This window comes from Triticum aestivum, chromosome 2B (assembly GCF_018294505.1).
Source record: "Triticum aestivum cultivar Chinese Spring chromosome 2B, IWGSC CS RefSeq v2.1, whole genome shotgun sequence".
Classification (NCBI taxonomy): domain Eukaryota; kingdom Viridiplantae; phylum Streptophyta; class Magnoliopsida; order Poales; family Poaceae; genus Triticum; species Triticum aestivum.
This window is the reverse complement of record NC_057798.1, coordinates 19488764-19549711: the sequence shown is the minus strand read 5'-3', so window position 1 is coordinate 19549711 and position 60948 is coordinate 19488764. Positions and strand designations below refer to the sequence as shown.

Below are 60948 nucleotides of genomic sequence, written 5' to 3'. Positions count from 1 at the left end.
ATGGCGCACCGATAGTGCGCCATTAGTAGGCAAAACCGGTGCGCCATTAATAGGCCTTTTCCTAGTAGTGACCCTACGCTTGTGAAGGCTTGTGCCATTGATGAGTCTAGGACTAGCGCACACACCACCACCCCCACCCACCGCCAAATAAGCGACCAAATCATCGAAGCGTGGTTGTCCGAAACCACGGCTCAAAGGCGAGCGATGCAGGCCGTAGCCGACTCCTGATCATCGCCATAGGCTATGGCGGCCAAGGCTCTGCACCAGGTGTACAAGGCCAAGCGTCAGCCGGAGCAGGGATGCGATGACGTCTGGCGAGCCTTCAATAGGAGGATGACGTCGCCACCGACCGCTCGGACGATAGCGATGTTTGACTTTGCCCTCCGCTCTTGGATTTAGTACTAACTTTGTTAATTTTTGTTTTTTTAATACATGAAAATTTAACAAAAAATGCCCGTTTTGCATGAATTTTGATCGCTTTTGTTAAAGATCCGATCAGCTTTGGTTGGACGTTTCGATTGCATTTTTTAAGTCTTGTTTTTTTATATATTAAAACTCTAAATCAAAATGAATACATGTTTAGGATTACAAAGGTAATGTTTGAATGCATGGACGATGCACAAAATCCTACCAATCCCACCTAATTAACCTAGCATCTATAGCCTCTAAGTATGTTGGACTTGTGCCGCCGTCGCCGCCGCGTAGTTGAAGTCAAAATCCAACAACCAGCCCAACTGTGGAGCTTCCGAAACTTTTCCTATGCTCCTCGTGCTATGAGATTCTTCGGTTCAAATTAAACTGAGATTCCATCCATCCCCGCCACACCAAACCGAACCATAATTTATTTTGCGGTCCTATCCTAATCTCTTCCCCTTTGAATTAGATGTGAACAGACGGCTCAGTTCGGATGAGGAGAGGATCCATCCGTGGGAGGATCACGTAGACCAATCACAAGCGACACACCTCGGTCCTTCCCGAGATTTTAATTGTTTGGCGGTCAAACTGATCCCACGTCTCCCACTTGACTTGTCTCGTCCTCTTCCTCTCCCCCCGTTCCCTTAACCAACCCCGCCACCGCCGACGACCTCCTCTCCCCAAACCCAAACCCCAAGCACCAACGCCGGCGCCCTCCACCCCACCAGCAGCCGCTGCCATGCACAGCACCGTTAGCTCTCTCGGCACCCGAAACCCTAGCTCCGGCCGGGCGTGCCGCGGCATGGAAGAGCGCCGCGGATCCGCCTCCTCGCCGTGGCCCCAACCTCCCCTTCTTCGGGCGCGGCGCAGGGGAGGGAGGGCTCCCTCCCTCTTGCCGACCGTCGATGCGGTTCTTCTTCACGCATTCAGGCAGTGAAGAGACCTACGCCATGGAGGATTCGATTTGGCAGACCCTCCCTCTTGCGGACCGTCGATACGCTGCAGGTCTTTCTCTTTCTTCTTCTTGTGCATAATCCATCTTTGTTAGTACTAGTACTAGATGGGATGGGAGAGGGCAGGGCCGAATATACATATGCGTGCCTAGTTAACTTGGGCGTTTTCACCACAGCCAAGAAATATTCTAGCTTGCATTGTTTCAACTACATTATTATTGTCTTGTTGAGATTCAAGTCCAGTACTACCTCGTCCTTATTATAGCAGCAAAGGATGTTCTGCTCTTGTCTTGTACAGTATTTTTTACATTTGCGGAGCAAAAAGGCTTGCTCTGTTTTGGGTTCCTTTGCTGCCAAGCTCCTCCTAGCATGCTGCTGCTGCTAAATAAATCAATAATTAACAACAACAAACAATTAATGAATGGTTTGCTCTTGTCTTGCAGATGTGCGTGGAGAAGAAGGCCCTAGCATTGGGGGATGACCGGCCATGCCAAGCTCCTCTTCATTGGAGTTGGAGTTGGATTTGGTCACCACCAATTTGCTCCTAGCATGCCCTCCTCTCTTTTGGTGATTACTTGCTGCCTGACATTATAGTATTACTGTACTTACACATCAACTAATCAGCAGCATTTTTTGGTTCTACTATAATGCACATCTAGCATTCTTTTGGTTCAGCTAGAATACACATCTAACCACTTTTGATTAATTCTGGAGCATTCCATTTGGATGTCCAGTCTCTCCCTCTCCTGTAATGATGTACGTGGTGTGTGTGTCTGCCTAGTGTATATACAACTGCTGTTCATGGGCCTCAATTCAATTGCTCTGTTGTTGTGCCCAGCATGCAACTGCTGTTCATGGGCCTCAATTCAATTGCTTCCTTCTCCGTAAATGATGTGCACAGATTGCTACCTATGTACGTGTTGGTGGTCATGGCCTCGCTGATTAATACGAGCTTTTGCGTTTATTGTTTAGAAACAATATATCCTGGCATTGTTACTGCACTAGCGTTTTTCTCAAGATTCAAGTTCAGTGCCTATTTCCGCTTTTAGTTGATGGATTCCACAAATGCAATCTCTCATCGTTGCTATTATATATCATATAACAGCAGCACGAATGATTCACACGACTCAAAGCTCTATTGTGATGGACTGGTGCTTCTCCTTTCTCCCCCCCATGGATCCCTTTCCCTCCCCTCCCATGAGATTTTCTTTTTCCTATTTCAGGTCAAGGCTATTAATTTTGCTGCTATTTCTCTTGCCTTGTTTTGTGTAGCAGCAACAGCAGCATGGATTCGGTACAGCAGAGGACAAGAAGGTCTTCATGCCAGGCTCTAGGGCTGGGCGAGAGAACTTCTACTCTCGGTCGTGGTTTTAGTTTCCATTCTAGCTCTCAGGTCAAGGCTGCATCACGTAAGAACTGGTTCTGGTTGCTTCATGCTATAAAAATGGGGCAGGGGGGCGACCCCCTTTCATTCAAAAGAAGAGAAGGGCTTCATTTCATTCTCTTCCGTTGTTGGTTGTGCAACAGAGGCGGCTACGAAATCGCCATGGTGCATGAGCTAATCCAGTATCTCACCAGGGTGCCCTCTCTCTCTCTCTCTCTCTCTAGGAGAAAGAGTTTTGGTCTTTTTGCTCCTACTCTAGCTAGCTGCATATATACACAGTGTCGTTGTACCACGTGTGCACGCCCATCGTAATTACCTGATGCATCTATGATTGATCTGCATAGTGGCAAATGAGCACCACTACTGTTACTATTAGTAAGCACCTCTTTTGGTGACCGGCCATGTTTAGTTTTCTCTATGCAAACTACTGCACATGTGTTGGCATCTATTAGTTTTAATTTCCTGACTGTTCTGAAACCACTCCAAAATGGAACAAGGATCCATCTCAACCTTGTTTCAGAGTACTTGTGTGATTTAAATGATACTTGTTGTTTTAGATATCTCCTACTTGCTCGGGTGAAATACTTGTTGTTTTAGATAAGCATGGTGCTCCTCTGTTTTGATATGTAGCGCTCTAGTAATTTAAATGATTCAAATTCCTAAAGCAACAACGCATTACCTTCGTTTGGAAATAAGGGGCATGATTTTAGTTGAAATTGGAACTAAAACCACGACAATTATTTCCGAACGGACGGAGTACTTGTTTTCTACACAACAACTATGCATTCAACGATCTGACCTATATTATATACATGTTGAGGTAGAAAAGTGGGTATATATACTTGCTTCTATTCTGCTCTGGGCAACTAAATTAACTGGGGAACATGAAAGGCACACATCAACTGATGATACCAGAATAATTGATTGGCTGCTACACAGGCCAGATTCTTGCTCTGCTGCTAGTTAAACACTTAAACTACAGCAGGTCAGGGCTAGCCATGAGTGTGTGCGTGCATGTTTTTGCCCCTAAAGGATTTTAACCTCGGATGAAATTCCATGGTTCGATGGTCCCTGTGTAGTTTCTGATGCAGATCGTACATCCATCAAAACACACAATTCAAACTGAACTTTGATTTCTTTTGCTTGGTTCCACTAAGATGCGTTATTGCAAGCTATTCATTATTTTTCAGCTTTGAGCTTGAGAAGAGTACTTATTCACTATATTGTAGCTATAACAGTTTTCAGCGTTCCATCTTTCTAGTCTCCTATGTTGAACAGAGACATACAATTTGCAGTGTTAAATCAATATATGATCTCTTTTTCTATGTCCCCACGAATACCCAATACAAGTAAAGCAATTTGTTCCGATCAATCAACAGTGAGTGAATCGGGATGTTGATTAATGTGGGGGATTCACTTGCTGCTCAATGTGAACTTGCGTAATTAGTGATGTCACTATGAGTTCCTCGCTCTGACCGATCTGTTACGTATTTCAGTCATTGTTGGTAGCTAGTCTCAGTTATGATGTTCCTTTGTTTTGTAGAAGATGGACCAATCACGGATAGAGTAACAAGTAGCTGCGGGTTGCCCAATATGCCTCCAAACCGTACGCTCGTGTAGCATTGGTAGAAGCAAATTGACAAATTGGCTAGCAAAATCGCAGCCTGGAGCTAGCTTGGTGGTAAATCTGAAGCCCGTCCCCACACGGCGTCGCTCAAACTTGAATTTTTTTTTCAGTTCTGAGCTATGAGAAGATTACTTACTTCCAATTTTTGAGCTATAACAGTTTTCAGTCAGTGTTGCAAGTTTCTACTCTGCTATACTGAATATAATATAGACACACATTTTTCAGTGCTCCATCAGTTCTGTGATTTTCTATTTTTATGTGCCGACCACTACCTAATACAAGTAAATTGATTTGTTCTGATCATTATACAGTGAATCAAGATGGTGATCAATGTCGAGGATTTACTTCTTGCTCAACTATTTACAAGTGAAACTTGGCTAACCAGTGGTGGAACTGTAAGTTCCTCACTCTGACTTGTTTATTACGTATTGTAGTCAAACATCATGTAGTGTTGGTAGCTAGTCTCAAGTCTGATGTTGCTTTGCTTTGTAGATCAACATCCCGAGGACTAAGAAAGTAACCGTGGTGGTTCGCCCAATATGAAATTTTGTATCTCTGAAAGTAGAGATTTTTTACAGTACATCATACTACCGAATTTAAGGGGTAGTATTAACCAGATCCAACGGTTAATATGGTTCAACGCTGAATTTAGATTGAGGACAGCTTGGTGATTTCATATTAGGATGCCCCACGACCTCGCCTCCTATTTCACGGTCGTCGCTAGCCCCCACTGCGTCTCCTCGGCTCTCCTCCCGCCCTGCCGCCAAGCTCGTGTTCATCGAGTTCGATGTTCAGGTCTACACACATGCAGCCGTTGCATTCACTCTCGATTCAGCAGGAGGAGATTAGTATTCCCGGACGGACGGGCCTCTGTAGCCAGGTGGGTGAGAACGGCGAGCTGGTGCACTGCTTACACGTCGGCGCTGGCGCTTGACTGGTGGGAGTCGCGGCTCGACGTCATCTTCGTCCACCCGCCTTGCTCGTGCGACGCGGCGCCACCCGACGGCATGGCAGAAATGTGACGGAAAACATCGAGTGCCCATCTTCGATCCTGCCCTCGCGGAGCTCTGCTCGCCGCCACCGGCCAGCTTGCAATCACATTGTGAGTTGATGCAATAAAGAAAATCACAGGGACGATATGTGCTTGTGACCATCAACAAACGTCTCGCGTGCGTATGTGTGTTCTTGTTGCATGCGTGAGGTGATTGTGTATCCGGCCCGCGGCGAGTTTACGAGCGAGGTTAGCTTTTCTACATCGATGTGTCGGGGCACATTTCAGCTTGGGGAACGAATCTAAGGCCGCCAGCTTCCTTTGTCGATAAGCATTGAAGTACCCAAAATGCCCTTAATCAGTAAATATACTACCCAAAACCAGGCGTAGTATTGATTCATCTGGACCCTTCAAACCATAGAAATGAACGGCCCAAATTGAGTTGATGTACTGTAAAAGGTCTCTGGAAGTAAGTCTCAATGATGCCACGACTTGAGACCACCAGCAGTACCGGCCGGCTGTAGTGTTTAATTGTTTCAATTTGTCAGTAGCAGCAGCAGCAGCAGCAGTAGTAGTAGTATGAAGGACTTGGACGTTGATCTACTTTGGCCTGTGTGACATTGGTCCACAAATTGGACGGGTTTGTGCTGTTTTCATGGGCGTTGATTGGAGTCTCAACATGGAAGCTTGAGTTTTGTAGGTAGTGATGATGAACCACCAACCGTGTGGGATGGAGGACTTGCTAGGCATCTCTAGTTGGGTTTTTGTTCTGCCCAAGTAGTGAGTGGTTCTTGCGTTAGAACCAAGGCAGCAGTGGTCGCTATGCTCTGTAGTACATATATAGAGAGGTCTTCTGTTGTTGTTTCCGATGATGAAACCCTAGCAGAGCAATAAATTACTCGAATATTGCACGCGTGCCCGAAAAATACGAGGTCGTGGCACGTGCCATGCGGTTTCCCCCTCTTAGATCACGAGAAATTTCGAGGCCAACGGAGCAACAAGACCAACACTTCATGCACAAACCGGGCTGGGGGGGGGGGCATAGCCCCCTCAACCTTACATGTAGCTCTGCCGTTGCTCACAATTCACCTCGTCGGAGTGAGACCCTGATATTTTGGTCGCGTGTTGGACGTGACGTGGCGCGGCTGACACCAGCGTACGAACGCTTTGCATGCATGGCAAAAAATCATGCCATATCATCGCGCAGATGACCAGAAGAAAGAATTAGGAACTGTTTAAATGACATCCGTGATTGGCGGGGCCGTCAACCTGCTGGTCGGCGAGCTTCTCGCCGGTCCACTCGACTCGACCGGCGGCGAAAGGGCGCTCGAGTTCATGGTGGAGGTCACGACCGGCGGAAGAAACAAAGCAGGATCTGATGCTTCTGGGACACACTCCCTATCTTTCTTTACAGAGTAATAGTTAAAGGCAAAAGTGCAGATTGTCTAGAACATTGTATTGCTGACACCCATCTGTGTGAAGCTTGTGTTTCTTTTTTGTGATCTCTTACATAGGGCTGTCACTGGATAAACAATTCCTGTATTTTTCTTCATTTCTACATATGTACTTTGTCGAATTAATATATGAAAATAATGTATAACAATTGTTATACGGCTCAGGACTTCAAAACTAATACAGGGTGGGTGGTGAGTGCAGGTCCATCCCCCGAGATCTGTCTTAAACCGCCGCCCCCAACAAGCGCCTGCAGATTACCAGAATCAGGCCATTACCTACGCATGGTAAGGGCATCTCCAGCCGCGCCCACACGAAAGCCTCTCCAGGCGATTTTTTCGCGCCGGCGCCGAAAAAACGGCCCAGTCGCGTCCCCAGGAGTCCGATTTTCGCCGGCTTGGGCCGAAAACAGCGCCGGCGGACCCAGCCCGAACCCGGCGCGAAAAAGACGCGGGCCAGCCGCGTCAGTGACTCGGCGCCTCGTCTTTCCCCAACTGCCTCGGTTCCCGCGGGGAATCAATGGCAAGGCTGCCGCCGGTCAGCCTTGCCGTTGATTCACGGGCGGCGCTTCACGGGGCGGCGCGCCGACGCCTCCCTTCCCTCGCACGCGTACACACGGCGCGACCCGGCTATAAAAGCCAGCGGCCTCCACTCGCCTGTGCCCAGACCAGTCCCCCCTCGCCGCCGTCCAGCCCCTCCCTTTCCCTGCCTCTCCCGAGCGCCGCCCTCCGGCCCCTCCCTCTACCTCTCCCGAGCCCACCCCGCCCCGCCGTCGCCATGGCAGAACGCTTCCCCGGAGACGAGGCGGCGGCCAACGGCTTCGGCCGCCGTTCGCTCCGCGAACAGGAGTCCTGGCTCCTATTCCAGGCGAACATCCCGGCGCCGCCGGACATGGGCCATCGGGGTGGAGGCTCAGCGCCGGGGGAGTACCCATTCCCCCGTTGCCCGACGTCGTGGCGAAGCCGAAGTACTTCGCCGAGGAGGTCGACATCGTGCGCGCGTCCCTCACCGACGCCCAACTCTCCCTCCCCCAGTACGCCGCCGACAACCACGCGGCCTGGGCGGCGTATTTCGAGCGCCGCCAGCAGCAGCGATTGGCGTCCACCAACGGCGCGCCGGTGGTCGGCGGCCGGCAGAACAGCGAGGGGCGCCACCTCTGGTAGGGCGTCCCCGGCCGCACACTCGAGGGTGTGCTCACGTACCTCGAGGGCGGCAACGACCCGCCGTTGGCGTACCCCCCGGTGCAGCACCGACGCGTCGGGCCATGGGCGCCAAGGAGGTTCGGGTCCTCCTCCTCCTCTTCTTTCTCCCGATCCTCGTCGCACTCCTCCGGCACTCCGGCCCTGCTCGGCGTCAAGGCCGAGCCCGCGGCGGAGTCGCCGCTCGGCCGGCGCACTCGCAGCGCCGACATCGTCATCAACGAGGGCGGCCGGCGTGCCTCGTCCTCGCCGGCTCCTCCGCGCTTCGTCAAGCCAAAGACGGAGTCGGGGCTGGCGCCGGTGAAGACGGAGCCGGGGCTTGCGCCGGTGAAGGCGGAGTTCGACGACGACGACGCGGCCCTAGAATGGGCGCGCCAGGACTATTTTGCGATGGAGAAGGCGCGCCGGGAGAAGGTGAAGGAGCGCCAGCGCGCCGCCCTGCGCCGCTTCGAAGAGCGCCGACGCGGCCGCGATGAAGACGGGGTCGTCATCCTACGCGACAGTGACGACGACGACGCGCCGCCGCCAGTCCGCCATGGCGACGCCGGGTCCAGCAGGGGCGCCCGCGTCAAGGAGGAGAAGGCCGCCGACGACGACGATGGCGGCGACGACTTCAGCCCCTTTCTTTTTTAGATTAGGTTAATGTCATGAAAATGGCGAATTTCGCCGAAATTTACCATGTTTAGACGAAATTTAACTAGTTTTTAATCATAACTTCGCCGAACGTCTCATCTTTTTTTTTAATACGCGCCTAGGGGCGGCCCTGGGGGCCGACTCGCCCCCAGGGCCATTTTTTGCGCCGGCTCACCCCCACGCCGCCTGGGGGGCCAACGGCTGGAGATGCCCTAACATGATGCTCCTCGGGTGATTGAAGCAATTGATCGCAACACGCTACCCGTGATGAAGCCACCTTGGACGATTGGTGTCAAGGCCCATCCTCCAACACCCCAGGTTCCTAATTAATTAAGGAAGAAACCACAAAATGAACAGTGAGCCCCTTTCATCAGTGTATGGACATGACTGAATTCATTAATGTGAACAAAGTTCAGTTGGTTTGTAGTGTGCCGGATCAGAACAGAGGCACACTCTGGTATGTGGAGAGTCCCGTGAGTCAGTCGACTTTTTCAAGGAAGGGCTGTTGGCAGTAAGCCATGCCCGAGCGATGACGACTGGCGTCGGGTGCGCCAGGTGCGGTCTATGCAGGGCGTGGGCGTGTATGTCCCGGCGTGAATCTGTGCTCACGTTGGTTGCGTGAAGGAACTACATGCACGAGGGCCGTTGCGATCTGTTGGAGCCAGCCGCGTCGTGCGCGTGGCCGGAGCAGTTGGTTGCATGCTAGATGGATGGACTCGGCTGTTGCGGGAGGCTGCGCACATCCTGAGTCTGACCATGCATGTAGCTAGCAGGTTGTGGGTGCATGGCGTAGTTAGTTGGCTTAGTGGCCGGGCGATCCATGCATGTGCGTGCGTGAGGCCAATGCCTGGTGTGTGTTCGGCTATATAAGCCATGTATTGGTGTTGTGCAGAGTGGAGAGTAGCTAGGAGAGATGTAGTCTCCAGTAGTCCTTCGTGTGGGTGCGGCTGCGGTATGTGCCGAGCCCGAGTTCGTGCTCAATGAAAAATTAGGCTGTTCGTGCGGCCGAGGCGCCGTTCGTGCGGCGGAGCGTATGTGCGCCGGAAATATTTGTGTCCTCTCCCTTTCTCTTGTTTCTTCCTTATCTCCGGTGATCGCCATGGTTCAGTGAGTAGGCTAGACAACAACAAGGGCCACAAATCAGACTTGAAACCAGACTTGTCAACTGAATCCGGCTCGTCTCTGGAGATCAACTCGCACGCCGTCTTGAGGTTGGGAACGATGCCTGATATGGTGGGCCGGTCCTTCCTGGCAAACTTCACGCAGCATCGTGCAATCTGCGCCACATGCTTCAATGCGTGCAGCTGTCATGACGTTGGCTCCGGTACAGGTCGTCTATCCAGCATCTCCTCAATGTTACCGGCCTCAATCATGGGGAGTGCAAAAGATGCCAGATCTCTATTCATCTCCTCCTTTGCTTGGGAAAACGCCCTTTTCCCTGTCAGAACCTCAAGCATAACCACGCCAAGGCAATACACGTCGCTAGCCGGAGTCAGATGACCTGTATGGAGGTACTCAAGGTCGATGTACCCAAGTGTGCCTCTAACGATGACATCCAACCACGGCACCTCACTCGCCATGTCCCAGACGACGGACGAGGCAAAATCTGAAACATGGGGCACCCAACTGACATCGAAAAGGATGTTGATTGACTTGATGTCACGGTGGATGATCCGAGGGTTGGAATGACAGTGGATGTACTCTATTTTTGCTTGTGAAACACGGAGGAGCACATCGATGCGCATATTGCAAGACATGGTCACCGGTGACAGCATATATATAGAGGAGCCAGCCTGATTTGGGTACAAGATAAGCCTTTCTAACTCCTTTCTTCGCCGGGTTAGCAGGCGCTTTCCCTTAATGCTAACACACCATCCAAGGAGGGGGATGATATGCTTGTGTCGTAGCTTTGCTAGGACGTCGAGCTCCGTGCGGAAGTCCTCCAGCTGTATGTTTTCTGACATGCGCTTGATGGCCACCCGTCGTCCATTCTGAAGCCTGCCCCTATACACCCTTCCTCCGCTGCCGCAATTGGTCATTGTGTCATGGGCGAAGTTGTTGGTGGCAGCTATGATCTCCACCAACGTGAATTCCTTTGTTCCTATCGGTAGTACCTCCTGAACAACCTCCGTAGACTCCTGAAAAAGAGACCACAAATGAGCAGTGACCGTCCACCATTTCATACAAAATGTACCTCCTTCATCACGAATCATCACTATCAATTTGCAGGCCCGTTGATGAGGGGGGCCAAAGTGGGCCCCCAAAATCAGTACTGAATATACGTCTAGGTTTAATTAGGGGAAGAGGCGTACGTGTGAAGGTAACATGCTTTTCGATCCATATATACTGGCTTCCACCCAATATTCTAGGCGCTAACTTACCAAGGACGGGGAAGTCCCCTTCTACACCCGAGCTCAAATGAGCTTGGGATGAATAGTAACTCAACTTTGTTTTAAATATTCAAAAAAATCTGATTTTTTTTCTAACAAACTTTGACAAATGTTCTAAGAGCTTCCAAAATTTCATCATGAAATCACATTTGTGGAAGTCGTGATAAAAAGAAAAATAAAATCGGTGCTCCAAACTGCTTTCGAAAGTAGCATTTTCAGAGTATCTATTTTGTTTATTTTCTGTCATGACTTCCACAAATGTGATTTCATGATAAAACTTTGCAAGCTTTTAGAACATTCATCACAGTTTGCCATAAAAAACATTCAGATTTTTTTGAACATTTTTTTAATTTTTTCGATTTTACTATTCACCCGAGCCGAGTTCATTTGAGTTCGGATGGAAAAACTGCAGTCCCGATTGATGACCCTTTAGAACGCTGATCAGTGTGTATTGTCTGCCGGCCCCGTCTATCCGATAAGAAGAATTGTTTAATATCTTGTCTACTGGTTCTTCATTTAATTTAGGTAAGGGTGATCTCTCATATATATTTAAAAAGAATAGGGTTAATACTGGATGATTCTAATTTCAAGGTTTACGCTTTTCCTGTTTCCGATTTCCCTATCTTGCTAAGCTTAGAACCCATGTATTGCTTGAATCATTACTTTTGTTAGAAGACAAATGATTGTTTTTTGGGGTATAACATGAGATCCTTTATTGCTTGATGAATATCACATCTACTCTTTTCGCGTTTATATTTGTTTTATCTATAAATATTATACCTAATAACACATATTTGAAGTGTTATAGTTATGCAAGAGTATGTGTTTATTTACTTATTCAAAATTTCGGGCCCAATTTTCATTTCGTCCCGGGGCCTCAAATTCCTGGAGAAGGCCGACCAACGGCATAGATAAGGGGCACCGTGTAGGACCAGCTACAAAGAAACTTTGTGTTTTCAGCACCCGGGTGCCCCTACACCCTCTATGAACAGTAAATTCAAAACAAATTTAAAAAAATAAAAAAAATCTGAAACTTTGGGACATCAAACATCATGAAACTTTTGATGATCTTGCAAAGTTTTAGCTAAACATAACATTCGAAGAGCACTCAAATAAAAAAACAAAATCATTGTTCAAAGTTTATGTACATTTTTTAGCAGTGATTTTGTTTTTCATTGTGAGGGCTCCACGAAGGTTATTTGTTGCTGAAACTTTGCAGGAACATCAAACCTTTGATAATCTTTGATCCCTGAAAGTTTCACATATTTTTGAGTTTTTTTCTCCAATTCTATATGAATTTACTTTTCCTGAGGGTGTAGGGGCACCCGGGAGTTGTTAGACATTTCTCATCTACAAGACTGAGATTTTGGTGGCATTTTCATGTTAATGTGGATGGACTGTGGTTTTCCATCAAAGTGCGCCCTACCTTAATTTGTTTTCGTCCTCCGCCACTGATAGCAGTAATGGTATAGTAGCAGCTGAAATAGTAACATGTTTGCAGGGTAGTACCATGGCGTGACAGTAGTGAATGTAACAGAAACAATAGCAGTAAAAGCGTAGGCATGTTGTAAGCGATGGGTTGTTCAGATGAGATTCAATATGCAATGGTCATAACCTAGAGCGACAACAAACTAGCTCCAATTTATCAATCATATGTAGGCATACATTCCATGTATAGTCATACGTATTTGCAATAAAAACTTGCATAATATCTTTTGTCATACCCTCCCGTGCAACGGGGTTCTAATGAAAACTAAGAGTAATTACAGCGCATGTAATCCTCAAGTTAAAGTCATGGCAGTTAATATACAAATTGTTGTCACTTTGGGGTCTAGGGTTCAGAACATAACAGGTGCATACAACTTGCAGATAAGATCAAGTACACAAATATATTCATCAAAACATAGAGATTTCAGATCTGAAATCATGGTACTCGGGCCCTAGTGACAAATATTAAGTATAGGAGAGTCATAGCAAGATCAATCCCAAAACAAAGTGGATAATAGGCATCAAGCCGTAACAAATCTGACATCGATTACATAAAAAATCTCATCGAATAGTCATCTACCTCCTTATGGCTATAGAAGAATTATTCACACATGGATGTGAGCATCATGAAATTGTATAAAGAAGGGTTAGAGATGACGATGACGACGAATCCCCTTCTCTGGAGCTAGAAACAGACTCCAGGGGGAGAACAGGAGGTGGCGATGTCTCCATATCGCAAAAAGTTTCGGTAAATATTTGTGATTTTTTGGCATATATGAGAATTTATGCCGGTGGAATCGTTGTCAGGCGGTCGCCAAGGGACCCAAACGGCCAGGTGGCGCGCCCTGGGGAAGGCCACGCCATCAGGCTGTGTGGCGGCCTGGTGGCCCCCCTCTTATCTATCTTTGCTCCAAAATTCCTTAAATATTTCAGAATAATTCTTCAAAAATTCTTGTCGAATTTCGAGTACTTTTATTTCTGAACAAATACAACACCATGGTAGTTCTGCTAAAAACAACTTCAGTCCGGGTTAATTTCATTCAAATCATACAAATTAGGGGCAAAAATAATAACAAAAGTGTTTGAAAAATAAGATACGTTGGAGATGTATCAATCGTCCGCAGGCTCGTCATGCTCCTCGAGGAAGTCGTGGATTGACTCCACGTTGGTGATGAAGTGGCCGACGGAGTGGGCCGCATAGAACAGGCTCGCCACGTAAGTCGATGAAAAACTCTAAGTTATCAAAGAAGAAAACTTGGCATGAAGAAAAAGTCTCGGTGGGCTCAAGATGGCCCACAAAGTTAGGAACAAAAGTTATTGAACCAAAAGTGAAGATCTGGCCCGACATGTAGATGTAGAAGTTGTTGGAAGATCTCATTTGGATGTCAGTTCCACAAGAACGACACGTGCCTAGCACGCCACTCTCGGTGTAGATTCCGGTAGACCTTTCGGTGGGGTACCCAGACTACCTGAAAAGTCCAGAGAGAAAACATGAGATCGATTTGCCCAGGTTCAAGCCCTCAAGGTGGAGGTAAGGCCCTACTCCTACTCATAATGATCGTAGGTATACACAAGGGTGAAGACCGAGTGCAAAAAAAAAAACTAGCCATGCCTCATCTTATAAAGGGTGCCCGAGGCTAGGGTTTACAAGAGTACTAGCTGGTACCTAAGGCAGCTGACATGAGTCCATAAAGATCTAGCCTCCTTGTCTTGCATGGCAAGGATGTCGGTTTGTTCCTTTTAGAGGGCTCAAAGACCACTTTGAAAACGAGGCCGTATAGTAGCCAGGGGGTCCTAGGACGTCCTTATGGGCCGACTTCCGGTGTCCCGCGGCACCCCTAGGCCGCGGCACCATGAAATAACATATTTGAAAAGGCATTGCGGATTTTTCAATGGTTTCTCCAGGAGGCGTTGTTTGGTTCTTCTTCGGGCCAACTAGTCCTTCCTCCTGCTCTGGTTCGGCTACTCACGTGCTCATGCTCGGTTGTGAAATGGTGGCATTCAATACTGCATTTTGTTATGTATTGTTTGTGTTGCTTTCTTTGTTTGTATTATTTTTTCCTCTCATATTCTTTGTCAGAAACAGTGTAGCTTCATCTGTTAAGAGGATGAAATCCTACTTTTTGAACAGTTTCTAGGATAATGTTATATAGAGAAATTATAATGATTAAAATAGACGATTTATATCCATTTCGGGGTACTGTAAATGAACTCGCTTACGTAAGTCTAATTATATGCCACTTATGTTCAACGAAATATACCAGGAAAATGTAAAATCTTACTAAATGCAGTGTCTCCAACTGTTGCGGCGGTTTCATGGCAATACACTTGATTTTGGCATTGTACGGCAAGAAATGCAAGTGAAACCTCTTTGCGCTGTAGAGTGTTACATTGCCACTACCCACGAAGTTATATGTAGCTCTCTTAGATTGTGCCGCCTGGCTAGCTAAGGCTTGAACATTGACGGCCTTCTCACTTTGGTAGTATGCTCGAAGGCATAGGCCAGTTTGATCACCTTCGCGGATATCCATAGCCCACCGCAGCATTTCAGAGTGGTACTGCAAAAGTACTCGTTTATGGAATTTTAGTTTCATAACTAACATACTATGTGTCAACAACATATACAGAACAAGATCGAAAAATACATACAAAAGAAATTCTCCACCTTTAGAACCACACATTTCAGATTTATTCTTTTACACCAAGAGAGAACAGTGCAAGTGGAGACTTTTTGGGCCATGGAGCCTCACATTGTCGCTACTCAAGAAAGTTATGCCACCTAGCTAAGGCTTGAACATGGGTGGCCTTCTCACTTTAGTAGCCTGCTCGAAAGCATAGGCTATCTCGATCAGCCTCGGCTCATATCCCTGCAGCCCGCCAAAGCATATGCCAAAAGGGACACCCTTCTCGTTGTACCCAGCCGGCACAACGATGCCAGGGTAGCCGCCAATGGCGAGATGGTTGGAAGCATAATGCTCGGGTGCAACGATCGCGTCCAGTTGATGCTCCTTCATCAGCTTCTCCAACCCATTCACAGAGAGCTCCTTCAGCCAGCGGATCCGAGCTCTTTCCAGACGGTCAATGCCGTTTGTATTTTGGGCTAAGATAAGGTTTTGTTGCCCGAAATCTTTTAGCCTCTCCTGTACAAAATGTAAATGAAATATCTAAGAAAGTATATATAGAATAAATGCCATTAGCAACCATCTCCTTTTTAGAGTTTTATTGCCTAATGTCCTCTGCAACATGATTCCACACTGTTTGAATCTATGACAAGAAGACTTAAGAGTTGAAATCTGGAATGAGTTTTTTTTTTTGTATGCTTGCCTCTATAGGATGCGCTTTGTTGAAAGCTATGATGTCCGCAAGAGAATGGACCGGAGAGTAGGACAAGTCCACCAAGTACTCGTTTATGCTCAACTCGAACTCTGTCAGCATCGCAGTCCACTCATTGGAAACAATATCTTGACTGTCGGTGGCGATGTCAAGGTTCTCGATCACCATGGCTCCGTGTTTCCTACAACAAAATTAATTTTTCATTTGCGAGGTGACAGCGTAATTTATAACCAATGCAATATCATGTACTATAATTTACACTAGTCAGGGAGATTTGAAGTATGATGATAACCTCATTGTGGCGAGGTGCAGTTTGTACACCCTCATCTGCTTCTCTCCAAATCCTTGAAACAAAAAGAATTTATTGGGGACGCCAATCCTCTTCCCTCTCAGCCTATCCTTCTTCAGGAACTGCAGATATCCGCCATGAGGGATGTACTTGGATGCTGCTCGAGTGGCCGTGGCATCAAGCTTGTCGTAGCCGACGATGGCGTCCAGCACGTGGACTGCATCCGACACTGTTCGGCACATCGGTCTGCAACATTGCAAATAGCATGCTGAACATTTCAAATTTCCAGCATTTTTTTAAATCTCAAAATACCCGATCAAATAAAAATTAAATGCAAACTAAATTTAAGTTGAGTAAATTTAATTGAAATTTTATACTGAGTGAGTGAGGTCCAAGATTTTTGTGCTACCTAAATTTCAAAGATCGGTGATGGGGACAAAACGAATAAATAGGAGATGTACCCGACACTGTCTTGTCTAGGGGTGATGGGGACGACGCCGGCGCGGCTGGTGAGCCCGACGGTGGGCTTGATGCCGACCACAGAGTTGAACGATGACGGGCAGAGTATGGAGCCATCGGTCTCGGTGCCCAGTGTCACGGCCGCCATGTTCGCCGCCGCGGCCACGCCCGACCCGGAGCTCGACCCGCACGGGTCGGACGACAACACGTATGGGTTGCGCGTCTGGCCGCCGCGCGCGCTCCACCCGTTTTTGACATTGCGGAAGTTGGCCCACTCGGAGAGGCTGGCCTTGCCGAGCACCAGGGCGCCAGCGCGCGCAGCCTAGCCGCCACGCCGGCGTCGCGCTTCACCACGGAGCCGAGGAGCACCAGCGAGCCGGCCGTGGTGTTGAGAGCGTCGTGGGTGGCGATGTTGTCCTTGAGCAGGACGGGGACCCCATGCAACGCGCCCGTGGCCATGCCGCGACGGCGCTCGGCATCGGCGCGTACGCCCTGCCAGAGCGCATCCGGGTTGACCTCGATGACGGCGTGCAGCAGCGGGTTGAGGCGGCGGATCTGGTCCAGGTAGAACCGGACGAGGGCGGCCGAGGTGAGGCTGCCGTTGCGGAAGCCGAGCTGGATGGCGTCCACGGTGGCCTCATGGAACTCGAACCTGTGCGTGACGCCGGCGGCCGTTAGCAGAGCTAGGACGACGGCAACAGCCTGCACTCGCAGCCAAGCCATGCTTGCTTAGCTGAGCCCTGGACTAGACGGTGTCGGTGTGGTTGGTGGTGCTCGTTGCTTTTAAATTAGTAAAGTATGACCAGCTGCACGTGATCCACTCAGTTTTTGTCTGTTTGGCACTTTCCATATGCTGCATCATCGTTTGGAAAGATGCTTCATGAGCGGCGGGAATCCTATGCGACTCTGTTGGATCCACTCAGTTCTTTTTGTTTTTTTAGCACCTTTCATTCATACTAGATGACCAGTTGCGCCAAATGGCGCAAAGACCCGTTTAAAACAATGTTCGTGTTGAAAATATTTGTATTTTTTCAATAATCGTATATTTGAGTACATTTGGTAAGAACTTATACCCCAATATATAAAGAAAATTAAATAATATTTTCATGAGTAATAATGCCACAAATTAGATCATCGGTAGGTCAAGATAGTTGAGTCTACAATTATGAATTCCGAGTAGCTGTAAACTTGCATTAAAGAAAGAGTAAACGCAAGTGACACAATAAAATGTACTTAATACATGAACTCGTGAACATTGTGTACAGGAGAAGTTAATAGAAATAGTAGTCAATTACATCATATAATTTGGTTATATACTCTTTTCTGTATATATCCTGAATGCTACCCCTTTGTGATCAACTCTTTGTCCTTCGAATTAAATGGCACAGCTACTGCCCCTTGTGGAAAAAAAAGGACTCTGTAATACTCATAAATGTAAAAGGAAAATAGCATGTGATGCATCTCAACCTGAGCAAAACAATGTAAAAAACATACATACTATCTACATACTCTCATTGTCTAGCAAAGCATAAGTAGCCGAGCGACCCTATACAAAAGAATTGACAATCCGCAGAAAGAAGCATGCCATCAGCTGTCTAGACAACCATAAAACAATAAGTGGTAAAAGCCCCATCATAATTGCTATTCCCCCTTTTGGATATATATAAGAATCTGAATTGAGAAAGACCTAGTATTGTGAACCCCATTTGACAATATTTGAAACTTGAAAGTGTTAGTGAAAGAGGATCTTACAATATTTGTAACCAGAGCGAAACAATCCAGAAATATATTAAATTATCTCTAGAGTCATAGGTTCAGAGGTACGTAAGGCATCATGGACCCATGACATTTATGCCGAAAAGTATCCATGTGCTGCAAAACAGGAGCTCATAGTGTCGTGCCTAAGAAATAATTCACCATATCACGGTCTGCCTACAACATGGAGGGACACACTTCCATAGCTAGTTCCACCAAATACTCCATGTCGTGCCGTAAATATCCGTGGCTTGATCCTGTACTCATGACCTAAAATTCATGTTTAAGTTTAGCCTAAATTCAGAGAAGGTTGATAACTTCAGATCAAAATTCATAAACGAAAACATTTTAAATCCCTTTTTAGAGTCAACAGTAGCTGCGCTTGAATTCCTTTTTAGGAAGAAACATGTCTATGATTGAAAAACTCTACTTCTAAATCAAGGTCTTGAACTTAGCCTCGTCCGCTATTTATCAGTTCACTGAAGTAATCTGAAGAACAATATTTATCATGTCTTGCTGGAAATAAACAGTGGGCCTACATATTACTAAAGGCAACACATTCCGGTTGCAAAGTCAGAAACAAATTATAATTTGTAAATATTATGGTATTACACCATTGTCATAGAACATGCAATTTCAAATATCATTTTCGTGCTGAGCACCATATTGCAACATGCCACTCATATTTTTCTGAATGAATACTGTAGCAAAACTCCAATAACGCAGAACAGTAAATGATCCACATGTGAGCTTGATTAGGCAAGCAACCTAGCTTACAAATATTTATTGTATCCCTCCTTATTACTATAATTTCTCAACATGAACATACTCAAAAACCAAGGGGCCACAAGAACTCCTAAAGTGAAAATTCGTCAATGAGTGCCACAAAAGGCTAGCCATCTAATGATCCATCACACTGTATAGCATGAAATATGACGTTAAAAAGGTGTTCTATTCTATGAAACATGTGCCAACAAAGTAGTGAGGACTGGGGAGAAGAAGGTGTGGATGATCCACGCTAGAAAAAAACTGCACTTTCTGAAGATGCAAAAATCAAACCGTGACGGACCTTTTTTCAGAGTGAACCAATTCAGAAATACCTAAACCAATGTGAAGGAATAAACACCATAGCCATATCTCCCCCAACCCATTTAGTTTTGCAATTTTTAACGGTTTAGATGCATGAAGACATATACACAACAGCAAGAACAACAAAATAAGAGCTCACACGTCCACCTCGAGACTTCATTCAGTTCGAAAAGAAACTGCATAAAATGGAGGTAATAACTGGATATGGTAAAAAGATGTTACCAGTGATTGTCCATGTTGGCGAGGTTGCAGAGGTGCAAGCACTGAACTGCTCTCATGAGGACACCCAAACCCCATCCATGAAACTATACAAAGCTTCATATCCTTCTTAATCTAGCACCAGCCAAAATAGTAGAAGACCAAACACCACCAGTTATAAGCTTGGAATGGATTAGATAAAACAAAAGTGCAAAAGGATTATCAGCGAAAATGAATACAAGTTGCAAAATAATGAAGATAGTGTGAAGAAATACATACCTTCCTGTGCTGCTTGCCCTCTACACCGGCCTGCTCCTTCTACTGTCACCGGCATCCTACCCCTCCCTTGCATCTCACCACATCGTGACAGGAGCGCCCCGTAGCTGGCCTCTCCTCCACCCAGCGACATGTGCGTCGTCTGGAGCTCCAGCCTCGCTGCTCCTCTCCTCCCCATCGACCTGAATAAGCAAACACAATGCACCAAAGGACAAATTCAGAGAAAACAATAATCCTATGGATCCTACAAAAGAAAGAAAATAAGAATCCAAGAACACATAAGCGAGTGTACATACAGTAGGGCACGAGGATGATGGAGAACAACCCTACTGGGCTGGTATAAGAATCCATGACTGGTGGGGTCAGAATTGGCCGGACGACCTTTGCTCGCGGGCCGCATGTAGTACTGGTCAAATATGCATATGGGAGGCTAGACCTCAGCCAACGTCCAAGTCGTCAGGTCCAAGTCGTCGTTCCTGTGCTCGCTAGTCGGTACTAATATGCAGACCAAGCAGATTCTTGCATAATCTGAAAAACAAAAAGATACAGACTCTCTTACTATGCAGTCAAGCTTTTCTGAATGTGACTATATACTAATATGCGCAGACAAATTAGATTGACAAGATGAAACATATAGCCTCCCTTCCTTAGTTTAACAGAGAGAGGGCACAGAGGGGAGTGGGGAGTACCTGCGCATGGATGGGAGGCTAGACCTCAGCCAACGTCCACCCGTGGTCGTGAGGAGGAGCATGTGGACGACAGCGGCGGCGGGCATCGGCGGTCCTCCTCTGAGCACAACCATGCGCCGGTGAAGCTCCAACCTACATACACAACACACATAATTTGACTAAGTTCAACTGATGCCGCAAAACCAGTTCCTTCACTGAAAAGGGTAAATAACTTCAGAACCAAAATGAGGAGGTTACTAAACAGATCTCCATCACCATTGGTGTGGAGTTGTCCTTTATCTTAATAATAAGCGTGCAACCACTCCTTTCACTTTTGATCTATCACAGCCGCTAACAGGTTCTTGCTAGCTGAAGTGAACATTCCCTAGCTCAGCAGAAAGTGCACAAAGCATAGCTGGATTCCTAAATATGTACATATGCTTCCAAAAAATTGTTACTCATGGACAGAAACAAACTGAATGAAATGCTCACTGGTTCAGACAAATAAGAATTGCATTCCATGTAGGCACATATAAATAAGAATCGGCACAAACACTACGTAGGCATAGAGAAATAAGAGCCGGTGCTAGGTAGCTTTATTTATTTGCACAAGGCACACGAGCGAGAGAGAAGCTGCACAAGGAGATACCTTGGATAAGCCATAAGCGGAGCCTGTCTGTGGGCCGAATAAGTGCGTGATCTTCCAGCAGCCGTCATCCGAGTCGGGGTCCTCCTCCCATGGCTTCTTTGCAGTGAGTCCTCGCCGTGCCTCTATCGCCTGCTAGGCCTGGGCTGCGACGGAGTTGGGCAGCGGACAAGAAGGGTGATGTCTCCAATCCCAAAACTTCCAAAGTACAAATCAAACTCTCTTGACAAACACAATATTTCAATGTGTAATTGGTAAATGTGAGATAAAACAGGAAATTCACTTCATATTTTAGCAGATCTTCAGGATGCAGAAGAAGAGACGTGCTGATAATAAAAGGAACCAACTCTCTTCATGGTTGCTATTAATTACAATCCTATAAGTGATGCTATGGATGCAAATATGTAAACATCTATGTGCATATTGTGATCAATTTGGATTTTATAAAGCTAGATTACCATGACATACACTGTCATATCATACTTGCCTTCTATTGTGGGTTGTGGGTAATTTTAAGCTCAGTAGACACATGGTAGCTCAGATTTGAGCATGACTAAGAGGCAGAAGAGGGATTTGTTAAAATAATCAAGTGGCTATTTTTGGCATGGAGACAACATACGTACCGACCACCGGGCGTGCTCCTAGACTATGACCATGCTCTTAACCCGCGTTGTCCTTAATCTGCAGCCGCTTCCCTCCTCACGATAATGCCTAAGATAACAACAAAAGAACAAATGTCAAAAGACAAAACTAAATTACATTTGGAAAGGTCTTGAGGAAAAAAAATCTTCGAGATTTGATGTGCTGAATTTCTCCTGAAAGATGCATCTGAGAAAAAAAAAGGATCCATAGCAGCTCCAAAATTAACAAGGATCAACAATATTACCAAGAAAGAGTACATATAATTTCACATGGCCTTATTATAGCAACAAACATTCGACAAAAGAAAGAACATCAAGACATTTCATTAGGCTGATGGCGTGAATTAGCATGGGCATGGATACATTGATAAACAACATGAAGGAAGGAGAATAATGGGGCTAGATACCTTTGGCACGATCTGCTGCGGCTGGGAGCAGAGAACATGAGAACCAAGGGCGTGGGGATCCTCGGCACATCTCTGCCTCGTCCAGCCGCGAGGGCGTGCCGGAGACCACTGACCGGAGTTGGCGCTGGTGACCGAGGCGGCGCTGGAGAAGGCGCAGGCAGCAGCGCCGGCACATCTATGGAAGCAGCGCTAGGAGGTCAAGCAGCTTGTAGCAGGCGCCCTGACCGCCCCTACGGTTATAGGGAATATAGAGGTCAAGAATACCTGCTGAAGCATTGAATTCCACCAAAAATGTCCGCAACAGGTTGAATAGCTGTCTAGATTCAGGGGAAATGCACATCCATAAAAACGCCTCCGCATATCCGTTGTTAAACAATGGTTTGCCTAAAAATAGTATGCTATACACAACATCAATTGGAATTTTGTTTCTATGACAACTAAATCACTCACATTAGCACAAACAAAATGAAAGAATTAATCTCACTTGGAGCCTGGGCCATAGATATTCAAACAATGCTTCAGCTAGAAAACATACCTCTAAACTGGACAACAGCAGTTCCTTGTAAAGTAGTGTGGGCCATCTTTTGTGGAGATTAAACCTGAGCATAAACAACACACGGACAAACTCTAGCCTAGCAATAATATGGTAACACACGAATCAGAAATAAAAAATGTGAGGAACTGAGGATACAGGAGAAAGATGGTTGAGACACAAGCACCTACACCTGCAGGTCGACGTCTCGAGAGCTGAATGAAGAGAAGGGAACTGTGGCAGAGAAGAGAGGCCGCCAGATCATTGCTCTTGCTGCTTCGGCCGGCGCACGACCTCTAAGTCCTCGCAACACCCCTGCAGCCGACAACTTCATCCATGAGACAAAGGGAGGAAACGTGACTGAGGACAGGGGGATAGATAGAAGGACATGTAGTTGCAGTTTCACTAATCAAAAGAGGGGAATAACAGAAAGGAAGGAGAACGAACCTGCGTGCGTGTGGGTTGTACAGAGATAGCTCTACTATAGTGCGGTGTGAAAGACAACGAGCCGGCGGCACTCCTTCCGGTGATCCTCTCCTGTCGGCCGTCAACCCCCTCTCCTCTTTCCTCTCTCTTTCTCCCTCCTCTCATGTTCTTCCTTCTCTCTCTCCCTCTCATATTCTCTCTCCCGCAGATCAAATCGAGCGGCGCCGCCGCCGCCCTTTGTCTGCAGGTCGTCACGCTCCTTCCGGTGACCCTCTCTCATCTGCCGTCACACCTCGCTCTCCTCTTTCCTCTATCTTTCTCCCTCCTCTCCTTCCTTGTCTCTCTCCCTCTCATCTTTTCTCTTCAGCAGATCGGATCGAGCGTCGCCGTCGTCTCCCTTTTGTCGGCAGATCTTTGCCGCCGCTAGAGAGGGCAGTGAAGAGGAGGAAGAGGCGGCACGGTGGAGAGCAGGGCAGAAGGGGAGGAGGCGGCGGCGCCGTGGAGAGGGAGGGGAGCGGGGCGGCTAGGGTTGGAGGGGAGGGGATTGGGTGTGCGTGTGGCGGGGGAGACGATGGCTCGGGCGGAGGGGGGAGATGCAGGCCGGCTCGCTCGCTCGAACTATTTCGCTCGTGTGGTGCGGTGCGCCCTCGCGTTTTTCTTACCACAAGGAGCGCGGTGCGGTGCGTTTTTACCCCTCGCGTGTTACGGTGCGCTCGAGCGATGGTTGTGCCTAGCACTTTTTGAGGCTTTATATGTTAGATGCTGCATCATTGTTTCAAAAGATCCTCCATAACATAAGCGCTGGAATCCTATGAAAATTGGGGCTGGTAGTATCACTTGGTCTGGGCTTTTGGTGTGCTCATCCTCTTCTTGTGCTTTTGATGAAGGCGGAAGGCAAATACAAAGATGAAGACGGTCCATCCAACAGTAATAACGAAGTGCCAACATGATTTACACCATAGACGTGCATAAACACCGTGGCACGAAAATAAACAAGTCCCAACACGACCTCTCCACATTGCCAGTTCTATGGCAAGAACGTGGGCGTCTTTCTGACCATGGTAACCTGCTCAAAGGCATACGCCATCTCGATCAGCCTCGGCTCGTACCCTCTCAACCCGCCAAAGCAGAGACCAAACGGCACCCCCAACTTGCCGTACCCAGCCGGCACGGTGATGGCCGGCATGCCATCAATGGCGAGCACTGAGGATACTGCATTGTTAGGTGTCACGATGGCGTCTAGCTCGTGCTCCCTCATCAACTTCTTCAACCCGTTGGCGGACAGCTTGTTTAACTGACTGATCGCCTCTTGCTCCGAGGCACCGATGCCCGTCGTGTTCTCAGCCACCAGGAATACGGTTTGACCATTTTCCTTCATGTTTTCCTATAACGCATGGAATTATCACAAGTTAAGTTGCACTTGTTTTGTAGCTGCAAAGGAAATATGCATCATAATGAGAAACAAATACATGAAGAATAATAATTAACTCTGAATCGAGCTGACCTCAACAGGATGTGCATTGTTGAAAGCTATGATCTCTGCAAGCGACCGAACTGGGGAATATAATAAGTTTGACAGATAGGAGTTGAGGCTTAACTTGAACTCTGCTGGTAATGCGATCTGTTGGCCATTGTTTTGGGAATCCAATAGGACACTTAAATTCTCTATGTCAAGGTTCTCAATCATAACTGCTCCTTGTTTCCTTCAAACAAAACAAAAATATACAAGTTGATGTGATATGACACCTAGATGGTACATGTTTTTATTTCCCCGAAACAAACTAACCAATAATTAGGGGCATTGTGCCTCTCACAATGAAGAGGCCAAAGTATTTCACTTCCTTTATCAAGCCATCGCTCGCAATTATTTAAGGGTGCCCAATTTTTTTTTCAATTGCATATATGATTTGATGCAAATACAATATGGAAATATAATTCATGATAGATCTAGTCAAATCGATGTAATACTGTAAGTACTGATTTTTTTCTCAATAAGTTAGAGAGACATAAGATAAATAGCCTTATAATTAAACCCAGACAGAGGAAGTACCTCATTGTGTTGAGATGTTGCGCGTAGGCCATCTGTTGCACAGTTCCGTTTGGGAAGTTGAAGAAGCCACTAGGAACGCCGATCCTCTTCCCACTAAGGCCACCTTTTTTCAAGAACTGCATGTATCCACCGCGAGGGATGTACTTAGAAGCTTCCATCGTTGGATTAGGGTCGAGGGCATCATAGCCAACGATGGCGTCCAGCACGTGGACTGCATCAGCCACAGTGCGGCAAATAGGCCTGTTGTTGATAAATGTCAATTAAATTTCTTTGACAAATCAGTGCAAATAAAACAACGGCCATGAGTTTGAGCTGCGTATCGTAAAAATAAAGCAAAAGAATGTTGTATCTACCGGAATAAATAAAAACTAAAGCAAGAAATCATTTAAGGGTAATATGTCGATAGAAAATAACATGACCCGTATGAAAAATCAAAACGTCGGTGTTTAGGTTTGCTTGTGATGTATACCAACCAAGGTTTTGGTTACCGAATGAGGCAATTTTACCGAAGGGGGTGGTAAATGTGGTTACCACGGTTACCGAGAAATATCGAGAAATACCGAGAATATTTCGAGCGAATTTTGTAGTTGAATTTTGAATTCAAATAAGTGAATGAACGAATATTCGAATCAGAGACCTTTCAAAACAGGAACTAGGTTGCTACTAACACGCCAGGACCAACTCTCATGGCATTAATTAGATCCTACGTACTTTACTGTAAATCGAGTGTTTAAATTCAAAAATTTCAAAAAGATGGTATTTTTTGCTCGGTATGGCGATTTACCGAGGGGCACGGAAATACGCGGTAACCATGGAAAACTTGAAATTTCGACCGGTAACCAAAACAGTGATACCAACATATACACTGCTTTGTGATGATCAAGAATAATAAAGTGAATATGCAGGGAAATCAAAATAAAGAGAGATGACAATCATTTGCACGAATAAAAGAGCAACTAGTACCGTATATTATATTGGCAATATGAAACCGGTGGAATAAAAGATCACAAGGCTTTGATACGATCCACAAGGTTTGAAAAGAGGCCACGTCACTATTTTAACTCAACGATTGTTGAACAATATATTTCAATCACACTAACCCGATAGTGTCTTGGCGTGGTGTGATGGGAATAACCCCAGCCCGGCTGGTCAACCCCACCGTGGGCTTGATCCCCACCACCGAGTTCAGCGACGCCGGGCAGAGTATCGAGCCGTCCGTCTCCGTCCCCAGCGTCACCGCCGCCATGCTCGCCGCTGCCGCGATCGCCGACCCCGTGCTTGACCCACACGGTGTGGCCGACAGCACGTAGGGGTTCTACAAGAAAGCAATCATACTGTTCTTCATTACAAAGGATCCATTAACTGAAACTAGAAAGATTTAAGGCGTATTTAGTTACCCTGCCCTTGCCACCGCGGGCGCTCCAGCCGCCGCCGGAGAAGCTGCGGAAGTTAGCCCACTCGTCCATGTTCGCCTTGCCCAGCACCACGGCCCCGGCGCGCCGCAGCCTGCGCACCACACCGGCGTCCCGCCTCACCATGGAGCCGAGCAGCGCGAACGACCCGGCCGTGGTGTTGAGCGCGTCGCGCGTGGCGATGTTGTCCTTGAGCAGGACGGGCACGCCGCGCAGCGCGCCGCTAGCCCGACTGCGGCGAACGGAGCAGCGCTCGGCGTCGGCGCGGGCCGCCTGCCTGAGCGCGTCCGGGTTGACCTCGATGACGGCGTGCAGCAGCGGGTTGAGACGGCTGATGCGGTCCAGGTAGAACCGGACGAGGTCCACCGAGGTGAGGCTGCCGTTGTTGAAGCCGAGCTGGATGCTGGCAACGGTCGCCTCCTCGATCCGGAAGCCATGAGCACCGGCGAGCGCGAGCACGAGGGCGGCGACGATGACGACTGCCAGGAGCGGCCGAGGCATCCTGGAGCGCGTCAAAATGTGAAGTCAATGTGGCGGCTGAAGCCAGCTGCTCACTCAACTAATTTTCTGTAGCGTCCTTGGATTTCTCCTTTCCCTTTGAGCTCTCACTTTGTACCCTGCGATGGACTCCAATTGGCAAATCATATATACAAGCAAGCAAGCAAGCACACAGGCTGTTGGTGGAAAATACAAAGGCAGCTGGTCAGCTGGGCGACGTACAACCGGTGTTTATACACATTATATAGGAGTATGTCTTATTTTTGCCCTTTGTGGCTATTTGTTTTTTTATCTTGTCTTTGTTTGCCTACTTTGTGATGTTTTTGGCACTTTGGTACTTTATCCGTCTTAATAAATGGACATGTGAATCACTTGATGTCAGAGAGGCAGGGGATAATCCTCCTTTTCGAGAAAAAGAATGTCTATTATGGGATGATTTGCGTCAATTTAATGGTCCTGCCGCGCTTTCGTGGATGATGTTATCGAAACTGTCATACAAAAATCATATCAGAAGTGACATATGTGTATCACGGTTCAACAATTATTACAAAGCTACTCCACATACGATATTTAGGTATGATTTATGTACGATAGTTAATCTAATGGTCCTGCTGCGCTTTTATTTATTCATGGATGGTCTGATCAGAACTGTTGTACAAAAATCGTATCAGAAGTGTCGTATATCTACATCATCTTTTGGAGGTGGTTTTTTGTGGTCTCGTTAGTTACTTTTGCATCTAGATCATCTATTGGAGATGCTCTAATGACCACACCAAACTTGACACCACGCCCAACCGAAAGCCGATGATTTGTGGGACCAAAACCATGTAGACTCCTCGGTGTCAACCATGTCATATCACACCAGGACGGGGGTAGAAGCCCGAGGCACCATCTCCTACCTCGAAATGTGACACAAAACCAGAACATTAAGGGAAACAAGAGTGCATTTTCTATAGATCTGGGGTGGACGAGAAGCTTTTTGCAGCTATAGGTCTCGGCTAGGGCTGGACCAAAACTCGTAGCTCGCGAGCTTAAAGAATGCATGATAGTTTGCCTCGTTAAGCTTGTAGCTCGCTTCATAATTAATAGAGGCAACCACTAATTTCATCTTAGTAAGTTTAACGATCTTAAGGAATGAGATAACATTTTTGTCGCATCTAAATTGATCTATCCAATCAAATCGATCCAACCTAGTTCACAGAAGATAGGAAATTAGTGCACCTCCTAATGTAGTCACAATCTTCTTTGTAAAAATCATGTACATTCTTATCCTGTTGGCCGTAGCACATTGTAGTATGTTCGCGAGCATTCACGACCTTAACAAGTTTCAAATGAACAAAGCCGGGCAGGGTTTTCTACTTGTTAAGCTTAACAAGTTTAACGAGCACGAGCTTAACGAGTTGAGCAGCTCATTAATCCACCCCTACTCTTGGCTGCAACAACGGTAGAAACACAACAATTTTATTCTACACAGATCGTGCAGATTCACGAGATCTTTAGATGGATTTGGTGCGTCGTGTGACATGCGTGGAATTCGGCTTCTTCAGCACCTTGAGTGAATCCAGCTCCGTGAGGTCAACAGCGGCAATGCCTGTCAGTGGTGCCCACTCGAACTCGTGCCAAGAAGCACTTCATATTCACCATCGTCATGCCCACGCCCAGGCAGAACCTATGCCCCGCGCCAAATGGCATCATCCTGATCTGCTTGGGTCCTAGCAAAGGGCCGACGCTCTCCCCATCTCCGCCGGACAGGAACCGCTCCGGTCAGAACTCGTTGGGATCCAAGCGGTAACGGGCTAACGTGTCTGCGCCTTATTAATCTCTCCCACCATGAATTTCCCCGAGGCGCCCACCACTAACCAACCGTAGCTTTACAATTCAGCCCGTAACTACTCCGGCGCACAAACAACCCGTAAGTGTAGCATTCTCCGTTAGTTTACACTGGTGACCTGACCATTTGTGGGACCAAAACCCCAGATGTCAACCATGTCGCATTCTTATATGTTATATATCATTTGGCTTAGACTTGGTTAAGTCTTAGTCAACTGAGACCTAGCTGCACCCAAACTAGATAGCATTGCGTATAAATCCGGGGTTCCCTTGCCGGAGACGGCTGAAACCGATAGAAAATGGCAGAAGGAGAAGCTTTCTGCGGCTCTAGGCTCGTGTGCAACAACGGTAGAAACACAACTTTTTTATTATGCACAATCGTGCAGATTCGCGAGATGTTGAGATCTTTAGATGGATTTGGTGCGTTGCGTGACACGCGCGGAAAGCGGCTTCTTCATCACCTTGAAGAAGGAATCCAGCTCCGTGAGGTCAACGGTGTCGGTGCCAGTCGGCGGTGCCCACTCGAACTCGCGCACGAGCGCCGCCAAGAAGCACTTCATGTTCACCATGGCCATGCCCACGCCAGGGCAGAACCTATGCCCGGCGCCAAATGGCATCATCCTGATATGCTTGGGCCCCGGCAATGGGCCGACGCCCTCCCCGTCGCCGCCGGTCAGGAACCGCTCTGGCAGGAACTCGTCGGCATCCTTCCATATCCTGTTGTCCCTGCCAATGTCCCCCGCAGAGAAATTCACGTAAAAGTCACCGGCCGGCGGCGGCACGGCCATTCCTCCGACCAGCACCCCGACGACATCGGCATGGGCATGGCGCGGGATGACCGGCAACTGTGGGTGCATGCGCAGGGTCTCCAGCACGACAGCATGCAGGTAAGGCATGCCTGCACCTGCACGGGAGACCTCGCCGTCGTCGACCTCACCGCGGAACTTCTCCTGCATCTTCGGCTTGTCGACAAGGTGGGCGAGGGCCCATTCGAGGGTTGCTACCGCCGTCCCGGTGCCGGCGCAGAGGAACTCGGAGATTAGTTGCACCATCTCGTCATCCCTAAGAGCGCGCCGGCCGCCGTCCTCGTCTGGGACGCAGAGGTCGACGAGTGAGTCGACGTACGGACGACGGCCGTCGTCGTTGCGTGGTCGAGGAGACTGAACACCCCGCCGCCGTGCCTCGATGGGAGGGAGGAAAGATCCTTGAGCCGGACATCGATGGCGAAGAGCCTGCGCAGCTGCCTCCACTCCACGAGCTTCTCCATCACGGAGCCCATGGACGTGAAGGGCTTGACCAGCCCGATGGCGATCTGAAAGCGCTGTATGACATGGCGCATTGCGTGCACGTGGGCCTCATTGACGGCGTCGCCGAAGCACACGCGCGCGACGACCGAGAACACGGCGCCATAGAGGTGGTGGTGCACCTCCGTTACCTCCTCCCCGCGTCCCCGTGGGGCGGACGACAAGGCGGCGACGAGGCCCTGGATGGCCTCCCGCTGCAGGGGCGCGAGGCCACCGAGGCGCGACGGGTGGAGGGTCTCGGCGGTGAGGTTGCACCGGAGGGCGCGCCAGTGCCAGCCATGCGCCACGGAGTTGAGGTTCTCGTTCCGCTAGCCGCCGCGCCGGCTGGCCAAGGCCACGTGCAGGCGCGCGGGCTGGCGGTTCGAGAAGGAGCACGAGGAGCACGAGGAGCTGATCCATTGATCGGCTGGAGATAGCTGCTGCATGCCTGCAAATGATTGTGTTTGGATACTTATAGGAGTGAGAAAGAGAGGGGTGATTGATCATTCGTTTTGGTTCCCACCATATGAAAGGTCAGAGGCTCAGTGACGAGGTGTGAGTGTGATATAACACTGGCATGGCCACTCACACCTAACATTTGCCATTATTGTATCATCCACTAACACCTAACGAGTATGATACTCTTTGTTAGTGTTCTTTTTGCTCGCCTTCTGGAGTGCTCTCATTAAAAGCATCTCGTTTTGTTAATGCACTAGTTAGTCTATAATATAACACTATTGAAGCGATTCATTTTGAGAATGAGCAATAATAATCTTGGTTTGTGCCGGTGCCAAAGCTGAGCGCCACCAACCTTCTTGCTCCATCCATTCATATATATAGGACCAAATGCGTTTTTTGGTACTACCTTTGACTGCTGATAAGATTGATAATATATATATGGGATGCATAATGTGAAAATTATATCATTAGATGCTTCTCAAACCAAAAATTCAGCTAACTGATTTCTAGCCATTTCCGTAGTGACAATGGGACGCACTATGGCACAAAGCGTGAGCCTTTTTCGGTAAAAATTATAATGGGACATCAACGACTGCTGCGGCGCTTTAGTACTAATAGAAAGAAACCCCAAGGATAGGATTTGCTATTGCTGAGGCGCACGCACGCACGGCCTTGTCCTTGTCTCAATACCCACCTACGCAATGCAACGCAACGCATCTTGATTTGTTCGTGAAACAAAAAAAAAAAAAAGAATGCACGACCTAGACCGACGACGAGGAAGCAACACTGACACAATCCCGACGAGGTTCTCTGTATCATGGCCCAGCTTGGAGATGAAAGTGACATGATTTTTTTTTATTCTGAGAGGCAAGAGAATGCATAGCTGAGGCCGTGCGTGCACGCGCAAGGTTCGCTGGCAATAATTTTTCCTTGTTTTTTTTTCATCAGTCTTGTTTTTTTTTCTTTTACGTGAGAAACAGCAAAACAATACTCCTCTTCCACTCAAAATAATACTCCTTCTTTCCTTCCTTCTTTGATTTGATTTGATTTGATTTGATGATTTCTTGGGTTCTACGTGACCACCACAACACAACACGCTGCCACGCCCATCCAACCGCCCGCAAGCCGGTCGAGCCACGTCAAATGCTCGCCGTTCGGCACCGCCACCGTCACCTACGCTAGATCGAGCCACATCATATCCAACCGCCCGCAAGTCGGTCGAGCCACATCAACCGCTCGCCGTTCGGCACCGACGCTACATCGACTCCAGGCCAAGGATCACAACCCATAATAACTAGGTCGGTAGGACCTAGCCAGCATCAATGTGGAAACCTTGCATGTTTCATGGTTGAAAGAAATAAAATTCAACACCAAGGAATCATCGTGTTTTTGCCAAAACCAGTAGAAATAAAAAGTTTCACTATCACATGTACGCTTGTATTTGACCCCAAACAACCCTCATACTTTTACCAAGGCTACATATACACCAAGCAATGTTAACACCAATTAAATTTCAACTTTCTCGACGCAAGTTACCTCAACAAAAAAGACTATCTCGACGGAAGTTAATAGTTGTTGCTCGAGCGGGCGCGCTACGACTATGGCCCCGCGTCGCCGGGCTTAGGACGCCACATAAAGGAGCCACCACCATCCATGCCACGCATCCAGGAGGAGCCATCATCCTCGCCACGGCAAGGAGGTGGCCCCACCGTTCCCGCCCTGTCAGTAGTCCATCAACCAGTGTTGCTCGGTCGACGTGAAGAAGGAGGAGGTGCCCTACTCGAGGACCGCTAACACGCGTGGCTTCCTTGCCTTCTACCTCGATTGCGGTGGCGACACCACAGTGGCTGATGCGGTACACACACTTCGACCTATCCCCCCCCCCCCCCCCTTCAAGATGTTTATGAAAATTTAACGAGCCGAAGGCGAGCAAGAGGTTCCCCGCGCCGGAGGCGCAGTGTGACACCACGACGAACAATGACGACGACGACGGGCTAACACGCGTGGCTTCCTTGCCTGCTACCTCAATTGCAGCGGTGACTCGTCCTCAACAATGACGACGACCTCCGAGGTGGTGCAACGGGAGTGGCACAACATGGTGTGTCGGCGCGTCGTTCACAAGGTCGGACATCCCACTGGCTTGGGGTCATCAATGACCCTGCGCTCATGAAGGCTTGTGCCATTGATTAGTCCAGGACCAGCGCACACACCTCCACCCGCACACACCGCCAAATAAGCGACCAAATCCTCAAAGCGGGGTTGTCCGAATCCAAAACATGGTGGCGACAGCGTTCGGAGTAGCTAGGGAATCCATAACGTTTTGCTAGCTAGACACGTTATTGAAAGGGTATGAGAAAAATAATGTAGCAAGGGAATTAGTTGGTAGTAATTATCTTAAACTTTAATGTCAATGATCAATTTTAGAGACCCATCGAATGTGATATTCTGGTTTGCTTAGTTCATGGCATTGGTGGCTAATTTCTTGAACCTTAAAACCAATCTAACGGTTGTTTTTCCATAGTGTATAAAATTAAAGGATGGATGTTTCTGATTATTGCGAGATTTTCTAGAGTAATTCCATTTTATTGATTCGTATTTTCCTTTTAGTACTATAATATATAGATTGCCCAACATTTATTTGTTTATCCACCGCATGCTACGTTTCAAGAGAGAAGCCGGTAGTGAAGAATATGCCCCCCGGCACTTCTTTATCATATAACACAACCAAAAATATCTCGTTACAATTTATTTACTTTTATATTATTTTATAATTTATATATCTACCACTACTAGATTTAATCCTTGCAACTAACGAGTTCAGGGGGATTGGCAGCCCTATTGGCCGTGTTGGGTGCAAGTATTTGCTCTTGTGTGTGTGGGTGTTGCTCACTAGCTTTGATACGATTCTCTTATTGGTTCGATAAACCTAGTTCTCATTTAGGGAAATACTTATCAGCAACTATATGGCTTCACCTTCCTCTCCGGAAAAAATCCAAACGCAGCTCACAAGTAACACACCACTATCTTTAAACGGTGAGTACAAATAGGCCAGTAGAGTTGTGACGTGTTAAGAAATAAAGCAACGCCATCACTAACCCTGTAAAGTTGAGGACCAAACATGACAATACCACCACTATTTGAAAAGAATAGTGAAAAAAATAGTGCTAGCGTTGTTTGAAAATAACGCACCATCAACTAAAGTTGTGACTAGCCTTTTCCCACTAGTGTATAGGGTGATCCCTTCCACGTATATAAGGTGAGACGATGAACATCTCAAAATAGGAGTGCTCCATCGTGCTTTTCCCTATTGAAACAAGTTCATATAAAACATTGCATTCGAGTGGCCAGTTAATCGGCGTGGAGGAGGCCGCAAGGGACGCGTCCTCTCGTTCTCGGTCTCGGCATCGGTCTCATGGGGAGAAATGTACTCCTTCATATGATACTTCTTTTGTCCCAAAATAAATGACTCAACTTTGCATTTACTTTAGGACGGAGGGAGTAGATGATAATGCACACGTTATGATTACGGATATTTAACTAGTAGTGCATTATTTGTAAAGTGTCATCGTTGATCCTTAAAACAAATTGAGATGTACTCCTATTTAATGTGAGCACTCCAAAAAGTGGGCGGAAAGAATACCAAATCATCATACACGACTAACATGGTTGATTGATACACCAATGACAAGTGTTAGGTGTAATGTCACACTCGCACACCGGATCATTTTGCAGGATCATTCATTCAAGGCCCCTCTCTCACTCCGTGTATAAAGTATCGAAACACACACCCATTTACAAGCAGCACTCCAACAGATCAATATGGATCAGCTCGTCGTGCTCCTCGCCCTTCTCTTGTGCGGCCTCCTCTCCGTACTCCGGCGCGGCCGTGCTCCTCCAGCCACGGTAGCCCGGCACAAGATCAGCGACCCTGCCATCGCCCACCGGGCGCTCGTCGAGAACGCCGACGCCTTCTCGAACCGCCCCCGCGCGCGCCTGCATGTGGCCCTGGCCGGCCGGCGCGACGGCAAGCGGATTGAGGACCTCAACTCCGTGGCGCACGGCCCGTACTGGCGCGCCCTCCGGTGCAACCTCACCGCCGAGACACTCCACCCGTCGCGCCTCGGCGGCCTCGTGCCGCTGCAGCGGGAGGCCGTCCAGGGCCTCGTCGCCGCCCTGTCGTCCGCCCCCCGGGGAAGCAGGGAGGAGGTGACGGAGGTGCACCAGCATCTCTACGGCGCTGTGTTCTCGGTCGTCGCGCGCCTGTGCTTCGGCCACGCCGTCGACGAGGCCCACGTGCGCGCCATGCGACGCGTCATACAGAACTTCCAGCTTGCCATTGGGCAGGTCAAGCCTTTCTCGGCTAAGGGCTCCGTAATGGACAAGATCGTGGAGTGGAGGCGGCTGCGCAGGCTGTTCGCCATCAATGTCGGCCTCAAGGAGCTGTTACTCCCTCACATCGCGGCACGGCGGATGGCGGTTCAGTCTCCCCGACCACACGACGAGGGCGGCCGTCGTCCATATGTTGACTCGCTCTTCGACCTCCGTGTCCCCAATGAGGGCGCCGCCGGGCGGCGCGCTCTTAGGGACGACGAGATGGTGAACCTAATCACGGAGTTCCTCGGCGCCGGCACAGGGACGGTGGTTGCATGCATGGAATGGGCCCTCGCCCACATTGTCGACAAGCCGGGGGTACAGGAGAAGCTCCGTGGCGAGGTCGACGATGGCGAGGTCTCCCGTGTAGTTGCAGGCATGCCTTACCTGCATGCCGTCGTGCTCGAGACCCTCCGCATGCACCCGCCCTTGCCGGTCATCCCGCGCCATGTCCATGCCGATGCCGTCGGGGTGTTGGTCGGAGGAATGTCCATGCCACCGCCGGCCGGCGACTTTTACGTGAATTTCTCCGTGGGGGACATGGGCAGGGACAGCAAGATATGGTCGGAGCCCCACGAGTTCCGGCCGGAGCGGTTCCTGGCCGGTGGCGATGGGGACGGCGTCGGCCCGTTGCCGGGGCCCAAGCAGATCAGGATGATGCCATTTGGCGCCGGGCATAGGTTCTGCCCGGGTGTAGGCATGGCGATGGTGAACGTGAAGTGCTTCTTGGCCGCGCTCATGCGTGAGTTTGAGTGGGCACTGCCGATTGGCACCGGCGCTGTTGACCTCACGGAGATGGATTCCTTCTTCAAGGTGATGAAGAAGCCGCTTTCCGCGCGTGTCACGCGACGCAGGAAATCCATCTAAAGATCTCATGAATCTGCACGGTATGTGTATAATAAAGGAGGAACGACCAAGCGGTCGTAATCACGAAGGAGGAGGACCCCCCGACCCCTCCCTCCCTCCCCTCCCCCGTCCCCGCGCTCGCGCCGCCACCCCGGGGGGCGGCCGGGGCGGCCCCCATCGAGCTCCTCTCCTCCCCCCTCCCCTGTGCTCCTTCCCCCCGCCGCCGCCGGCGGAGCCCCCGGATCTGGCCGGGCGGGCTGGCGGCGGCGGGCCCTTCCTTCCCCCGCGCGCGCTCCCCCTGCCCCGGGGGCAGGGCTGGCGGCGGGTGCCCTTCGGCCGGCGGCGGCCCGGCGGCCTGGTGACGGCTGGCGGCGGCCCGGCGCGGTGGTGGCGTTGTCCTTTGGCGGCGGGGCGGCTTGGTGGCGCTGGTTGGCCGGCGGCGCGCCCAGCCCAGATCTGGGCCCTCGGGGCTCCATCTGGGTCCTTGCGGGCCGGCCCCCGGGCGTGTCCTCGTTGTCTGCGGCGTGGTGAGGAGGAGGAGCAGCTCGGTCTTGGGGCGGCGGCTCCGACGGCGTGCCGGCAGCAGCGCGAAGGCGGGAGCTTTACGAGCCCACGAGGGCTCGGCCGGGCCTGGTGTGCTCCTGCTATTGCGTCCGGACGGCTACAGTCGCTGACGGTGGAGGTGGGGCCCTCCCGCGTGCCGACGGGTTGTTGCCCTAGTCCCGGCTCTGATTCCTTGCCGTGCTGTTCTCACTTCGCGGTGCCGTGGTGAGACGGCATGGGGGCCTCGTGACCGAGTTGGCGCACGGTGGTGGTTGGTTTGGTGGCAGGCTCCGGGGCGCCCGAGGTGCGGGTTGGGATCGGGGGAAACCCCTGTTGGCATGGCCGACACCGACGCGGTGGCGCCTGTGGGTGCCTCCTGACCTTCCGGGAGGGCGTCGGGGCTACCCTTCCTCTCGCCTCGTCGTGTACCGGGGGAAACCCTTGGCAGCAGCGTCGTCATCGTCGCGATCCTTCTTGGAGGTGTTGATAGGTGCCGGCGCTTCGGAGTCTTGGAGTCTAGTGGAAGAGCTTGGTGGGCGCTGCGATCGCGAGGCTTCTTCGCTTTTGTTGATCCGTCGTTGTCGGCATTTGTTTCTTTTGCTTTTCTCTGTCGTTTCTTTTTGGGCGTGTCTGTGCTGCTTCCGCCCTAGCACCTTTCCTGTATGGTTCGGTTGGTTGCTTTGTATACAAAGCGGGGGGAAACCCTTTTTCGGTGTATAATAAAAATGTTGTGTTTCTACCGTTGCGGTGGAGCAACGAGCTGCTTGGCTCGTTAAGCCCGTGCTCGTCAAGGCTTGGCTCTGTAAACTCATTAAGCTTAACAAGCAGAAAATCCTGCTCGGCTCTGTTCATTTGAAGCTCGTGAGCATTGTTCACATACTACAATGTGTTACGGCCTTCAGGACAAGAATGTATGTGTTTCTTTACGAAGAAGATAGTGACTACATGAGGAGGTGCACTAGTTTGCTACCTTCTAGGGTTAGGTCGATTTGATTGAATAGATCGACTTAGGTGCTCCAAAATGTTGTCACATAAGACAAAAATATGTGTTGGGTTATACTAAACGAGCTTAACGAGCTGCTCCGGGTGAGGTTATCGAGCGTTCATTAAGCTCGCGAGCTACGAGTTTTGGTCCAGCCACAGCGGGGACCTATAGCCGGTGGAAGCTTCTCCCGCACGAGTCGACTCTTCGGGTGAATAGGGTTTCCGCTGGTCAGCCGCCCGCCACCTCTTTGACGGCAGTAGGGGGGCTGGCGTTTCGGTGTCCCAGGCCAGCGTCTTGTGGTGTGTCGCTGGTCTCTCTCCCCATGATGTGACTGATGGCTGATGAAGTTCACATATAGATGGATCAGTTACTCTTTCTTGTTTACTTTTATCATATCAGCCGTTTGTTCATGTGAGTTTGAGGTTTTGAGACTACTCGATTAACCTCAATAGAGGGTTCTCTGTCCTCCGATGGCTCCGCTGACCGAGACTTCTTTTCGTCAATGAAACTACTAAGTTGCATTTGCCGCGGTTTGCAGCAAGCAGCGACAATCAGGGCTCTTCAAGATGTTATTTCGAGTAGAGACCCTGACGCCATCTTTCTGTCAGAAAGAATGGCCGGCAGAGCGTCTTAGGAGAAGAATGAAAATGGATCATAAAGAGGTGGTCCGTAGCGATGAGAGGAGTCGTGGATGAGCCGGGCGAAGACATGGCGGCACGCGGGTAGGGTTAGGGGCAGCAGCGGCGGTGGAACGCGGCAGCTGCGGGTCGGGCGCGGGAGGGCGCGGCACCGAGTCGGGTCAGGGTTTGTGGGGGCGGGAGAAACAGTAGCGGCGGGTGATGCGGTGGTTGTGGGGGGCACGCTGCGGAAGGGAGGCAGCAGCGACGGTGTGACGCAACGGGCGGCGGCGGCGCAGCTGGAGAGGGGGGGGGGGGGGGGGCGCGGCGGCGGCGAGTGCGGCGGTGGTGGGGATGGGCGGCGGCGGCGACGGCGGCAAGCCCTAGGGAAGGAACGACCAAGATGATACCATGTAGAAGGGAAAGTTTGCAATACAATAGACGTTATATTGATGGGGTGCTGGTGCACGTATATATAATTACAGGGAAGGCCCCAACCTAAACTATACAAGACTAGGAGGTGAGCCACAACTTCAATATACATGCAACACAAAATACAAACTCAACGAAGCCCACTCTCGGTCTCACCAGCCGCGACGGCATTGTCCCCATCACACCCATGCAGGACACCGTCAGGTACTTCTTCTCTCCTCTTTATTCTTTGGTTTTGCCCCAATCAGGGAGGTTTAAAATTTCGGTCACTGGAAAGTTTCAGACCGCCGGATAATCTAAATTTAGTTTGTACATTCGATTTTAATTTGAATCTTGGCAGGATTTTGGGATTAAAAATATTTTCATTGGAAATTCCAAATGTTCAAGTGACAAATCTATAAAATTCCCAATTTTCCATTGGAAATTCCAAATGTTCAGCCCTCAATTTGCAATGTAGACCGATGTGTCGGACGCGATGCATGTGTTGGACGCCATCGTTCGCTACGATGCGCACGACGCCGCAGCCACAAGAGCAGCATCCAAGTACATCCCTCACGGCGGGTACACGCAGTGCCTGAAGAAAGACGGGTTGAAAGGGAAGAGGATCAACGTCCCCAATGGCTTCTTCCAGGGATATGGACAGGCGCAGCTGAATGTGTACAAGCAGCACCTCGCCACAGTGAGGTACGTGGTGCCGCTTTGCATTTTCACTGTCCATCGATGAATATGAATTTTGGCAGCTGACCAGTGCAAATATAAGTTGATTCTTCATTTTTGCAAAGGAAACATGGAGCGGTGGTGATCGAGAACCTGAACATCACCGTCGATATTGGTTCCAACGAGGGGATCGCGATGCAGGCAGAGTTCAAGATAAGCCTGAACGTGTATTTGGCAGACTTGGTCTACTCCCCAGTCCGCTCCCTTGCCCAAGTCATAGCATTCAACAACGCACATCCCATAGAGGTAAACAATAAGTCTACAGAAGCAACTGAACCTTAGGTTTATCTCTTGATTTCTTATCATAGCTTCAGAGTCGGTGTGGTGGATTTGCTGAACCTAACCCATGACATGTTTGCTGCAGGAGCTGATGAAAGATTTTGGCCAACCTGACCTTATCGCGGCCCAAAACACAAACGGCATTGGCACCGGGGAGAGAGCCGCGATCCAGCGGCTGAAGGAGCTGGAAACGGAAGGGCTGGAGAAGCTGATGAAGGAGCACCAGCTGGATGCGATCGTGGTGCCTAACAGCGATATATCTAGCCTTCTCGCCATTGGTGGCCAGCCTGGAATCATTGTGCCGGCAGGGTACAACGAGCAAGGGGTTCCCTTCGGGATATGCTTTGGCGGGCTGCAGGGGTACGAGCCAAGGCTGATCGAGATGGCGTATGCTTTTCACGGAATACAAAGTGTTCTAAGATTACGTGCCTTTGTGCTTTGTAAATAAACTTTCCTCCTGCTTTATAAATAAAGCAATACATGTGCTTTGTGCTTTGTAAATAAACACATGTATGGAACTGATAAAAAGAAGAAAATACATGTGCAAAATGTCACAAAAACCAACCAGGGCTTGCAGATGCGGATGCGGGAACCTCGGCACAGCGCCCTTATGCCGCCGGCCCGGCGGTGACCTAGCTGCTCATCCAGTGCCCATCCTATCCAATCCAATCCAATGAGCAGGGCAGTTTTCGTTGGTATACGGAGACTGACCTGCTGGCCGGTCAGGTCAAGTCGCCGTCGGTAGATGGTGAGATGTTTTTCATTCATGTCACAACTTTTTTTTTCCTGCGGAGATCATTCGTGTCACAACAGTGTTCTGTGACCGAAACAAGAGCGCCGTTCATGTTACCTCCCACCCTGTAGCTCCGCAGCTGGAGACTACATCCCCTAAAAAAAGCAGCCGGAGAGTACAATGTTTGTACGTAGCTAATCAAAGACAACATAATCAAAGAACATACAATTAAACAGACCTCAAAACAACACCTTTTCCCAGACAACAACTCAACATTTATCTGAATTTACCAACACATCGCTTTGCCACCAGAGCCACTCCCGGTTCTTGGTGGATAATACTACTGGTCTAATGTGACATAAGCGATCGGCAGCTTCACCTCATCAACCACCTGATTCGCCATGGTCGTCTTGAACAATTCTTGATAGTTGATCTCACCAAGATCTTGGCTGACACCGGTGCTCTGCACGAGGAGCATGTCCTCGCATCGCATGTATTGCGGTGCCACCTCTTGCGCTGACAGCGTCACGACAACATAACGCCTGGAGCACGGCGGCATCGTCCCTTGGCTTGGCCGCACACTGTACTTGTTCGGGTTGATCTCTATGTTGAATGCGATGAAGCCACCCGTCTTGTTGGTCAGCTGTAGGCAGCACGACGCCTCCTTCCTTAGCTCAAAGGGGAACCGCAGCTCCATGGTCGGATCCACCGACATAATGTTCGTGTCACAGCTGCTCTGCAATGGGAAAGAAGAAGAGGTAAATTGGTGTGGCCAGTTAGTAAAAAACCTCGTTATGGACAAAAAAATTGACAGGCCAAAACTGTAGAAACAGAGGATTGCAAAATACTGAAGAAACGGAGGAGTGACACGCATGCCCTCGCAGTAGTCGAATGTACCTGGACAGCAGTGAGGTCTTTTGACACATCAGAAGCTAGTGACATTGCTTTAAGCTTGGCTTCTAGTTGATTCAGTTCATCCACAATATCGTTGATACATGGCCTTTTGTTTCTGTCGTTGTCCACACACCTTAGTGCAATCCCAACACATGAAGTCACTCCTAGGATGTCTATTTCGTGTGAGGAATGTCCTGTCTTTTCCTGCAACTTTTTCGTCCAGTTTTCACTGACCTGCATGCAAAATCAGGGCATTAAACTCTGGCTAAAGATACTAGATGGCTTGCAGTGCAAAAATGTGAAAGAGAAGTATATGTTTTATTGGTACAAACAGAGAAACGAATTTTTATTTGCCAGGACCTGGAGAGGGGATTTCTCTTACAAGCTGGATAAACTGTTCCGGGGGCATTTCAGAACACCGGATGTAGTTCTTAGCCCCGGCCAATATTTTTATAATTATGACGCCCAAACTGAACACGTCAAACTTCTTTGATATAAAGCCACCGTCTATGTACTCCGGTGGCATGAACCCGCTGCATTGATATGGATAATTGGTAAAACACATGGAAAATAAAATTCTTTAAAAATAAATGTCTTAGAGCATGATCCATCTACTTACAGTGTTCCATCGCGCATCTCTGTTTGTCGTGTTTTTGTTGAAGCAACGAGTCTTGACAAACCAAGATCTCCAATTTTGGGCGTCATACTTTCATCCAACAAAATATTTCCAGGCTTTAAGTCTAGGTGGTAAATATGTTTTCCCTGGGAGTTGTGAAGGTGATTTAGTCCCTCACTAGTACCTTTAATAATCTTGTAACATGTGGGCCACTCAAGTCCACAAGATTTATCTGCAATTAGTAGCAAAATGTAAATATAAAACAAGCTAATGAATCATTCGTCTTGATTGGCAAACTAATACATGTGGCCAACTGTCAACCATACATATTTTAAGATAAAGGGAACCTCCATTGATTATTTGATTAGCATGAAGATGAAACAACTACGAAATAGTTCAAATCCTATCCCCTGCATATAGGATACTTATATCGACACTAGTATAGGTTACCTTGAATGTGTTGATCGAGGCTTCCGCCGTGCATATATTCGAAGCAGAGCACTCGCTCCATTATTTGAGCGAAAACAAGATCCCCGTTGTGATCCATGTATTTATGCCGAGACTCGTAGCAGTAGCCAATTAGCCGCACAACATTTTGGTGGCGTATGTTACGAAGGTTGCGGAACTCGCTGTCGAACTGCTTATCATCGAGTCCTGGCAGTTGACGAAGCTTCTTCACGGCAATTTCTTCCCCTTCATGGGTCGCCTGATAAAATCGATGATCAGTTGTCATGTGGTACAGAATGTGATTATATTTGAGGGAAGCACAGATTGTAGATATAATATACCCTGTAAACAACTCCGTATCCACCGCTGCCAACTATCTGATCGTCTGCAAAGTTGTTTGTGATAGCTTCGATAACACGGAGTTCGAAATCCATGCTGCCGCTATCTCGCACCCAGCAGGTGAGCAGGATTACAGGCCGATCCTCCTCTTCTTCTTCCTGAGAAATGAAAATAGTAACGGAATGCAACATCGGTCAACTGCTGCGGCACCTAGAAACATGAAAGATTGAAACTATGTAATCCCATCCATATAGTCTCCACTACAAGTTTGCTATTGGTGTGGAGGCGTGGTAGAGGGTTGATCCTAGGAATATGAAGGTTGCTGCGGGAGAAGAAGATGCAGAGGAAGAAGAAGGCTGCTGCTAGAGGAGGAGGAAGAATGCTGCTGGACCTTTGGATCAAGCAGATCCGACGGTGGAGAGAGATTTGACTAGATTACTACTCCCTCCGTTCGGAACTACTTGTCTCGAAAATGGATGTATCTAGAACTAAAATACATCTAGATACATCCATTTCTATGACAAGTAATTCCGAACGGAGGGAGTAGAAGCAAGCAACTTTCAGACCCTAAGTTTCACGTCATACGAATTACTAAATCAAGTACCCGACTGCGTGATTTCCTTGCCAGATGAAGCGACCAACTAAGCAAGATGGCATAGTGCCACTGACCGGGACAACGAACGAAGATGAGGAAGGCGATGATGCAGCAGCAGAGATGGTTGCTCGTTGGTGGCCAAGACGATGGAGCAGCAGCAGAGTTGGTTGCTCGTCGGCGGCCAAGACGATGGAGCAGCAGCAGCTCGCAACCTTTTAATGGAGCGTACGTACGCGCAGGCAAACGCGTTGCTGGCTTGCACGGATAAGAAGAAATCAAACGACGTTGACCTTGACCCTGATCTGTCGTAGGAAAAAGGGATGCGCTGGGGAAAGCGTGTGCTTTCCGTCGACATCTCTGCGGAGGAAACGCGTTTTAACCAGCGCCCGAAGGAAGACGGTTCAAAGCAAAATATGGGCCTCCTAGTTTGTACTACTCTTCGATCGTCAGAGTGGAGACGCTCCTCATCTATCTATCTATTATTTTTCTATCTATCTATCTATCTATTATTATATATTAAAAGTAATATATGTTGAATCAAAAGCAAGGGAAATAGCAAAGAAAATCCCACATTAATAAAAAAATACCAACCCTTGATCTCGCTTTTTTGATAAAACATGATGATGAGTGACCCACGTGTATACGTTATGTTCACTGGCGGGACATGGGCGTCTTGCCGCCACGTGGCTTGATGGATGAGATTGGCATGTGCTGTCAGAGCGGGGCCAAGACAAGCACGGGAATCTTTGTGGCTAAGGATAAAGCCACGCGGGAAGATTTTCAATGTTCGAGCCGGCGCAAGAATGACGAGGTACTCATCGAAAGAAAAGACAGGCGTAAAAAATACTTGGATACACTTAGACGACCAAAGAGTCAGATGCGGGGAGATTCACCGAACCTGTTTTCAAGCCGACAACTAAAAATTAGTAACAACTCGGAAAATAAGAAGAGCAGTTCTAACTTGAAGACCGATTCAAGGGCTTACTAACGGTGTTTCGGATTGACGGTCTCTCACCACCTCGTCTCCCCACCAGGTGGGCCAAACCAAGGACCCCATGTCGGTTCACTAGGGGACCACGTCGAGGCTTCCAATGGAGCGTAGAAGGAAGGCTACTAAAGACTTCACGTATACTCCAAAATATTTAGAGGTTGTCTACAACACGTAAATGACTAGGTTGTAACCCTAGACCCTTGGTACCTATATAAGCCGAGCACTACTAGGAAAATGCCTAGTAGTAGCGCTGGTTTTTGGGCTAGCACTACTATAACTAAATGGTAGCAGTAGCGTTGGTTTTCTCCCGTGCTACTGTTATACCTACTTAGTAGCATCGCTTTTTGAAGGACGCACTGTTGGGAAATGTAGCATGCAATTTAAAAAAATCCTAGGCTCATGCAAGATCTATCTAGGAGGTGCATAGCAACGAAAAGGGGAGAGTGCGTCCACGTACCCTCATAGACCGAAAGCGGAAGCGTTTGCTTAACGCGGTTGATGTAGTCGAATGTCTTGTCGATCCAACCGATCAAGCACGGAACGCACGACACCTCTGAGTTCTGCACACGTTCAGCTCGATGACGTCCCTCGAACTCTTGATCCAGCAAAGTGTCGAGGGAGAGTTCCGTCAGCACGACGGCGTGCTGACGATGATGCTGAAGTGATCCGCGCAGGGCTTCGCCTAAACACTACGTGAATATGACCGGAGGCGTAAACTATGGAGGGGGGCGCCGCACACGGCTTGGAACAATTGATGTGTGTTCTAGGGGCGCCCCCCGGGTATATGAAGGAGGGAGGGAGAGGAGGCCGTCCCTAGGCGCGCCCCAAGTAGGAGGAGTCCTACTTGGGGTCCTAGTAGTATTCGCCCCCCCTTTCTTTTACCGGAGGGAGAAAGGGGAAAGGAGAGAGGGGGGGAGAAGGAAAGGGGCGCATCGCCCCCTTCCCTGTCCAATTCAGACTCCTTGGTGGGGGGCGCACCACCCCTTTGTGGGTTGGTGCGCCTCCGCCCTCCTATGGACCATATGGCCCATTGATGACCCACAAGTGTAGGGATCTATCGTAGTCCTTTCGATAAGTAAGAGTGTCGAACCCAACGAGGAGCAGAAGGAAATGATAAGCGGTTTTCAGTAAGGTTTTCTACAAGCACTGAAATTGTAGGTGATAGATAGTTTTATGATAAGATAAATAGTAACGAGTAACAAGTAAATAAAGTAAATAAGGTGCAGCAAGGTGGCCCAATCCTTTATGTAGCAAAGGATAAGCCTAGACAATTTTTAATAATGAGAAAGGAGCTCCCGAGGATATATTGGGAATTATCGTCAAACTAGTTTTCATCACGTTCATATGATTCACGTTCGGTACTTTGATAATTTGATATGTGGATGGACCGGTGCTTGGGTACTGCCCTTACTTGGACAAGCATCCCACTTATGATTAAACCCTATTGCAAGCATCCGCAACTACAACAAAAGTATTAAGGTAAACCTAACCATAGCATGAAACATATGGATCCAAATAGCCCCTAACGAAGCAACGCATAAACTAGGGTTTAAGCTTCTGTCACTCTAGCAACCCATCATCTACTTATTACTTCCCTATGCCCTCCTCTAGGCCCAATAATGGTGAAGTGTCATGTAGTCGACGTTCACATGACACCACTAGAGGAGAAGACAACATACATCTCATCAAAATATCGAACGAATACCAAATTCACATGACTACTAATAGCAAGACTTCACCCATGTCCTCAGGAACAAACGTAACTACTCACAAAGCATATTCATGTTCATAATCAGAGGTGTAATAATATGCATAAGGATCTGAACATATGATCTTCCACCAAGTAAACCAATAAGTATCAACTACAAGGAGTAATCAACACTACTAGCAACCCACAGGTACCAATTTGTGGTTTTGGATACAAGATTGGATACAAGAGATGAACTAGGGTTTGAGAGGAGATGGTGCTGGTGAAGATGTTGATGAGAGGATCGTTGGTGATGACGTTGGTGATGATTTCCCCCTCCCGGAGGGAAGTGTCCCCGGCAGAACAGCTCTGCCAGAGCCCTAGATTGGTTCTGCCAAGGTTCCGCCTCGTGGCGGCGGAGTTTCGTCCCGTAAGCTTGCCCACGATTTTTTCCAGGGTAAAAGTGATGATATAGCAGAAGATGGACGCCGGAGGCCCACCAGGGGGCCCAGGAGATAGGGGCGCGCCCTATAGGGGGGCGCCCCCTGTCTCCTGGACAGGGTGTGGGCCCCCTGGCCTATTTCTTTCGCTCAGAAATTCTTATAAATCCCAAAAAGTTGTTTCGTGGAGTTTCAGGACTTTTGGAGTTGTGCAGAATAGGTTTCCAACGTTTGCTCCTTTTCCGGCCAGAATTCCAGCTGCCGGCATTCCCCCTCTTCATGGTAAACCTTGTAAAATAAGAGAGAATAGCCATAAGTAATGAGATATAATGTGTAATAACAGCCCATAATGCAATAAATATTGATATAAAAGCATGATGCAAAATGGACGTATCAACTCCCCCAAGCTTAGACCTCGCTTGTCCTCAAGCGGAAGCCGAAATCAAAAAATATGTCCACATGTTTAGAGATAGAGGTGTCGATAAAAATAAAATACGGACATGAGGGCATCATGATCATTCTAATAACAGCAACATATATAGATTTTGTCATATGATTTCCTATGCTCAAGTAACAAGCAATTCACAATGTCAAGTATGGTTCAGAAACTTCATTGGGAACTAACAAACTATAATCTCAGTCATTGAAGCAATTGCAATTTATCGTAACATCAGAAAGAGTCAATAAAAGAGCTTTCCAGCAAGTCCACATACTCAACTATCATATAGTCTTCTACAATTGCTAACACTCACGCAATACTTGTGGTTATGGAGTTTTAGACGGACACTGAGAAAGATAGGGGCTTATTGTGTTGCCTCCCAACGTATTCACCTTTAGGTGATGTCAACAATAATAGCCCATGCTAACGAACATCCAATTGGATATGTATATCATGATCTTTCAAACACGAAGAGCTTGCCAAAGGATAAAATGAAAAAGGGAAAGGTGGAGATCACCTTGACTCAAGCGCAAAATAAAAGCATAAAGTAAGAACATGAAGTAAAAGATAGGCCCTTCGCAGAGGGAAGCAGAGGTTGTCATGCGCTTTTAGGGTTGATGCATAAAATCTTAATGCAAGAGAATTTATATTGCCCCTTGTGTGTGGACCTTTATTATGTAGTCCGTCGCTTTTATTACTTCCACAACAAGTTCGTACAAAGCTTATTTTCTCCGCACTAATAAGTCATACATAATTAGAGAGCAATTTTTATTGCTTGCACCGATGACAACTTACTTGAAGGATCTTACTCAATCCATAGGTAGATATGGTGGACTCTCATGGCAAGACTGGGTTTAAGGGTATTTGGAAGCACAAGTAGTATTTCTACTTGGTGCTAGGAATTTGGCTAGCATGAGGGGGAAAGGCAAGCTCAACATGTTTGGAAGGTCAATGACAACATACTTTAACTGAGATGTGAGAAAACATAAACCATTACGTTGTCTTCCTTGTCCACCGTCAACTCTTTTAGCATGTTATACTTAATGAGTGCTCACAATCATAAAAGATGTCCAAGATAGTGTATTTATATGTGAACCTCTCTTTCCTTATCACTTCCTATTAATTGCACCGATGACCAAAACTACGTTCATCAACTCCCAACAATTTTTATGCCTCATACTTTCTATGTGTGAAGTTATCACTATCCATAAGTTCAATATGAACTCTTTTATTCTTTCTACTTTCTCAAGATCATAGCACATAGCAAAACCCTTGACTCAACACTAATCTTTATTATAGATAGCTCGCGGACTCGAATACAAAAAGAGATCACAAAGCAAAACTCAAACTACTTGATATCAAAACTTCAATCTACTAGATCAAGATACTACTAAACGGATCGAGCTAAATAAAGCGGTAAAGATAGGAGTGTGATGGTGATACGATACCGGGACACCTCCCCCAAGCTTGGTAGTTGCCAAGGGGAATGCCCATACGCATGTGATTATTTCTCCTTCTTCGCGGTTGGTGTTATGATCTTTTTGGCGATGATGCCCTTCAGGATGCGGTTCTCCTCCTCGAGCTTATTGACTTGTTGTTTAAGATCCATAATCTCTTTACGGAGCTTACCCATAACGGCCAAAGCTCCTTTTACCCAAGTATGCTACATAGCTTCTGGAGAACAAGTGAAACTCTTTTTCATATTTTTCATAAGAAAGCAATTTAGAATTGGAAGGGATGACCGAAGTTGGAACAGCCAAGTTCGGTAGTTCCCCTATCATGAATTCTGCTCGGAGACGAGAGGTGACTTCTTGATCTTCTTCCATGGCATCTATCCTTTTCAAATCAGCCTCCATCTCATCCTCCGTTGATAGTCCAAAGTGGTAGGCATCGCTATTAGCTCCTGGACCTGGCGTTGGGTGAGACACCCGGCTTTCCCCATCTGACTCCTGAGAAGACATCTTGCTTAATTCTGCAACAGGGATAGCTCGAAATGAAAACAGAGGAAATTTGCATGATACAGTGGTCAAAACCCTCGGGAGTGTATATAATGAATTTTTACCGACCAAAATACGTAATGTGCAAGAAAACGGAGTCCGGGAGGCACACGAGGTGCCCACGAGACAGGGGGCGCGCCCTACAGGGGGGCGCCCTCCACTCTCGTGGGAGCCTCGTGTCCCTTTCGGACTACTTCTTTCTTCCTAAAATTCTTAAATATTCCAAAACTGATAAAAATTACCATTGGAGTTGTTTTAGAGTCGGTTTACTTACCATACCACATACCTATGCCTTTTCGGAGTCTGGGATGTTCTGGAAAGTGTCCCTTATGTATTCCTCAGGGGTTACGGTTTCAATAATATTAGTTTCAACATTGATAGGATTACCTGAAATATAATGTTTAATTCTTTGACCGTTTACCACCTCGGATTTGTGCCTTCGAAGTTGTTGATTTTTATGGCACCAGAACGATAGACCTCCTCGATAACGTAGGGACCTTCCCATTTTGAGAGAAGTTTTCCTGCAAAAAATCTTAAACGAGAGTTGAATAATAACACATAATCTCCTACGTTAAACTCGCGCTATTGTATCCTCTTGTCATGCCAGCGTTTGACTTTTTCTTTGAAAAGCTTGGCATTCTCATAGGCTTGGGTTCTCCATTCATCAAGTGAGCTAATATCGAATAACCTCTTCTCACCGGCAATTTTGAAGTCATAATTGAGCTCTTTAATAGCCCAATATGCTTTATGTTCAAGATCAAGAGGTAAATGACATGCTTTTCCATAAACCATTTTATAAGGAGACATACCCATAGGATTTTTGTATGCAGTTCTATAGGCCCATAATGCATCATCAAGTTTTTTGGACCAATTCTTTCTAGATCTATTCACAGTCTTTTGCAAAATTAATTTGAGCTCTCTATTGCTCGACTCTACTTGACCACTAGACTGCGGATGATAAGGAGATGCTATTCTATGATTGACATCATACTTAGCGAGCATCTTACGGAAAGCACCATGAATAAAATGTGAACCACCATCAGTCATAAGATATCTAGGGACTCCAAACCTCGGAAAAATAACTTCTTTAAGCATTTTAATAGAAGTGTTATGATCAGCACTACTAGTTGGAATAGCTTCTACCCACTTAGTAACGTAATCAACAACAACTAAAATATGTGTATAACCATTAGAGGCAGGAAAAGGTCCCATATAATCAAAGCCCCAAACATCAAACGGTTCAATAACAAGAGAATAATTCATAGGCATTTCTTGACGTCTACTAATGTTACCTATTCTTTGACATTCATCACAAGATAAGACAAACTTACGAGCATCTTTGAAGAGAGTAGGCCAATAAAAACCAGATTGTAGTACCTTGTGTGCAGTTCTATCTCCAGCGTGGTGTCCTCCATAAGATTCAGAGTGACACTTGCATAGGATCTGTTCCTGTTCATGCTCAGGCACACAACGTCTAATAACACCATCTACTCCTTCTTTATAAAGGTGTGGATCATCCTAGAAGTAATGTATTAAATCATAAAAGAACTTTTTCTTTTTGCTGGTATGTGACACTAGGCGGTAAATATTTAGCAACAATGTAATTAGCATAATCAGCATACCAAGGAGCAGTACGAGAAGCATTGACGACCGCTAATTGTTCATCAGGGAAGCTATCATTAATAGGCAGTGGGTCATCAAGAACATTCTCTAACCTAGACAAGTTATCTGCAACGGGGTTCTCAGCTCCCTTTCTATCAATAATGTGCAAATCAAACTCTTGGAGCAAGAGAACCCATCTAATGAGTCTAGGCTTAGCATCTTTCTTTTCCATAAGATATTTGATAGCAGCATGATCAGTGTGAATAGTAACTTTGGAATCAACAATATAAGGTCTAAACTTATCACATGCAAACACAACTGCTAAGAATTCTTTTTCAGTGGTAGCATAATTTCTCTGGGCAGTATCAAGAGTCTTACTAGCATACTGGATAACATTCAATTTCTTATCAACTCTTTGCCCTAAAACAGCACCTACAGCATAATCACTAGCATCGCACATAATTTCAAAAGGTAAATTCCAATCAGGTGGCTGAACAATAGGTGCAGTGATCAAAGCTTTCTTAAGCACTTCAAACGCTTCTACACAATCATCATCAAAGACAAAAGGAATATCTTTTTGCAATAAATTAGTCAGAGGCCTAGAGATTTTAGAAAAGTCCTTAATGAACCTCCTATAAAAACCGGCATGACCAAGGAAACTTCTTATACCTTTTATGTCCTTGGGACATGGCATCTTTTCAATAGCATCAACTTTGGCTTTATCAACTTCAATACCTCTCTCGGAGATCTTGTGCCCCAAGACAATGCCTTCATTAACCATAAAGTGACACTTTTCCCAATTCAGGACGAGACTAGTGTCTTCGCATCTCTGCAAAACTCGATCAAGGTTGCTCAAACAATCATCAAAAGAGGATCCATAGACAGAGAAGTCATCCATGAATACCTCACAAATCTTTTCACAAAAATCAGAGAATATAGCCATCATGCATCTTTGAAAGGTAGCAGGTGCATTACATAAACCAAAAGGCATACGTCTATAAGCAAAAGTACCAAAAGGGCAAGTAAAAGTAGTTTTAGATTGATCCTTCGCTGACACAGGTATCTGAGAGAAACCAGAATAACCATCTAGAAAGCAAAAATGTGTGTGTTTGGATAGCCTTTCTAGCATTTGATCAATAAAAGGTAAAGGGTAATGATCTTTCTTAGTAGCTTTATTTAACTTACGGAAATCAATTACCATCCTATAACCTGTAATAATTCTTTGCGGGATCAATTCATCTTTATCATTAGGAACGACGGTAATACCTCCCTTTTTAGGGACACAATGGACAGGGCTTACCCATTCACTATCAGCAATGGGATAAATAATACCTGCCTCAAGGAGCTTTAGTATCTCCTTTCTTACCACTTCCTTCATCTTGGGATTTAATCGTCTTTGAGGATCTCTAACTGGTTTGGCATCTTTCTCCACTGAAGTCTTGTGTTGACATAATGTGGGACTAATGCCCTTAAGATCATCCAGAGTATATCCAATAGCTGCTCGGTGCTTCTTCAGAGTTTTCAATAATCTTTCTTCTTCTTTCTCTGAAAGGTTAGCACTAATAATAACAGGATATATTTCTTTCTCATCAAGATAAGCATACTTAAGATTATCAGGTAATGGTTTGAGTTCAAACACGGGATCACCCTTGGGTGGAGGGGGATCCCCAAGAATTTCAACGGGAAGGTTATGTTTCAGCATAGGTTCCTGATTAAAGAACACTTCATCTATTTCTTCCCTTTCCTTCATAAACATATCGTTCTCATGGTCTAGCAAATATTGTTCTAACGGATCAGTTGGAGGAACAACAATGGAAGCAAGACCAATAATCTCATCCTTGCTAGGTGGTTCCCTTTCACGAGGTTGTCTACTAAACTTAGCGAAATTAAACTCATGAGACATACCATCTATGCCAACAGTGACAATATTCTTTTCACAATTAATCTTAGCACTAGCAGTATTCAAGAAGGGTCTACCAAAAATAATGGGACAAAAGGCATCTTGTGGGGAAGCAAGAACAAGAAAATCAGCAGGATATTTAACCTTCCCACACAAAACTTCAACATCTCTAACAATCCCAACAGGTTTAATGGTATCCCTATTAGCAAGCTTAATAGTAACATCAATGTCTTGATTGTCTTCTAATTCAACGGGTGCAATGTCGTGCATAATTTCTTTATATAAATCATAAGGGATAGCGCTGGCACTAGCACCCATATCACATAAACCATGATAACAATGATCTCCTATTTTAACAGAAATAACAGGCGTGCCTACGACAGGTCTACGTGTCTTAGTATCAGGTCTAGCAATATTAGCAGTCTCACCCAAGAAAGAAATGACATGCCCATCTAAGTCCTCATCCAAAAGATCTTTAACCATAGCAATACTAGGTTCAACATTAATTTGCTCAGGAGGTGTATAAGTCCTAGCATTACTCTTACGAACAACAGTCGAAGCTTTAGCATGATCCTTCATCCTAACAGGGAAATGAGGTTTTTCAACATAAGCAGTAGGAACAATAGGATCACTATAAGTAATAGTCTTTTCTTCGACTGTAATAGGTGCGACTACTTTCACTTCAACAGGAGGATTATATTTAAACCACTTCTCTTTAGGGAGATCAACATGAGTAGCAAAAGTTTCACAAAAAGTAGCTACTATCTCAGAGTCAAGTCCATACTTGGCGCTAAATCCACGAAAAGCATCGGTATCCATAAAAGATTTAACACAATCGAACTTAGGTGTCATACTGACTCCTTACCATCGTCGGAACCCCAATCTTTAGAGTTGCATTTAATTCTTTCCAATAAGTCCCATTTGAAATCAATAGTCTTCAGCATATAAGAACCAGCACAGGAAGTATCAAGCAGTTTGCGATTATCAAGAGAAAGCCGAGCATAAAAATTATGAATAATCATTTCCCGAGAGAGCTCATGATTGGGGCATGAATATAACATTGACTTAAGCCTCCCCCAAGCTTGAGCGGCTTTCTCCTTCGCGAGGCCAAAAATTATATATGTAATTACGATCATGATGAACAAGATGCATAGGATAGAACTTCTGGTGAAATTCCAACTTCAATCGCTTATAATTCCAAGATCTTGTATCATCACATAGCCTATACCAGGTCGATGCATCTCCCTTCAAAGATAAACGGAAGACCTTCCTTTTGACAACATCATCGGGAATACCTGCAAGCTTAAATAATCCACAAACTTCATCCACAAAGATAAGGTGTAAATCGGGATGCAATGTTCCATCTCTTGCAAATGGATTAGCTAGCAGTTTCTCTATCATACCCGAAGGAATCTCAAAGTGAATATTTTCATAAAGTTCAGTAGGTTGAGGAGCAACTCTTTCCTCTTCTGGTTGGGGTGAAGATACCCCAAACAAGCCCCTCAAAGGATTAGTTTCCATAGTGACAGGTAACAGAAAATTTCAGCACACTATATAAATGTTTCCTTACCAAGTTCCACTCACCAAAAGCGCTACACTCCCCGGCAACAGCGCCAGAAAAGAGTCTTGATGACCCACAAGTGTAGGTGATCTATCGTAGTCCTTTCGATAAGTAAGATTGTCGAACCCAACGAGGAGCAGAAGGAAATGATAAGCGGTTTTCAGTAAGGTTTTCTGCAAGCACTGAAATTGTAGGTGATAGATAGTTTTATGATAAGATAAATAGTAACGAGTAACAAGTAAATAAAGTAAATAAGGTGCAGCAAGGTGGCCCAATCCTTTATGTAGCAAAGGATAAGCCTGGACAATTTCTAATAATGAGAAAGGAGCTCACGAGGACACATTGGGAATTATCGTCAAGCTAGTTTTCATCATGTTCATATGATTCGCGTTCGGTACTTTGATAATTTGATATGTGGGTGGACCGGTGCTCGGGTACTGCACTTACTTGGACAAGCATCCAACTTATGATTAAACTCTATTGCAAGCATCCGCAACTACAACAAAAGTATTAAGGTAAACCTAACCATAGCATGAAACATATGGATCCAAATCAGCCCCTAACGAAGCAACGTATAAACTAGGGTTTAAGCTTCTGTCACTCTAGCAACCCATCATCTACTTATTACTTCCCTATGCCCTCCTCTAGGCCCAATAATGGTGAAGTGTCATGTAGTCGACGTTCACATGACACCACTAGAGGAGAAGACAACATACATCTCATCAAAATATCGAACGAATACCAAATTCACATGACTACTAATAGCAAGACTTCACCCATGTCCTCAGAAACAAACGTAACTACTCACAAAGCATATTCATGTTCATAATCAGAGGTGTAATAATATGCATGAAGGATCTAAATATATGATCTTCCACCAAGTAAACCAATAAGTATCAACTACAAGGAGTAATCAACACTACTAGTAACCCACATGTACCAATTTGTGGTTTTGGATACAAGATTGGATACAAGAGATGAACTAGGATTTGAGAGGAGATGGTTCTGGTGAAGATGTTGATGGAGATTGACCCCCTCCCGATGAGAGGATCGTTGGTGATGACGTTGGTGATGATTTCCCCCTCCCGGAGGGAAGTGTCCCCGGCAGAACAGCTCTGCTAGTGCCCTAGATTGGTTGCACCAAGGTTCCGCCTCGTGGCGGTTGAGTTTCGTCCCGTAAGCTTGCCCACGAATTTTTCCAGTGTAAAAGTGATGATATAGCAGAAGATGGACGCTGGAGGCCCACCAGGGGGCCCAGGAGATAGGGCCGCGCCCTATAGGGGGGGCCTGTCTCCTGGACAGGGTGTGGGCTCCCTGGACTATTTCTTTCGCTCAGAAATTCTTATAAATCCCAAAAAGTTGTTTCGTGGAGTTTCAGGACTTTTGGAGTTGTGCAGAATAGGTTTCCAACGTTTGCTCCTTTTCCAGCCAGAATTCCAGCTGTCGGCATTCCCCCTCTTCATGGTAAACATTGTAAAATAAGAGAGAATAGACATAAGTAATGAGATATATTGTGTAATAACAGCCTATAATGCAATAAATATTGATATAAAAGCATGATGCAAAATGGACGTATCACCCATATCTTCCCTAGGGGGGTTCCGGTAACCCCCCTGGTACTCCGATATGTACCCGATACATTCTGGGACACTTCCGGTATCCGAATACTACCATCCAATATAACAATCTTTACCTCTTGACCATTTCGAGACTCCTCGTCATGTCCGTGATCTCATCTGGGACTCCGAACAACCTTCGGTCACCAAAGCACATAACTTATATAATACATATTATCATCGAATGTTAAGCGTGCGGGCCCTACGGGTTCAAGAACTATGTAGACATGAGCGAGACACCTGTTCGGTCAATAACCAATAGCGGAACATGGATGCCCATATAGGTTCCCACATATTCTACGAAGATCTTTATCGGTCGAACCGCTATGTCAACATACGTTATTCCGTTTGTCATCGGTATGTTACTTGCCCGATTCGATCGTCGGTATCTTCATACCTAGTTCAATCTCGTTATCGGCAAGTCACTTTACTCGTTCCGTAATGCATTATACCGCAACTAGCTCATTAGTCACATCGACATGTGCGTCGTCACTTGTGGCGGCGCCTGAGGTTGATAGCGCAGCTTGGCTGCTATGGCACTATCTTGGATCCTGGCAAGTTGTAGGTCTGTGTTTCTCTCTTCCGGCGAACGCTTCGGCGGCAGCGGCAGCGAGATTCTTTGGCGATGACGATGTAAATTTCTCCGTGTGCCATCACTCCGGCCTGTTTCAAAGAGAAGCCATGCATGTTGTATGTTGCTACGGGAGCTCCTATGGGACGCTCGTTGCGTCGACGTTTCACACAAGGGTGCCACACCTAGGCCGGCCCATTTGGCTTTCGCGAGATTAAAAAGCGCAAAAAAGGAAACAGTAAGCGCTGGGTTTCGAACCCATGACTTACGCAGAAAAGGAAACCGCAAGCGCTGGGTTTCGAACCCATGACATACGGTGTTTCGTGCGCTGTGCTAGCCGCTATGGCCAACTAGCTATCATGCTTAATGTTCAACGCAGAACGAAAAGAAACAAACGACAACGATAAACTTAATGTTTGGTAAAAAAATCCCAAAATCTAAAATCTAATGTCCCACTGAGGGATCGAAACGAGCACCTCCTGCTAGTCTCTAGCCACTATAATTCTTGGGAATTTGTCTCCAGAATTGCAGCCCGGTGTATATGAACTATAAGCTGCAACCAATTAAGCATTTTTTAAATTTCAAACATGATTTTATTTTTTAGAAAGTAAATATTCCGTAAAACAAGAACATTTTCAAAATTGTGAACATATTAAAAGCATGAACATTTCATGAAAACACGAACATTATTTGGGATTTTCAGCCATTTTCTTGCAAAAATGGAAAGAAATTGCGAACGAGAATTTTTTTTTGAAATTACGATCAATTTGTAAAAAATGTGAACATTTTATGAAAAATAGGAACAGAAATTGAAAATGATAACATTCCTCAAAATTATGAACAATTATTTCAAAACTCAAACATTTTTCGTAATTCCCTTAACATTTATTGAACTTGCAGATAAAATTTGAAAACAAGAACATTTTTTGAATTTGTTAACAAATTTTGAAAGCTAGAACATTATTTCAAATTCCCAAAAATTCTTGAAGTTTGTGAACAAAAAATATAAAAGTGGCCATTTTTTAAATCTACAGAACATTTTTTCAATTTCAGAACAAATTTTCAAAACATGAACAATTTTCAAATTCGTGAACAAAATTAAAAATGGGGAACATTTTCTGAAGTTTCTGAACATTTTTTGAATTTACGAACAAAATTTTGAAACTTGAATATTTTTAAAAATTTTGAACAAATTTTGAAAATGGGAACATTTCTTGAAATTCCCCAAAAATGCCTGAATTTGTGAATGAAAATTTAAAATGCGAACATATTTAAAATTTTCTGAAATTTGTTGAAATATAAAAATAAAATTAGAAAATAAGATAAAAATAGAAAGAAAAGAAAAAGAGAAACCGAAAAAGAAAAAAAATGAAAAGAGAAATGAAAAACGAAAAAGGAGAGAAAAGAAACAAAAGAAAAACAAAAAAACAGAAAAACCTGTTCAGAAGGTTCCCAAAACCGGGAAAACCCAGCCGGAAACTTCCAGAAGGTTCCGAAAACTAGGATAGGTGGAACGCACGCCTAGTTTCTAAACGGGCCGGCCCGTACTTGTCAATTGCTTCGATCGCGCGTGTGAGGCGTCCGAACATTTTGAAATCACTAATTAAGGAGTACTCCTTGCGGAGATCACTCCAACTTTCCCATGTTGCAACAAGTGGCGCGTTGTATGTGCGCCACTTGTCGCAACCTGGGAGTTTTCCTTTTTTTTCGTAGATCCGTTTATTCGAAATGTTTTATCTCTTAAACCGTGCGTACAAATCTCCAACCGCTTTCGCCGTTGGATTCCTCGCGTCGAAATTTTCAAAACTAGATTCCATGTTGATAGGTTTTGACGAACTTTTTTCATGAAAAAAACGGACGAAAAAACCGAACCGGGAAGACGGGGTTTTTTCCCTTTACGAAAGAGGCACGCCCGTGCCTCTGACGAAATCACAACCGTGCCTCTCGCGGAAGCAAAACCGTGCCTCTCGTGAAAGAAAAAAAAACAGAAAACGCGTGTTTTTTCCCTTTCCGAAAGAGGCACGCCTGTGCCTCTCGCGAAAGCACAACTGTGCCTCTCGTGGAAGCAAAACGTGCCTCTCGCAAAAGAAAAAAAATAGAAAACATGTTTTTTTCCTTTCCGAAAGAGGCACGACCGTGCCTCTCGCGAAAGCAAACCGTGCCTCTGGCGGAAGCAAAACCGTGCCTCTCGCGAAAGAAAAAAAACAGAAAACGCGTGTTTTTCCCTTTCCGAAAGAGGCACGTCCGTGCCTCTCGCGAAAGCACAACCGTGCCTCTCGCGGAAGTAAAACCGTGCCTCTCGTGAAAGAAGAAAACAGAAAACACGTTTTTTTTCGTTTCCAAGAGGCACGGCCGTGCCTCTCGCGAAAACAAAACCGTGCCTCTCGCGAAAAAAATGCGTTTTTTTGCACGAAAAAATTATTTTTTTCAAAGTTTTTTTTGTCGAGAAGCTAGGAAAGACTGATGGAAAACCAAAACGTAAAAAAAACCAAAAAAACTGTTTAAAAAGCAAAAACTGCGTGCGGAAAAATAAAAAAACAAAATCTGGAGGGAACGCTCAGAGCGCGACACGTGGCAAATTGCTGAGAATCCGCCAAGTGGCGCTAATCATTGCGAGTCTCCCGAAGAAACGCTTCTTAATTAGTTGCTCCCCGGACATTTTAATGCAAATAAGTCAAATAGGAAAACCGTGTTTATGAATGAATACATGGTCTCTTCTCGAAAAACCAACGGAAGGCTCAACTCGCCGAAATTGCAAATCCTACTTCCCCAACATTGTTTTCTAAAAAAAAAACTCCCCCAACATCCAAACAAAAAAAACATTCTTTGCTCTATATCTATTACCTGACTCGTGGGTTAACCCAGGTTCTTTTCCCCTTTTTATAGGCCAGTACTACGTGCCGGCGGACCGGTCAAGGGTTCGGCCGGTCAAGTCTGAACCGTCAGATGCAAACGCTACTGTCCATCAGATTAGCCTTATCCCTTCGCCAAAAAGTCAACTCTCTCCTTCTTCCCCACGAGCGCACTCCTCACCAAAAGTAAAAAGGGGAACGACCCGCAACGGCCAGCCTACACGCGCCACCAACCGTACATCCCCTGGCCATGGCCGCAGCACCCCTTCGCCGCGCATCCCCCGACCATGGCCGCCTCACCCCTTCGCCGCGCATCTCCAGGCATGGCCACGGCACCCCTTCGCCGTCGTGGCAGCTTTTGCTGCCTATGGTGGCAGCGTCTTTCACACGGGTGTTGAAACCATGGCCTCCGCTCACCACCAGCGCACCTCCACTCGTCGCCGCACATGTCCTCGGTCACTCACTCCTGTGGTCGCAGCTCACCATCACAACATCTAGATCGGCTCACCGGTTCGAGCAATTTCGAGTGCCGGTTCCAACAAAAGATCGCTCGCCGCTGTTTAGCTCGCTGTGTTGCCGGTTGTAGCTCGCCGTGCTGATGGTTGAAATAATTCGTGACGCTGGTTGTAGCAGGGTGTGCTGCCAATTGTAGCAAAAATCACGACATCAGTTTGTGCGATGTAGCAAACGTGACGCTGGTTCCAGCAAATTCCATGGCGGGTTGCAGCTTTGTCACCGCTGGTTCCAGCATCGCCATCGTCATTTTCAGTATTAAAAGGCGGAACACAACATCTTCGATGGTCGGTTCCAGCAAAATGTATCCGAGGTTGTAGCGTATTCCCCAATTGGTTCCAACATCTGGTTGTTTGCAGTCGTAGCACCCATGCCCGTCGTGTCCAATGCCACCGAGTGCTGGTTGCAACAAAATGTCTTGTCGGATCCAGCAAAAAAATTGCAGGTTTGTAGCAAAAAAAACAGTGGCTGGTGGGCTGCAGTCGACGATTTTTTCAAAAGCTGGAGCCGGTGATTTAAAACGATGCATCGAGCTAAAATAAAAGTTGCAACTAGAAATTCCGAAATGATGCTATCGTGATCAAAAAATGATCCAACAGAACCGAACAGAAGCTGCAACCGGCAATTCAAAAAGCTGGAAATCGGCCATCAGAAAGTTGCAATCGGCTGATAAAAAGCTACGACAGGTGATTTTGATATTGATACCGGCTGATGAGGTTATGTACCTAGGGTAGGGTCATGGACCTATCTAGAATACCCTACCCAAGGACATCCTTAGAAGAAGCTACCTTCCAGTCGACCAAGAGTGACTTCACTCGACCAAGAGGGACTTCACTCGACGATGAAGATAGCCACTCGACCATGAAGCCAACCACTCGACAGCCAGGAGACCTAAAACCACTCAGCACGCAAGGGTCTGTCATTAAGTAGCTTTAATAGTCTTCATGGCACTTTACGAGGGCGTTACCAGTAACCCCCTATCTTAATGTACTTTAAACCCTGCATAACTGAGGGCCGGAGGGGTCTGGCGGACTCTATATAATCCACCTCCCTCCTCAGTGTAAAGGGTTCGCACCCCCGTAACTCATATACACAGAAACCAGTCGACCGCCTCCGGGCTCCGAGACGTAGGGCTGTTACTTCCTCCGAGAAGGGCATGAACTCGCTAAACACTCGTGTGTACAACTACTCCATAGCTAGGATCTTGCCTCTCCATACCTACCCCCATTCTACTGTCAGACATAGAACCACGACAGTTGGCGCCCACCGTGGGGCAGGTGTCTTAGCGACTTTTTGGAGAAGTTGCAATTTGTCCGATTGCCTTCATCATGGTTTCTGGCGGAGCTCTGGTCGAGGGCCGCGAGATCCGTCTCGGTGCGCTCGCTTTCATCGCTGACGACTCCACTTGGCTCCAGGAGGCACCACTCGACATCGACGCGCTCCCCGTCCGCAGGGCGACGCACTTTCGGGCGTGTGTCTGCGGCGTCCTGCTGCGGCAGCCGTCGACCCCATACCGATCGCATCCTATGCCGTCCTCCCTCCCTGTCTCCCACCAGTGCAAGCGCTCCAGTCGGTCGAGACTT

General features: G+C 47.0%; 3 protein-coding genes, 2 long non-coding RNA genes and 4 pseudogenes across 8 annotated transcripts; 3 read left to right on the top strand and 6 right to left on the bottom strand.

The window, feature by feature from the left end:
• The first annotated feature begins 1039 nt into the window (after nt 1-1039).
• LOC123043172 (uncharacterized) lies at nt 1040-5502 on the top strand. Of its 2 annotated transcripts, XR_006419068.1 has the most exons (4): nt 1040-1419; nt 1811-1934; nt 2640-4773; nt 4871-5502. It is a non-coding gene; the product is annotated as an uncharacterized lncRNA (long non-coding RNA). The 2 variants fall into 2 exon arrangements; XR_006419067.1 differs by having other exon boundaries at nt 1811-4773.
• Nucleotides 5503-9563: 4061 nt separating this feature from the next.
• Nucleotides 9564-10866, bottom strand: LOC123038790 (serine/threonine-protein kinase-like protein CR4; annotated as a pseudogene).
• A 4238-nt stretch (nt 10867-15104) lies between these two features.
• LOC123043168 (probable amidase At4g34880) lies at nt 15105-17400 on the bottom strand (annotated as a pseudogene).
• A 917-nt stretch (nt 17401-18317) lies between these two features.
• On the bottom strand, nt 18318-23856 carry LOC123043171 (uncharacterized). The gene is made up of 10 exons (XR_006419066.1): nt 23272-23856; nt 22828-23139; nt 22557-22676; nt 22293-22467; nt 21248-21955; nt 20620-20751; nt 20227-20458; nt 19934-20112; nt 19679-19789; nt 18318-18637 (listed from the first exon to the last, which is right to left on the bottom strand). It is a non-coding gene; the product is annotated as an uncharacterized lncRNA (long non-coding RNA).
• Nucleotides 23857-24153: 297 nt separating this feature from the next.
• Nucleotides 24154-27313, bottom strand: LOC123043166 (probable amidase At4g34880). The gene is made up of 5 exons (XM_044465533.1): nt 26698-27313; nt 26401-26615; nt 25301-25540; nt 24755-24953; nt 24154-24634 (listed from the first exon to the last, which is right to left on the bottom strand). The coding sequence occupies exons 1-5, from the start codon at nt 27211-27213 to the stop codon at nt 24278-24280; spliced, it is 1527 nt and encodes a 508-aa protein (XP_044321468.1). The 5' UTR covers nt 27214-27313; the 3' UTR covers nt 24154-24277.
• Nucleotides 27314-29166: 1853 nt separating this feature from the next.
• On the bottom strand, nt 29167-30769 carry LOC123038789 (cytochrome P450 89A2-like; annotated as a pseudogene).
• A 3832-nt stretch (nt 30770-34601) lies between these two features.
• LOC123043169 (cytochrome P450 89A2-like) lies at nt 34602-36338 on the top strand. The gene has a single exon (XM_044465534.1). The coding sequence runs from the start codon at nt 34602-34604 to the stop codon at nt 36018-36020; it is 1419 nt and encodes a 472-aa protein (XP_044321469.1). The 3' UTR covers nt 36021-36338.
• A 2209-nt stretch (nt 36339-38547) lies between these two features.
• Nucleotides 38548-40020, top strand: LOC123038788 (probable amidase At4g34880; annotated as a pseudogene).
• Nucleotides 40021-40495: 475 nt separating this feature from the next.
• Nucleotides 40496-43451, bottom strand: LOC123043165 (putative receptor-like protein kinase At4g00960). 3 transcript variants are annotated; one of them, XM_044465531.1, is made up of 7 exons: nt 43271-43451; nt 42604-42759; nt 42266-42521; nt 41819-42047; nt 41582-41732; nt 41203-41433; nt 40496-41041 (listed from the first exon to the last, which is right to left on the bottom strand). In XM_044465531.1, the coding sequence occupies exons 2-7, from the start codon at nt 42694-42696 to the stop codon at nt 40646-40648; spliced, it is 1356 nt and encodes a 451-aa protein (XP_044321466.1). In that variant the 5' UTR covers nt 42697-42759; nt 43271-43451; the 3' UTR covers nt 40496-40645. The 3 variants fall into 3 exon arrangements, with proteins under 3 accessions (XP_044321466.1, XP_044321467.1, XP_044321465.1); XM_044465532.1 differs by having other exon boundaries at nt 43206-43356; XM_044465530.1 differs by lacking the exon at nt 43271-43451 and having other exon boundaries at nt 42604-43179.
• Between the last annotated feature and the right edge of the window lie 17497 nt (nt 43452-60948).

Excerpts from the sequence above, each read along its gene's own strand:
- LOC123043165 (XM_044465530.1), bottom strand. The coding sequence starts at position 42,792 with ATGTTGCATTCCGTTACTATTTTCATTTCTCAGGAAGAAGAAGAGGAG. Across the intron at positions 42,048-42,265 it reads CCTCGATCAACACATTCAAG|ATAAATCTTGTGGACTTGAG; the intron begins GTAACCTATACT and ends TACTAATTGCAG. Across the intron at positions 41,042-41,202 it reads AAGACCTCACTGCTGTCCAG|AGCAGCTGTGACACGAACAT; the intron begins GTACATTCGACT and ends TTCCCATTGCAG.
- LOC123043166 (XM_044465533.1), bottom strand. The coding sequence starts at position 27,213 with ATGCCTCGGCCGCTCCTGGCAGTCGTCATCGTCGCCGCCCTCGTGCTC. Across the intron at positions 26,616-26,697 it reads CCCGCGGTGGCAAGGGCAGG|AACCCCTACGTGCTGTCGGC; the intron begins GTAACTAAATAC and ends GCTTTCTTGTAG. Across the intron at positions 24,954-25,300 it reads CAACATCTCAACACAATGAG|GAAACAAGGAGCAGTTATGA; the intron begins GTACTTCCTCTG and ends TTTTGTTTGAAG.
- LOC123043169 (XM_044465534.1), top strand. The coding sequence starts at position 34,602 with ATGGATCAGCTCGTCGTGCTCCTCGCCCTTCTCTTGTGCGGCCTCCTC.